The 72,089-nt window shown below is 41.2% G+C and overlaps 1 protein-coding gene across 1 annotated transcript; it reads left to right on the forward strand.

Annotated features, from left to right (window-relative positions):
- The first annotated feature begins 21,377 nt into the window (after positions 1 to 21,377).
- LOC128585724 (MARCKS-related protein-like) lies at positions 21,378 to 22,958 on the forward strand. Its single transcript, XM_053590925.1, has one exon. The coding sequence runs from the start codon at positions 21,573 to 21,575 to the stop codon at positions 22,173 to 22,175; it is 603 nt and encodes a 200-aa protein (XP_053446900.1). The 5' UTR covers positions 21,378 to 21,572; the 3' UTR covers positions 22,176 to 22,958.
- Positions 22,959 to 72,089: the final 49,131 nt, after the last annotated feature.

Consider the following 72,089-nt stretch of genomic DNA (forward strand, 5'->3'; position numbering starts at 1 on the left):
TAGCAATGTTAAACCTAAACTGCTAACTGTGTCTTCTAGCAGGTTAAACTCTTCTTCTTAAAAAAGATTAACATTTTTTGGCAGCGCCTGTGGCTCAGTGAATATGGTGCCGGCCCCTATATGGAGGGCGACCGGTTGGAATCCAGCCCCAACCAAACTGCAACAACAACAACAACAACAACAACAACAAAAATAGCCAGGCATTGTGGCGGGCGCCTGTGGTCCGAGCTACTCAGGAGGCTAAGGCAAGAGAATTGCCTAAGTCCAAGAGCTGAAGGTTGCTTTGAGTTGTGATGCCATGGCACTCTACTGAGTGCAACAAAGAGAGACTCCGTCTCTAAAAAAAATTAACATTTTTCTTCTTGGTATATTTCATGGGATTTTTGTACTATGTCTGGTTCTTTATTTGTCTGAGTATTCATTATCCTCTTAGAATGTTATTTCTGATAGATTACTTTCTCCGAAATTTGTCTCGCTCGTTCTTTGGCAGTTTGCTTTTAGCTTTTAATCAAAGATGAATTTTGATTTTTTTTGTTGTTCTAGAAAAGCTCAATGAAAGTTATAGCAAGCTGAATAGGATATTAATTAAAACAGAAATCCTATGAAACCCTAATATAAAGACTCCACCCTAAAGACACTTCTAATTGTTGATATGGCCATTCACTCCTTAAAACCAGCCATTTTAGCACTCTGGGAAGGCTGAGGCGGGTGGATTGCTTGAGCTCACGAGTGTGAGACCAGTCTAAGCAAAAAGCAACACCTTATCTCTACTAAAAATAGAAAAACTGAGGCAAGAGGGTCACTTGAGCCCAAGAGTTGGAGGTTGTTGTGAGCTATGATGTCAATGGCACTCTCCCCAGGGCAACGGCTTGAGACTCTGTCTCACACACACAAAAAAGAAACAGCTATTTTTCTATTGAATTACATTACCTTTCATTCTGTAAATTGACTATTATATAGCGCTAGGCATACTGCTGTGAGTAATTATAATATGCATTGCTGAGTGATATGACTTCTTCCTTAAAGCTAGGCTATTTCTTAAGGAAATTGTATGATTAGGTCTCTAGGTATTTTGGCTTGTTCAGGAAATCATGATGGCTCTGCAGGGAACTAATGCATCTTTAATTATTTACAGGTTCACATGAGACTCCTTACAGACATAAGCACATTAGCTCTGTAGCTAAGGGACATTTAAAGACAGTAATATGAAATGTGTCAGACACAGAGGAAGGATGAAGACACTAGTAGGAGCTGATGGAAACAGTAGTACCGGCTCTCCATAGTACTCTTCAGCTATCTCGGTGAGTATCTGGTTGGCAATTGTAGACTGTAGCGTACGAATAGAATCAGATGTTAGGCTCATTCTGAAATGTAGGGGTCTTTAAATTCCTATGTAGGAGCCGGACAAGCAAGTTACATGTAGGACATACTTTGATACATTTAAGTTAAGAGCCAAATTTGTATAAGATAAATCATCTCCTTGTTTTAAAATAGTGTTTAAAATTATAAAAATATGAGCAGCGCCTGTGGCTCAGTGAGTAGGGTGGCAGCCCCGTATACCGAGGGTGGCGGGTTCAAACCGGCCCTGGCCAAACTGCAACAACAAAAAAAATAGCCGGGCCTTGTGGCAGGTGCCTGTAGTCCAGATCCTCGGGAAGCTGAGGCAAGAGAATTGCCTAAACCCAAGAGCTGGAGGTTGCTGTGAGCTGTGATGCTATGGCGCTCTACTGAGGGTGACAAAGTGAGACTCTGTCTCTAAAATAAATAAATAAAATAAAATAAAATAAAAATATTAATACATCTGCAAAATGAAACATTTAGACACCCATGCAGGTATCCACATATTGCCTGATTGTGTGACTGACATGCCACTTGCACTTACGAATGGAGTTTCTGGGGACTAATCCCACTCATGGGGGCTCTGCCAGCACAGCCTTATCACCTCTTCCTAGGCTCCATTTCCAAATATCATCACATTGGAGACTGGGTTCCAAAATCTGAATTTTGTGGGGAGGGCACAAACATTCATATGGCACCTAATAAGTAAGGTGGAGTAGAGTAACAGAGAAGAACAAGAAGCATTTATTTTGTGTCATCACTAAATCTCTACCTTACACTATCCTTGAGTCTTCACTACTGTTCAGCCACCTTGAGTTATACTTTTTGTCACCTGTGGCCAAAATTATCCTAATACATTAAATTGTATAAAAATGTTAGATCATAATTGATCTACACTAATATTTGCCAGATTGTTCAGGGGAATATTTGCTTGTTAATTTCTTACTAAGCATAACACTCCATGTTCAAATACATTTGGAAAATACTAAACATTTGACATTTTTAGAGATTCACAATAGATAGCACGTTAAATACTTTAAGAAATAAAGAAAATTTGTTTAATTGTGCTTCTATTCCCAGTTTTCATATTTATTAACCATATAGATATATTCTTTTAATGTAATGCCTATTAAAACCCTACAAAAGGTTGTTTTCTAAAGTTGAAAAATATTGTTCAAGATTTTCAGTACAGGCCAGGAACAATGGCTCATGCCTGTAATCCTAGCATTCTGGGAGGCTGAGGCTGGTGAATCACCTGAACTCATGAGTTCAGGACCAGCTTGAGCAAGAGTGAGACCCTGTCACTACTAAAAAAAAAACAAAAGGAAAAACTACCTGGGCATTATGGTGGGCACCTGTAGTTCTGGCTGCTGGAGAGGCTGAGTCAAGAGGATCACTTAAGTATTTGAAGCTACTGTGAGCTATGACACCATGGCACTCTACCTAGGGTGACAGAGTAAGACTCTGAGAATATATTCAGTGTATTTTATATGCTGTTTCTCTTATGAAGTTAGAATGAATATTTTTAGCCAGGATATTCAAGAATGTTAATTTATTATTTGGTTTTTGCCTAAATTATTTTCTGCTTGATTAAATACTTAAAGTCGATCTAGCTACATTTTTCAGACCAGCCAGGCTTATAATGTATCTTTGGTTTTTAGCTTAGTTCACCTTGTTGAATTTCACCTATTCTACCTGATGAGACACAGATCACATGTTAATTTAAAAGAACAAATGTTTGCTGTTACATTTATATACCTTGGATTCTTTTTTTGTTTGTTTGTTTGTTTGTAGAGACAGAGTCTCACTTTATGGCCCTCGGTAGACTGCCATGGCATCACACAGCTCACAGCAACCTCCAACTCCTGGGCTTAAGCGATTCTCTTGCCTCAGCCTCCTGAGTAGCTGGGACTACAGGCGACCGCCACAATGCCCAGCTATTTTTTGGTTGCAGTTCAGCCGGGGCTGGGTTTGAACCCACCACCCTGGGTATATGGGGCCGGATGGGGCCGGCGCCTTACCGACTGAGCCACAGGCGCTGCCCTATACCTTGGATTCTTAACAATAAAAAGCACAGAAGCCTAACATGGACGACTTTCACAGTAAATAAGTCTATGTCGTATAGCAGAAATATTGAGGACCTTGTAGAATTGCTAAAAAAACTGGAAAAGCAGACTGAAAGATCAGAAGCCAGGAAATGTGCCCCAACCCTGCTGTACAGCTTTTCCGGGGAGGAAACCACTGCTGCCACCTCTAAGAAGGGAGGCCGCGGCTTGCTGACAGCAGCGGCTATAGTTGCTCAGTCCTAGGCCAACTGTTAAACCCTGTGACCACTCCCCCTTGTTCACCATACAACAGATACTTTAGCAGCTACTACATGGGCTCCACCAGAAACAGAGAAAGCATAACTTAATTTGTTTCCTTTTTTATTAATTCCTGAGTCAAAATTCAGCACCGGGAAATAGACTGGCAGAATCTAAATCATATGCTTGTACCCTCGCTGTAAAGGAGGCGGAGAAAGCAAGCATTTGGCATTTTAGCTTCTAAAACAGAAGGTGGTTTCTTGCTTCCATCAAAACTGATAGGCTGGGGGAATTTCTCAAATATGGGAAGAAATATCAAATAATACTGAATATTCAGGTTTTGATTTTGGCAATATCTGTAAAGACATTTTCTGTAAAAATTAAATAAATGCAGGACAGGCACGGTGGCTCACGCCTGTAATCCCAGCACTCTGGGAGGCCAAAGTGGGTGGAGATTGCCTGAGCTCACAGGTATCCAGACCAGCCTGAGCAAGCGCGAGAGAGACTCAATCCCTAAAAATAACTGGGCATTGTGGCAGATGCCTGTAGTCCCAGCTACTCAGGAGGCTGAGGCAAGAGAATTGCTTTAGCCCAAGGGTCTGAGGTTGCTGTGAGCTGTGACACCGCAGCACTCTACTGGGGGCAACAAAGTGTGACTCTGTCTCAAAAAAAAAAAAAATTAAATGCAAAGGACTCAAGCTTCCTCCTAAGAGAGTGCAACAAAAAAGGCTGGATAATGGACCCTCTTTCTGGATTGGTTCCATCAATGCTTTGTTTCTAAAGTCATGAAGCACTTTGCCAGCAAGGGACTGACTTTTAAAGTTCTTTTGATATTGGACAATGCCTCTGGCCACCCAGGACACCATGAGTTCACCACCAAAGGCATTGAAGAAATCTGGTTGCCCCCAAACACAACATCTCTAATTCAGCCTTTTAATTAGAGAGTCATAAAGAACAAAAGTTCATAAGGCTCATTACACAGGGTATTTTGTTGAATGAATCATCAATGATGTGAAAGATAACCCAGACAGAGAGAACACAATTATGCTGTTATCTTTATAGAAAAGGCTGTGAAGGTCCAAAACAAAAATTTCTGCTGGACAAAACTGTCTCTAGATGTTGTGCATAACTTAATAGGAATTACAATAGGGCCAATAGAGAAAATCATGATAGACATTGTGAATATGGCAAAAAAAAAAAAAAAGTGAGGTGTGAAAGGTTTCAAGGTATGGATCTATGGATCGTGGAGAAAATGAAGAGTTAATAGCAGCAATACCAGAAGAATTATCAGAAGATGACTTGGTGGAGAGGAGCACCAGATGGTGAGGGAGAAGACCCAGAAGAGGCAGAGCCAGAAAACAAACTGACATCAGTCCACCTGCAGAGGTTCTGATTATCTGAGGCTGCTTTTGACTTCTTTTATCACATGGGCCCTTTTATGATACAGGAACTGAAAATAAAGAAAAATTGGGACTGTGTGGAAACATTTTTGGAAAAGAGAAAAAGCAAAAAGTCAGACAGAAATTAGAGATGTTTCTATAAAGTTACACAAAGCATCCCTGTCTCTCTTGCCTCCTCTTCCACCTACTTCACCCCTCCTGCCTCTGCCACCCCTGAGACAGCAGGACCAGCCCCTTTCTTTGCTTCCCCTCTGCATTCAGCCTGCTCAGTGTGAAAACAAGGATGAAGACCTGGGTGGTGATCCACTGCCACTTAATGAATAGTACATACATTTCCTCTTCTTTATAATTTCCTTAAAAATATTTTATTTTTTCTAGCTTACTTTATTGAAAGAATACATGATATATTCCTGGTCAGGAAACAAAAAAAAAAAAAATAAGTAAACAAAAGAAAAAAAACAAAACAAAACATAATCTGGTATATAATACATGTTACATGCGAAGTATGTATTAATTGACTGTTTAGGGTGTCAGTGAGGCTTCCAGTCAACAGTAAGTTTGGGGGAGTCTAAGTTAGATATTGGTTTTTGACTGCACAGGGGTCAGCTCCCCTAAATCCTGCATTGTTTAAGGATCAATTTTTTTTTTTTTCATCACTGGTGCTTTTATTTCCACAAACTCAAGTCCCAAAAATAGAACTGAAATCTTAACCCTTGCCAGATTACTTTACAAAAAGATTCCAATTCACATTCTCACTAACAATGTACAAAGTTGGTGACTCTGAATCCTCGCTAGTGCTGAATTTCTTTCACATAGTATGATGGATAAAAAATATTTCTTTCTGGGTGGTGCCTGTGGCTCAAGGAGTAGGGCACCAGTCCCATATGCTGGAGGTGGCGGGTTCAAACCCAGCCCCGGCCAAAAACCACACACACACACAAAAAAAATATTTCTTTCTTTCTGAATTTCAAATTCCCTCATCATTAATGAGGTTAAACATTAATATTAGTCCTTTAGGCCAGGTGTGGTGGCTCACACCTGTAATCCTAGCACTCTGGGAGGCCTAGGTGGGTGGATTGCTTGAGCTCATGAGTTGGAGACTAGCCTGAGCAAAAGCGAGACTCCACCTCTACCAAAAATGGAAAAACTCAGACAAGAGGATCGCTTGAGCCTGAGTTGGAGGTTGCTGTGAGCTGTGACACATGGCATTCTACCCAGGATGACAGCTTGAGACTCTGTTTCAAAAAATAACAAATAAATAATATTAGTCCTTTAAAATGCTAATATTGAAAAATGCCTATAATGCTAATAGATATCAAGACTGTATAAGCCAGGCTGAGCATGGTGGGCACACACCTTTACTCCCAGCTACTCTGAAAGTGGAAGCTTGGACCCAGGAGTTCAAGCCTGTTGTGTGCTACGATTGTACCTGTGACAGACACTCTACTCCAGCCTGAGCAATGGAGCAATGTTCTATCTATAAAACAAAAAAGTCTATACAAAGGTCCTGGTAAATTAAGATAAGCCTAGAAAGACAAGTAATCTTTAGTCAGAATATTTAAAATATCATAATAGAACACTAAGAAATTGAAAGAAACATTAGCTCAAACTCCTCTGTACCCTTAACCTTTTCAGCATGAAGACATCTGATTTCCTGTATCTGGGTGCTAGTTAACCACTGTTGGAGTCTGTTCTATCTGCCTGAATCTTGCAACCATGAAATAATTTTTCTATGCACCTAAACTGTCCTTGGTATATTCAATCATAACAGAATTGGATAAGCCAAATTTTGTAAATTCAATAATTTTTCCAACTACTGTAACTCTCATGTATTATCTGGTCCATAGGTTAAAGGTCCATAATTGAATAAGCCAAGAATATTATTTGGGGATAAAACATATTAAGAAACCAGACTATAATGTCCAATGAACTTAAGTAGTGTTAAATAACCGGAAAGAAACATGCATACCAACTGAATACTGCTCGTCAGGCTCAGTGCTCCATTCTCAACTTTAAAGCCCAGAAGAGGGTGAGTAATGTTAAAACTACTCAGGGAACATTCACGATGTGGGTGAGAGCTTTGGCTGTGGATCTGGGAATTTTCAAATACTGGCTATTCCACTAGTGAGTTTTGTAAATGTGGGAAAGTGGCTTCACTTTTCTAAGTTTGGGTTCCTTTAATATCTAAATCAGAAAAAATCATCCTATCTACTTCTTTGGATGTTGTGATAATAAAAAGGGGCAGCAGGCTGGGTGCGGTGGCTCATGTCTGTAATCCCAACACTCTGGGAGGCCGAAGCGGGTGGATTGACTTGAACTCACAAGTTGGAGACCAGCCTGAGCCAGAGCAAGACTCTCCCGCCCCTGTCTCTAAAAATAGTCAGGTGTTGTGGTGGATGCCTGTAGTCCCAGCCACTTGGGAGGCTGAGGCAAAAGGATCACTTGAGCCCAAGAGTTTGAGGTTGCTGTGAGATATGACACTACGGCACTGTACCAGGTGCAACAAAGTGAGACTCTGTCTCAATGAAAAAAAAAAAGGGGGTAACAAGGCCAGGCTTGGTGGTTCACACCTGTAATCTTTTTTTTTGTAGAGACAGAGTTTCACTTTATGGCCCTTGGTAGAGTGCCGTGGCATCACACAGCTCACAGCAACCTCCAACTCCTGTGCTTAAGCAATTCTCTTGCCTCAGCCTCCCAAGCAGCTGGGACTATAGGCACCCACCACAACGCCCGGCTATTTTTTGTTGCAGTTCGGCCAGGGCTGGGTTTGAACCCGCCACCCTTGGTATATGGGGCCGGCGCCTTACCGACTGAGCCACAGGTGCCGCCCCACACCTGTAATCTTAACACTCTGGGAGGCCAAGACAGGTGGATTTCTTGAGCTCAGGAGTTCGAGACCAGCCTGAGCAAGAGTGAGACCTTGTCTCTACTTAAAATAGAAAAATTAGCTGGGCTTGTGGATGACTATGGGCCCAGCTACTCGGGAAGCTGAAGCATGAGGATCACTTGAGTCCAAAGAGTTGGCAGTTGCTGTGAGTATGATGTTGCCGTTGCCCTCTACCCAGGGAGACACAGTGAGACTCTGCCTCAAAAAAAAAAAGTTAAAAAGAAAAATAAATAAAAAGGGTTAACACATGGCTTGGTGCCTGTAGCTCAGTGGCTAGGGCGCCAGCCACATATACCAGAGCTGGTGGGTTCAAATCCAGCCCAGGCCTGCCAAACAACAAGGACAATTATAACCAAAAAGTAGCCAGGCATTGTGGTGGGCACCTGTAGTCCTAGCAACTTGGGAGGCTGAGGCAAAAGAATTGCTTAAACCCAAGAGTTGGAGGTTGCTGTTATCTGTGATACCCTGGCACTCTACCCTGGGTGACAACTTGAGGCTCTGTCTCAAAAAAAAAAAAAAAAAAGAAAGAAAAAAAGGGGTTAACATGTGTTAAATGCTTAGCAAAATTTCTGGTATGTAGAAAGCAATACTCAATATTACCTAGTAGTACAAAGATGCTTACCACTTTTCAATATGTTTTCACATATCTTCTCTGCAGGATCTTGAGTAAAACGTGGATGTGGAACAAGAGCTGACTGATGTCTGTCACCTTAATGACCTCTATGAGGTCACATTTAAAATGTCCTAAAATTTTGATGGCAAAATTTTGACTCTTACTGCCCTAATTAGGCATTGACTCTTTCTTTAAATTATACAGGCAAATAATATTATAAAGTAAGAATATCAACCATAAACCAAGACAAAAACAAAATTACATAAACCTAACTCTTAGTGAGTTTGTGATTCTTATTGATGAAATGGTAATACAATGGACTTGATGTCTCTGTTCCCCCAGAATTTTTGAAAATCTTAACTTCCAAGGTGATGGTATTAGGAGGTGGGGCCTTTGGGAGGTGAATAGGTCATGTGGTCAGAACTCTCATGAGTGAATTAGTGATTTTATATATAAAGGAGACCGCAGAGACCTTGTTGGCTATGTGAGAACATGGTAAGCAGGCACCATATATGAACCAAAAATGGGGCCCTCTCCAGGCACCAAATCTGCCCTAATTGTGGACTTCCTAACTTTCACAGCTGAGAGAAATAAATTTCTGTTGTTAGTAAGCTACCCAGCTTATGGTGTTTTGTTATAAGGGCCCTAAAATACTAAGACACTTACATTAGAACTTTGAGAATGGAAATTTCTTTATAAATGAATAGGTTATGCCTGTTAAACAATATTCTCAGCTAACCCTATTCATTAACTGTTCCTCTTTCCTTTAGTTTTACATTTTTTTGCAATATAAATTCACTCATTCTTCACAATTTTCCATTCATATTCTTGAATCATTTTATTAGTTTATAATAGGCATCATCAAATGATAGTTTACATTTGTTTATGAGTTCAAACTCAAAAACTGATTTCAAGCATTTGATGTAATTTCCTTTAAATCATCTTCCCATCTCACAACATTGCATTATTTTCAACTAAATCCCAGTAAACTCCTAATTGTCCATGCTCTGTCAGAGCTAGCAGGGGTAATCCCTGGTTAAGATAATAGGTTCAACTTCTTCAACAAACAAATCTTTCATGAATGCTGCTGATAGGCTGGATTTTTTTTTTTTTTTTTTTTTTTTAGAGACAGAGTTTCACTTTGTCACCCTCAGAAGAGTGCCGTGACGTCACAGCTCACAGCAATCTCCAGCTCTTGGGCTTAGGTGATTCTCTTGCCTTACCCTCCCAACTAGCTGGGACTACAGGTGCCCGCCACAACACCCGGCTATTTTTTTTGTTGTTGCAGTTTGGCCGGGGCCGGGTTTGAACCGGTCATGCTCGGCATATGGGCTAGCGCCCTCCTCACTGAGCCATAGGTGCTGCCCAACAAGTTGGAGTATTAACTGAATCTACTTTCCCTGCTTCTCACATTCTTGATCTTTCTCTCTCATTCTCTGGGGAACAATCACAGGTTCTGGTGCTAATAAATATCATAAAAGTAGGGAAGATAGTCTAAGGAAACAGAATGTTCTTCTTAGAGCTAATGTGATGCTTCTGAGGCATCAAACTTCAACTCCAAATCTCATAAATTAGGCAACAATCCTCCCTAATCTCATCTTCAATCCTAAGGCAGAAGCTGAACATATTTGACAATATGTGCCATCCTTTGTACCTCACACCAGCACCAAGAATAAGAAAGTCCTGGCATGTGGTTCTGGTATGACATTTTCTTTTTTTTTTTTTTTTCTTTTTTTTTTTTTTTTTTTTTTTTTTTTTTTTTATTGTTGGGGATTCATTGAGGGTACAATAAGTCAGTTACACTGATTGCAATTGTTAGGTAAAGTCCCTCTTGCAATCATGTCTTGCCCCCATAAAGTGTGACACACACTAAGGCCCCAACCTCCTCCCTCCATCCCTCTTTCTGCTTCCCCCCCCCATAAACTTAATTGTCATTAATTGTCCTCATATCAAGATTGAGTACATAGGATTCATGCTTCTCCATTCTTGTGATGCTTTACTAAGAATAATGTCTTCCACTTCCATCCAGGTTAATACGAAGGATGTAAAGTCTCCATTTTTTTTAATAGCTGAATAGTATTCCATGGTATACATATACCACAGCTTGTTAATCCATTCCTGGGTTGGTGGGCATTTAGGCTGTTTCCACATTTTGGCAATGGTAAATTGAGCTGCCATAAACAGTCTAGTACAAGTGTCCTTATGATAAAAGGATTTTTTTCCTTCTGGGTAGATGCCCAGTAATGGGATTGCAGGATCTAATGGGAGGTCTAGGTTGAGTGCTTTGAGGTTTCTCCATACTTCCTTCCAGAAAGGTTGTACTAGTTTGCAGTCCCACCAGCAGTGTAAAAGTGTTCCCTTCTCTCCACATCCACGCCAGCATCTGCAGTTTTGAGATTTTGTGATGTGGGCCATTCTCACTGGGGTTAGATGATATCTGAGGGTTGTTTTGATTTGCATTTCTCTAATATATAGAGATGATGAACATTTTTTCATATGTTTGTTAGCCATTCGTCTGTCATCTTTAGAGAAAGTTCTATTCATGTCTCTTGCCCATTGATATAAGGGATTGTTGGCTTTTTTCATGTGGATTAATTTGAGTTCTCTATAGATCCTGGTTATCAAGCTTTTGTCTGATTGAAAATATGCAAATATCCTTTCCCATTGTGTAGGTTGTCTCTTTGCTTTGGTTATTGTGTCCTTAGCTGTACAGAAGCTTTTCAGTTTAATGAAGTCCCATTTGTTTATTTTTGATGTTGTTGCAATTGCCATGGCAGTCTTCTTCATGAAGTCTTCCCCCAGGCCAATATCTTCCAGTGTTTTTCCTATGCTTTCTTTGAGGATTTTTATTGTTTCATGCCTTAAATTTAAGTCCTTTATCCATCTTGAATCAATTTTTGTGAGTGGGGAAAGGTGTGGGTCCAGTTTCAGTCTTTTACATGTAGACATCCAGTTCTCCCAACACCATTTATTGAATAGGGAGTCTTTCCCCCAAGGTAAGTTCTTGTTTGGTTTATCAAAGATTAGGTGGTTGTAAGATGTTAGTTTCATTTCTTGGTGTTCAATTCGATTCCAAGTGTCTATGTCTCTGTTTTTGTGCCAGTACCATGCTGTCTTGAGCACTATGGCTTTGTAGTACAGACTAAAATCTGGTATGCTGACGCCCCCAGCTTTATTTTTGTTACTAAGAACTGCCTTAGCTATACGGGGTTTTTTCCGGTTCCATACAAAACGCAGAATCATTTTTTCCAAATCTTGAAAGTACGATGTAGGTACTTTGATAGGAATGGCATTGAATAGGTAGATAGCTTTGGGAAGTATAGACATTTTAACAATGTTGATTCTTCCCATCCATGAGCATGGTATGTTCTTCCATTTGTTAATATCCTCTGCTATTTCCTTTCTGAGGATTTCATAGTTTTCTTTATAGAGGTCCTTCACCTCCTTCGTTAGGTATATTCCTAGGTATTTCATTTTCTTTGAAACTATGGTGAAGGGAGTTGTGTCCTTAATTAGCTTCTCATCTTGACTGTTATTGGTGTATACAAAGGCTACTGACTTGTGGACATTGATTTTATATCCTGAAACATTACTGTATTTTTTGATGACTTCTAGGAGTCTTGTGGTTGAGTCTTTGGGGTTCTCTAAGTATAAGATCATGTCGTCAGCAAAGAGGGAGAGTTTGACCTCCTCTGCTCCCATTTGGATTCCCTTTATTTCCTTGTCTTGCCTAATTGTATTGGCTAGAACTTCCAGCACTACGTTGAATAGTAAAGGTGACAGAGGACAACCTTGTCTGGTTCCAGTTCTAAGAGGAAAAGCTTTCAGTTTTACTCCATTCAGTAAAATATTGGCTGTGGGTTTGTCATAGATAGCTTCAATCAGTTTTAGAAATGTGCCACCTATGCCTATACTCTTCAGAGTTCTAATTAGAAAAGGATGCTGGATTTTATCAAATGCTTTTTCTGCATCTATTGAGAGGATCATGTGATCTTTATTTTTGCCTCTGTTAATATGGTGGATAACGTTTATAGACTTGCGTATGTTAAACCAGCCTTGCATCCCTGGGATGAAGCCTACTTGATCATGATGAATGACTTTTTTGATGATAAGCTGTAATCTATTGGCTAGGATTTTGTTGAGAATTTTTGCGTCTATGTTCATGAGTGAGATTGGTCTGAAATTCTCCTTTTTGTTTGGGTCTTTTCCTGGTTTTGGTATCAGGGTGATGTTTGCTTCATAGAATGTGTTGGGGAAGATTCCTTCTTCCTCAGTTTTTTGGAATAATTTCTGCAGTACAGGAATAAGCTCTTCCTTGAAGGTTTGATAGAATTCTGGAGTGAAGCCATCTGGACCAGGGCATTTTTTAGTTGGAAGCTTTTTTATTGTTTCTTTGATCTCAGTGCTTGAAATTGGTCTGTTCAGGAGGTCTATTTCTTCCTGGCTAAGTCTAGGGAGAGGGTGTGATTCCAGATATTGATCCATTTCCTTCACATTGTCAAATTTCTGGGCATAGAGTTTCTGGTAGTATTCAGAGATGATCTCTTGTATCTCTGTGGGATCAGTTGTTATTTCCCCTTTATCGTTTCTGATTGAGGTTATTAGAGATTTTACTTTTCTATTTCTAGTTAGTCTGGCTAATGGTTTATCTATTTTATTTATTTTTTCAAAAAACCAACTCCTTGTTTCATTAATTTTCTGAATGATTCTTTTGTTTTCAATTTCATTGATCTCTGATTTGATTTTGGATATTTCTTTTCTTCTACTGAGTTTAGGCTTAGATTGTTCTTCTTTTTCCAATTCCATAAGATCTCTTGTGAGATTGTTGATGTGCTCTCTTTCTGTTTTTCGAATGTAGGCATCTAAAGCGATGAATTTTCCTCTCAAAACTGCTTTTGCAGTATCCCACAGGTTTTGGTAGCTTGTGTCTTCATTGTTGTTATGCTCAAGGAAGTTAATGATTTCCTGTTTTATTTCTTCCTTCACCCATCTGTTATTCAACAGAAGATTGTTTAATTTCCATGCCTTTGGGTGGGCTTGAGCATTTTTGTTAGAGTTGAGTTCCGCCTTTAGTGCCTTATGGTCTGAAAAGATACAAGGTAAAATTTCAATTCTTCTGATTCTGTTGATATTTGTTTTGTGTCCCAGGATATGATCAATTTTGGAGAATGTTCCATGGGGTGATGAGAAGAATGTATATTCTTTATCTTTGGGGTGGAGTGTTCTATATGCATCTATCAAGCATAGTTGTTCTAGGGTCTCATTTAAATCTCTTACATCTTTGTTTAATTTCTGTTTAGAGGATCTGTCCAGCTCTGTAAGAGGTGTGTTAAAGTCCCCTGTTATGATGGTATTATCAGATATCATATTGCTCAGACTGAGTAAGGTCTGCTTCAGGAATCTGGGAGCATTTAAATTGGGTGCATAAATATTTAGAATTGAAATGTCTTCTTGTTGTAGTTTTCCCTTGACCAATATAAAGTGACCATCTTTGTCTTTTTTGACTTTAGTTGCTTTAAATCCACATGTATCTGAAAATGAGATTGCAACTCCTCTTTTCTTCTGAATTCCGTTTGCCTGAAAAATTGTCTTCCAACCCTTGACTCGGAGCTTTAATTTGTCTTTTGAGGCCAGGTGTGTTTCTTGCAGACAGCAAATGGATGGCTTGTGTTTTTTAATCCAGACAGCCAATCTATGTCTCTTCAGTGGGGAATTCAAGCCATTAACATTTATTGAGATAATTGATAAGTGTGGTAGTATTCTATTCGTCTTATTTGGTGAGAGTCCATTGCTTAATTTTATCTTTTGCATCAGTGTGGAGGTTAGGTTTTGTCCTTTGATTTCTGAGTTCTTACTTTGCTGCTGATCCATTGTGGTGGTCAGTGTGCAGAACAGGTTGAAGTATTTCCTGTAGAGCTGGTCTTGTTGTGGCGAATTTCCTCAATGTTTGTATATCCGTAAATGATTTGATTTCTCCGTCAATTCTGAAGCTTAGCTTAGCAGGGTACAGAATTCTGGGCTGAAAATTGTTCTGTTTAAGTAGATTAAAGGTAGATGACCATTGTCTTCTTGCTTGGAAAGTTTCATTAGAGAAGTCTGCGGTAACTCTGATGGATTTGCCCCTGTAGGTCAACTGGCGCTTACTCCTGGCAGCTTGCAGAATCTTTTCTTTTGTCTTGACTTTGGACAGGTTCATCACAATGTGTCTTGGAGAAGCTCGGTTAGAGTTGAGGCGACCTGGGGTCCGATATCCCTCTGAAAGCAGTGTGTCAGACTCTTTGGTGATGTTTGGGAAATTTTCTTTTATAATATTCTCTAGTATGGCTTCCATTCCTCTGGGGCATTCTTCTTCCCCTTCTGGAATTCCTATAACTCGTATGTTGGAACGCTTCATAAAGTCCCATAATTCTGACAGTGAACGTTCTGCTTTCTCTCTCTTCTTTTCTGCCTCTTTTACTGTCTGAGTTATCTCAAGAACTTTGTCTTCTACCTCTGAAATTCTTTCTTCTGCATGGTCTAACCTGTTGCTGATACTTTCCATTGTATCTTTAAGTTCCCTAATTGACTGTTTCAGTTCCTTCAGGTCTGCTATATCCTTTTTATATTCTTCATATCGTTCATCTCTTATTTGATTCTGTTTTTGGATTTCCTTTTGGTTATTTTCCACTTTATTAGCAATTTCCTTCATTGTTTCCATCATTTCTTTCATTGTTTTCAACATGTGTATTCTAAATTCCCTTTCTGTCATTCCTAACATTTCTATACTGGTGGAATCATCTGCAGTAGCTACCTCATGGTCCCTTGGTGGGGTTGTTCTAGACTGGTTCTTCATGTTGCCTGGAGTTTTCTGCTGATTCTTCCTCATGAGTGATTTCTTTTATCTGTTTCCTTGCCCTAATTTTCCTTTCACTTCCTCTTGCTCTTTAAGTTCTTATGCCTGTGGACTAAGGGTTATAGGACCAGAAGGGTGAGAAGGTTGAAGAGCAAAAAAAGGGGATGAAAGAAAGGAGGACCGAGTGATAAGAAAAAAAGAAAGATAGAGAAAGGAGAGGGGGTGGGTATAAGGAATATTGACAAAAAGAAGAGAGGCACAGAAAGAGGGAGACAGGGCAATATAGGTGTACAGTAGGGTACTTTGACACAACCTTAGAAAAACCCCACCTTCTGGGGGTGCCCAGTTGCGTGGTTCCCTTGAGGTCAGCAGCTCTTGGCTAACCTGATCAGACACAGTACCCCACCTCCACCAAGTAGAGAGGAAAGACAAAAATGCTATAAATCAAACCAAAAGAAGCAAACAGAAAACTTTACGGGGATAAAATTGGGTGAAAAACCAAATTATATCGGTAGAAACACTAGCAAAAATGAAGTTGAAGTTATTAAAAAAGGCAGCAATGGGAAATTATAATTAAACTAGGAAAATTGAGAAAGAAAAAGGGATCTGTGTGGAAAAGATTGAAATTAAAAAAACAAAAGAACATCAGCAACGTCAAAATAAACAAACAAAAAAAACAACCAAACCAAAAAAAAAAAAGAAGAAAAAAATACACAACCAAAAACAAAGCAGTTTGTATTTGTTATTGAATATTGTCTGGGCAACACGTGGTCTTCTGGGGTATGAGATGTTAGTCACAGTTCTGATACGACTGGAGGCTGCTGATTTCTCAAACCCCAGCAGGTAGACACCCTAAATCTCTCTTTAGCCTACTTAAAAGGCACTTTGAACTTGTAAACTTGCTGAGCAGAAGCTTTCCCAGCTTTCTCGCTGGAATCGCTGCTGAAGTGGCTATGCACTTACTCAGTGTGCCAAAACCGATCTCACTCTGCCCCTGAGGGTTAGGGCTGCAAGGCGGCTCAGACCCCACCCTTAGGCTACTTGGTTGCTGGGTTACCAGCTCCCACCCGTTTCTAGCTCTGCGACCCTGAGGGCAGAGCTTGCCGGGGCAGATCACTGACAATGGATCCGTGTGACCCACCACCAAACACTATCAGCTCCGTCTGGCTCAGCGGCTCAGACTGGGGCCCTAGACAACGGCCAAAGTTCTCCGCACTCCCGCTCAGGCCTTCCCCAAGGCAGTTCAACTCAGTGCCAAGTCCAAGGACATCAAAACAGTTCACAGGTAAGGCCTTTCTGGTTTGCAGTCTCGCTGCTACTGAACTTACAGTTGTGGGCGGGTTTAGACGGATTGAACACACGCGACCACTTGCCGGCTTTCCACTGTTTTAGTCCTCCTCTTGGGGTCCAGAAGTCTCTCGCTGACTCCCTGTATTTTCATAGGAGTGATGATAGGCAGTTCCCACCAGCCAGAGATGCCTGGAGTCCTATCTCCCCAGACTCACGGTGCCCAGATGCAAGGAAGCTGTTACTCGGCTGCCATCTTGCTCCGCCTCCGGTATGACATTTTCAATCGGAATTAATTTTTCAAAATGGAAATAACTATATTGTTATTTTTGATTGTAAAAGTAATATATACTTGTCACTTTAAAGTACAAAAATGTCTAAAAGAAAAAATTACTAGCAGCCCCACATTCCAGAAATAACTGCTGTTAACATTTAGATGTACAAGCATCCAAAAGTTTTGCTATGGATAGTATTATTTCTTTAATTTGAAATGTACATGTACACATGCACCAAAATATTGCAGGGTACCCTGTAAGTAAGTACATGCATGTGTCAATTTAAAAATGTTAATATTTCACAAAAAGAATATGCTAGACTATATTTTTAACAACACATTAATCTTTGTAAATATTTTTTCCTGTAGGAAAATTACTAGAAATAGACCTGCTACGTCAAAGATTAAAAACAACATAAATTTCACGATATAGGGTCAAATTGTCCTGTAAAATATTATCCTCCACAGTATTTGAGTTTCTTTTTCTCCATTTTTACCACTGCCAATAATTTCAATCTTTGTCAATGAAACACAAAGACAAATAATTTAATAGAATAATATACAAGTGAGATGAATATATACAAGAAATACAAATGGCAGCGGCGCCTGTGGCTCAGTGAGTAGGGCGCCGGCCCCATATACTGAGGGTGGTGGGTTCAAACCCGGCCCCGGCCAATCTGCAACCAAAAAATAGCTGGGCGTTGTGGCGGGCGCCTGTAGTGCCAGCTACTCAGGAGGCTGAGGCAAGAGAATCGCTTAAGCCCAGGAATTGGAGGTTGCTGTGAGCTGTGTGAGGCCACGGCACTCTACCGAGGGCCATAAAGTGAGATTCTGTCTCTACAAAACAAAAAAGAAATACAAATGGCAAGGTGTAATAAAAGAGGTTCACTGTCAATCTAATCAAATCAATGAATCTTTAAAAAATGAAATAATAGTCCATATCACCAAGGTGTGAGTATTAGCCATTTGTATATGACATTGGTAGAAATTTAAACCAGGGGCCTGGTGCAATGGCTCACACTGGTGGGTTGTCTGAACTCAGGAGTTTGAGATCAGACCGAGCAGGAGTGAGACCCTATCTAAAATAGCAGGCATTGTGGTAGGCACCTGTAGTCCTAACTACTTGGGAGAGGCTGAGGCAAGAGGAGCACTTGAACCCAGAGTTTGAGGTTGATGTGAGCTATGATACCATGACACTCTACCGTGGGTGACAAAGTAAGAATCTGCCCAAAAAAAAAAAAAAGAGAAAGAAATATAAACCAGGGCCGTGTTTTGGCAGCATATTGGGTCACAGCAATAATAAAAGAATTTTACTTCATATGCTCTACAACAATTTCACTAGTAGGAATGTATCACACAGAAAATCTTGCAAAAATGCAAAAGCTAAGCTGTGTTATTAATGTTTTTGGTAGCAGGTTGCTTAAATAAAATAGATACATTGGGTACCAGCCACACACCCCGAGGCTGGCAGGTTCGAGCCTGGGCCAGGCCAGCTAAAACAACAATGACAACTGAAGTAAAAAACAAACAAACAAAAAACCCCACAAAAAACAGCCAGGGGTTGTGCTGGGTGCCTGTAGTCCCAGCTACTTGGGAGGCTGAAGCAAGAGAATCTCTTGAGCCCAAGAGTTTGAGGTTGCTGTAAGCTGTGATGCCAGGGCATTCTACCCAGGGTGACAGCTTGAGACTCTGTGTCAAAAAAGAAAAAAAAAGAAAAGAAAAATACTCAAGAATCTGAACACAGTGATTAGCAAGGGAGTTCTAGATGTCTCAGTGGGTAGTTAGAGGGAGGAAAATTTTATATTTCATGTTTATTTTATTCTTGGATTTTCTTATAAAGTACATGAATTATATTTTTATATCAGAATGAGTTATCAGGTAAATGAAATTAGGAATCATTTCTGGTTTTCCCATTTATTTTTGTGTATAAATAAAGAGAAATGAGCTTTGCCTTTTAAAAATTTGATAATTCTGAGTCCATGGCTTTTAGGGAAGCCCTCTGCTATCTTTCTACTTCCTTTCACAGAGACTGTTTATGTTGTACAATCATTATTTTCTCAAGACAAATATCTTAGAAAGATATACAAAAAGGGACATACATTTTTTTTTTGGGCTCAAACTAAGTTCATGTTATAAACAAAATTGTGTCATATCATTTCTAAGCCCTTTCTGTGATCAATCAATCCACTAAATTAAATAGCTGAAATCACTTCCAAAACAAATCCTTTTGCAGTCAGCAAAATGAAGCAATTACGTGAATAAGTTTTTCCACTTGGCCTATTTTTCTGTGCATGGTTATTAATCAGTCTCACTGATTACATTTTCCATTTTACAGCCACTGACAGGCACTACTCCAGGTGGCCAAACCTTTCACATTGTGTAAATAAAATAAAACAAAACCTTTGTCCGTTGAGCAAAGGGACGTACTTCACGTCTAAACACTTTCCGGTCTTTCTCAAATCGTTCAAAAGGCACAATGTAGTTTCTATAAAAGGATACTCAGGATTTTCACTCTATTTGGCTAGCTGGAATTCATTTAAGTAAAATTTTGGCCTAGCTAATCTTTACCAAATTGCTGAGTTAATTGAAGCTGATGCCCTGCTGTCTATCAGTTCTTCCAGCCCTTTGCTCGATGGCTTTGTCACTTGGCGTTGTCTCTTCCTCTGAATTCAAAGCATGGAGAGTGTTCCTTTGAAAACAGCTGTCTCACATCATGATTTTTGAGGCTAGAGGTTCTTAACAGGTTGCACATCAAAATCATTGTTTTTTTTTAAATTTCAGATTAATATGAGGGTATAAATAATTAGGCCACATTGTTTGCATTTGTTAGATAAAGTTCAAGTTGCACTTGAGCCCTTCACCCAGAGTGTGTGCTCTACACCTTACATTGTGTCTATTAGGTCAGAGCTCCAATCCCCCACTTCAATTTAATTGTGTTTTTATCTGTTGGTTTCATATTAGTATTGCATATATGGGATATTTGCTTTTCCATGGTACTTGTGGTACTTCACTAAGAAGAAAGTTCTTAAACTCCATCCAGGATAATACAAATGATGTAAAGTTTCCATTTTTTTTCTTTTTTTGTGAGACAGAGTCTCACTTTATTGCCCTTGGCATCACGCTCACAGCAACCTCAAACTCTTGGGCTGAAGCGATTCTCTTGCCTCAGCCTCCCAAGTAGCTGGGACTGCAGGTGCCCGCCACAGCACCTGACTATTCTGTTGTTGCAGTTGTCATTGTTCTGCAGCTAACCCGGGCCAGGTTCGAACACACCAGACTCAGTGTATGTGGCTGGCACGTAACCACTGCACTACGGGCACCAAGTCAGTTTCCATCTTTTTTTGTTTATCATGTCTTTAAATCAATACTCTAGACACACTTGAGCAGAGATTCTGATTTAATTAACACAGAGTGGAACAGGGCATTTTTTTTTTCTTTGAGACAGAGTCTCACTATGTCACCCTTGGTAGAGTGCCATGGTGTCACAGCTCACAGTAACCTCTGACTCTTGGGCTTAAGTGATTCTCTTGCCTCAGCCTCCCAAGTTGCTGGGACTACAGGTGCCCACCACAACGCCCCTCTACTTTTTGGTTGTAGTTGTCATTGTTGTCTGGCAGGCCCGGGATGGGTTCAAACCCGCCAACTCTGGTGTATGTGGCTGGCACCCTTAACTGCTGAGCTACAGGTGCCAAACTGGGACAGGGCATTTTTCAAGTTCTCCATGTGATTCATTTGCGCCCCATACATTCCAGCCCTCAAGCAGAACCGAGCATTTCTTCTATCTTAATTATACTTTTCAGCTCTGTGCCCATAGCTCAGTGGTGAGGGCACTGGCCACACACCAAGGCTGGTGTGTTCAAACCTAGCCCAGGCCTGCTAAACAACAATGATAACCACAACAAAAAAAATAGCTGGGGCGGACGTGGTGGCTCACACCTGTAGTCCCAGCGCTGTGGGAGGCCAAGGCGGGTGGATTGTCTGAGCTCAGAGGTTCAAGACCATTATGAGCAGCAGTGAGCCAGAGTAAGACCCTGTCTCTACTTTTTTTTTTTTTTTTTTTGTCTCACTGTACCGCCTTTGGGTAGAGTGCTGTGGCGTCACACGGATCACAGCAACCTCTAACTCTTGGGCTTACGTGATTCTCCTGCCTCAGCCTCCCAAGCAGCGGGGACTACAGGTGCCCGCCACAACGCCCGGCTATTTTCTGTTGCAGTTTGGCCGGGGCTAGGCTTGAACCCACCACCCTCGGCATATGGGGCAGGCGCCCTACTCACTGAGCCACAGGCGCCGCCAGACCCTGTCTCTATTAACAACATCAAAAACAGCCAGTATGGCCAGAGGAGAAGAAAATGAACAAAAAAGGAGTACTTCAAACAAAGAAGCATAACAAGCAAACTGAAATTAAAAATAAAAAAATAATAACAAAAAAGAAATACCGATTCTGGCGCGGAGCGGAGCGGCGGCGGGCGTAGCTAGCGGGTCGGCCGCGAAGCGGGGGTGCAGCTCGGTTTCCCCCCGACACCCCTCCCCCTCACGCGCCAGCCCCACCCCTCCTCCAGCCAGGCCGACCCTGTCCAACTATCCCCTGCGGCACGAGCCCGGGGTGGCTCCGGGCGGCCCCCAGCAGACCCCCCCATCATGGGCAGCCAGAGCTCCAAGGCTCCCCGGGGCGACGTGACCGCCGAAGAGGCAGCAGGCGCTTCCCCCGCGAAGGCCAATGGACAGGAGAATGGCCACGTGAAAAGCAATGGAGACTTATCCTCCAAGGGTGAAGGGGAATCGCCCCCCGTGAACGGAACAGATGAGGCAGCCGGGGCGACCGGCGATGCCATCGAGCCAGCACCCCCTAGCCAGGGAGCTGAGGCAAAGGGGGAGGCCCCCCCAAAGGAGACCCCCAAGAAGAAGAAGAAATTTTCTTTCAAGAAGCCTTTCAAATTAAGCGGTCTGTCCTTCAAGAGAAATCGGAAGGAGGGTGGGGGTGATTCTTCTGCCTCCCCACCCACAGAGGAAGAGCAGGAGCAGGGGGAGATTGGTGCCTGCAGCGACGAGGGCAGTGCCCAGGAAGGGAAGGCTGTTGCCACCCCCGAGAGCCAGGAGCCCCAGGCCAAGGGGGCAGAGGCTAGTGCTGCCTCCAAGGGAGGAGACACAGAAGAGGAGGCAGGGCCCCAGGCTGCAGAGCCGTCCACTCCCTCGGGGCTGGAGAGTGGCCCTACATCGGCCAGCGTTGAGCAGAATGAGTAGCTGGGTGGGGGCAGGTGGGTGGTCTCTAAGCTGCAAAAACTGTGCTGTCCTTGTGAGGTCACTGCCTGGACCTGGCGCCCTGGCTGCCTTCCTGTGCCCAGAAAGGGGCTGTTGCCCTCCTCCCAGCCACATTCCCTCTCCTCCTTTCCCTCCTGTGGATTCTCCCATCAACCATCTGGTCATCCTGTTAAGGCCAGTTGAAGATGGCCCCTTACAGCTTCCCAAGTTAGGTTAGTGATGTGAAATGCTCCTGTCCCTAGCCCTTCCCCCTCTCTCCCTGCCCTACCCCTGGAGAAGGCAATTGTTGGTTTTCTTCCCCAGTTCTTTTCCAAGTAGATTTTGTTTACCCTGTTCCCCAAAACCCTGAGCCAGAAGTGGGGTGCTTACACTCCCAAACCTTGAGCGTCCAGCCTTTCCCCATTTTTAGTCTCTTGTGCTGTGCCTAGTGGCACCTGGGCTGGGGAGGACACTGCCCTGTCTAGGTTTTTATAAATGTCTTACTCAAGTTCAAACCTCCAGCTTGTGAATCAACTGTGTCTCTTTTTTGACTTGGTAAGCAAGTATTAATTAGGCTTTGGGGTGGGGGGGGGAAGGTCTGTAATGTGAAACAACTTCTTGTTGTCTTTTTTCCTCCCATTGTTGTAAATAACTTTTAATGGCCAAAACCCCAGATTTGTACTTTTTTTTCCCTAACTGCTAAAACCATTCTCTTCCACCTGGTTTTACTGTAACATTTGCAAAAGGAATAAATGTTGTCCCTTTAAAAAAAAAAAAAAAAAGAAATACCACATGTATTCTCCTTATTCATCAGAAGTCGTGTCTCTGGGCCAAGACAGAAATTCACAGTTAGAAAAAAGATTGTCATAGGACTTTCCCACAGTCCTGATATGTCTGGTATGGTCCTGATTTTAGCAACAAAACTTCCCTGTCCAGAAAATCCCTCATTCCTGGGTGAAATGGAAGATTTATCGCCCTATTTCTATTTGTGTCTCTCCCTTTCACAATTGGCTCATAACTGTGGCATTAAAAATATTTTTAGTGCATTACTCGTTGTTGTTCTCTCATTTTTAAAATACAGGAATTTGGCTTGATGCCTGTAGCACAGTGGTTAGGGTGATGGCCATGTACACCAAGGCTGGCGGGGTTGACCCAGCCCAGGCTAGCTAAACAACAATGACAACTGCAACAAAAAATAGCCGGGTGTTGTGATGGGCACCTATAGTCCCAGCTACTGGGAGATTGAGGCAAGAGAATCGCTTAAGCCCAAGAGTTTACGGTTGCTGTGAGCTGTGAGGTCACGGCACTCTACCGAAGGCAACATAGTGAGACTCTGTCTCAAAAAAAAATACAATAATTTGTGCTTATTGAGAAACATTGGAAATACATAAAATAGTAAAGGATAAAATAGAAATCATTGGCAGAAATAATCACTATTAAAATCAAATATACTCCCTTTCAATTTATATTTATATGGACCTACATTTATATCTATTAATGATAAAAGAAAACATCAGAGATTCACACCTGCAAACCAGACTTCTTTTACCTCTAGACATTGTTGGACAAACATATAGCTCAGTTCTGTCTATCCAACCTCCCTTTTATAGACCCTTTGCATACCAACTCTCTTGTATGAAGACATCATCTCTTCATGTAGACTAATTATGGATTATTGACATATAAGTTTTATGAGTTACACTGCAATTCACTTTTGCTTCCCTAAATTTGTAGCAGTTGGGTTTTGAGGGATTATTACTAAAGAAGGTTGATCTTACCTGTTCTAATTTGCTTCTTCCTTTTTATTTTATTACTTTTTGTTTATTTATTGAGACAGAGTCTTACTGTCACCCTGGTGAAGCATGATGGCATCAGCTTAGCTCACAGCCCTCTCAGTCTTCTGGGCTCAAGCAATCCTCTGGCCTCAGCTTCCTGAGTAGGTGGATCTATAGGCGCCCTCCATGATGTCTGGCTCTTTTTTCTATTTTTAGTAGAGACAGATTAAGCAATCCACCTGCCTCAGCCTCCTCGAGTGCTAGAATTATAGGCCTGAGCCACTGTCCCCAGCCTGCTTCTTCCTTTTGAAATTCAATTTTTATAAAGTTACTATAATTTGGGGGTAACTTTTTGCTTGCTATTCAAGTATTTTCTCTTTCAAAGTTCACGTGTATTCCTATATTTATGTATTTGCATGCTGTATATATAGAATATAAAAACAGTAATGAGATTATGTGGGGTGACTTTCAGCTGGCTGTTCTGAGCAATGGATTTTCTACCTAGAACCATGCCCCAATTTGTCCTTAATCTTGTGGAGAAGGCCCTGGCTCTGTGACCACTGCTTTAACTTAATCGAAGCCTGGATTGACCACATTTTGGTACTATGCCAAAGTTGTGCTGGTTCCTCCAACCCCTGCTGAGATCTTGAAAGTTTGTAGAGCCAGAACAAAAATAGTCTGTAGAGCTCAAATTAGAAGATGTGCTGAATGGGTTGGCCACTGAGGTAGGGATGTAGCTTTATATCACAGAGATCACAGGCAAGCGTAGCATCATTGGCTATAATGTTTGAAGAACAATCTATGACATCTGATTGTATTTGACTTATTTAAGTGTCCTAAGACCATGTGTGATCAAACTGCCGTCCGAATAAAATGTGTCCAAATAATGGGATTATGCTATACGAATTTGTGTCCTGCTGTTTTGAAGTAAATATTTAATAGATATGTAATATGTATACAATTCTGATTAGTAATAAGATAATAATGTATCCACCTCTAGATATTAAGACTAGGACTTTAAAATACCCGTGAAGCCTCCCTGCTTTGACCAGCATCTCTCTTTTCCCAGCTCTGTTTTGATCATGTAATGCATCCCAGCTAATTTATCCTCAGATTCTTTCCCAAATACTCTCCTACCCCATCCTGTGTTTCAGAGAAACACATTTCCCAGTGTCCTTGGCCCTCCAGTTTCTCAGTAGGCTAGCCAGTGGGAGATAATGGGACACAATGGGATATGTCAAGGTAACACCTTCTCCCTGTTTCCACTGGTATTTCCAGAAGAGGCTGCTTCTATGGGTTCAACTCCTGGCGAATGACCCCTTCCTTCATGCACCAACCTCCCAGTAGTAATGATAATCTTGGCTCCAGCACCTGCCTGAGGTCCTGGCCTCTTGGCTCTGACGGCAACACCTTCTCGACTATTTTCCTTCTAGTTCTAGGGCAGTACTGGTTTCCTGCTCTTGAGTTGCTGACTCATCATGCCTGGTCCGCTTCTGTTATCAATTATCTGCATTAAATCACCTCTGCTTGAAAGACCAAGGATAGTTTCTGACTTCTAAACAAACACTAAAAACTCTTCTGTTTCTTGTTTTTCATCAAGATTTATCAACTTAATTATTTAACTTTATTGAATTCACTTTTTATATCTCCTGAAATGATTTGCTTTTCCTCCTTTAAGGAGGCTTTACATTTTAAGATTTTTTTTCTGTTGTTAAAAATTCTTATATTCATGGAATAAACTCAATTTTCATAATATATCATCTGTTTATTTTTCTTTTTATTTATTTTGAGGCAGAATCTTACTTTGTCACTTTCGGTAGAGTGCAGTGACATCACAGCTCACAGCAACCTCAAAGTCTTGGGTTTAAGCTATTCTCTTGCCTCAGCCTCCCAAATAGCTGGGACTTTAGGTGTCTGCTACAACGCCTGGCTATTTTTAGAGACAAGGTCTCTCTCTTGCTCAGGCTGGATTTTTTTTTTTTTCAGGCTGGTTTTGAACCTGTGAGCTCAGGCAATCTACCTGCCTTGGCCTCCCAGGGTGATAGGATTATAGGTGTGAGCCACCCTGCCCAGCCCTATATTATCTGTTTTATAGACTGCTAAACTTAGTTTCCTAAATTTCAATTTAAAATTCTTTTTTTGGGGTGGCGCCTGTGGCTCAGTGACTAGGGCGCGGGCCCCATATACCGAGGGTGGTGGGTTCAAACCCAGCCCCAGCCAAACTGCAACAAAAAAATAGCCGGGCCTTGTGGCGGGTGCCTGTAGTCCCAGCTGCTCGGGAGGCTGAGGCAAGAGAATCTCCTAAGCCCAAGAGCTGGAGGTGAGCTGTGATGCCATAGCACTCTACCAAGGGCAGCAAAGTGAAACTCTGTCTCTAAGAAAAAAAAAAATTTGGAACTTCTACTTAAAAACTCTTCAGTGAATTAGAAAACTTCTCAGGTTTTCTGTTTCATCTTGAGCACTGATAAATTTGAATTATGAAAATTTTTCAGATATTATTTCCTTGGAAAAAACTTTGACTCTACTTTTCCTGTATATTTGATTAGATTTAGACTCTATTTCTTAATCTTCATTTCACAAATCTATTTTCTATATCTCTCTCTGCATTACACTCAGCATAATCTTTTTAAGTCTAAATTCCAATTCTCTTATTTTCTCTTTGGCTGGATCTAATATGGTACTTTACCTGTGCATTGAGTTTCAATTTTTTTTTTTTTTTTTGAGACAAAGCCTCAAGCTGTCACCCTGGGTAGAGTGCCATGACATCCCAGGTCACAGCAACCTCCAACTCCTGGGCTCAAGCGATTCTCCTGCCTCTGCCTCCCAAGTAGCTGGGATTACAGGCGCCCACCACAACGCCCGGCTATTTTTTTGGTTGCAGCTGTCATTGTTGTTTGGCAGGCCCAGGCTGGATTCTAACCCACCAGCTCAGGTGTATGTGGCTGGTGCCTTAGCCGCTTAAGCCACAGGCACCAAGCCCATTTCACTGAATTCCCCCCCATGCAAGCTAGCACTGTGTTTGTTTGTTTGTTTGTTTTTGAGACAGAGTCTCATTATGTCACCCTCAGTAGAGTGTATGTGGCTGGCACCATAACCACTGTGATACAAGAGCCGAGCCTCTATCACTGTTTTTAGACCCATAAATCAGGCAAAGATTTTAGAACACATTATTTCGGGCAGCGCCTGTGGCTCAGTGAGTAGGGTGCTGGCCCCATATACCGAGGGTGGTGGGTTCAAACCCAGCCCCGGCCAAACTGCAACAAAAAAACAGCCGGGCCTTGTGGCAGGCGCCTGTAATCCCAGCTGCTCGGGAGGTTGAGGCAAGAGAATCACATAAGCCCAAGAGCTGGAGGTTGCTGTGAGCCGTGTGACACCACGGTACTCTACCGAAGGCAGTAAAGTGAGACTCTGTCTCTACAAAAAGAAAAAAATAGAACACATTATTTCAATTTGTATTTCTTTGATTACTGAAGTAATAAATTACTCAGCATTTTAGCACCTATTTCAAACACAACACAATTTTTCTTATTTTTTACATTAATGTGAACCCCTAATCACTGTTCATCCCAAATTGTTTCCTACACAAATTTGTTGCTCTATCCATACATTTATTAGATCATTTTCCCTGATATTTATAACCTACAAAATCTGTTAGAATTACATATTAACTATGACTAGTTGATCACACATAATGTCTTTAGTATGGTGTTTTCTTTATAAATCTAAATTTCATTAATCTTCCTTTATAGAAGGTTTATAGAATTCCATCTGGTATTAATAATTGCAGATAAACTTATTTTTTCTATTTCCTATTACTTGTTTTCTGTTTCTACTGTCAGTTTATCTCTCTTTTTATTTCCATAAAATAAATAAAAATTTTAGTACCAGACTCTGTGACATGTTATTTCCTACTCCCAGCCTCCCACAACATTAGCCTCCCACAACATTTTAAGGATTCAAATCGAACTTTTCTCCCATTCTTCTTTTTACGGGTTACAAGTATGTCAATGCTTGGGAAATCTCATGAAGGGTTTAACGGTCCATACCTCTACTGATTCATTCTTCATTTCAATTTAATCTTCTTTATCCTCATTCAACTCTTTTTCAGTAATATACTTTTTTCGGTATTTTTATTCTTTAATGCATTTCTCCACTGCTATTTGCCCTCATTCAGAAAAAAAAAAAATGTGCTAGGCTTCTTGGAAGAAAATTAGTATAGGCCGGGCGTGGTGGCTCATGCCTGTAGTGCCAGCGCTGTAGGAGGCCGAGGCGGGTGGATTGTCTGAGCTCAGAGGTTCAAGACCAGTATGAGCAGCAGTGAGCCAGAGTAAGACCCTGTCTCTACAACAACATCAAAAACAGCCAGTATGGCCAGAGGAAAAGAAAATGAACAAAAAAGGAGTACTTCAAACAAAGAAGAATGAACAAGCAAACTGAAATTAAAAAGAAAAAAAATTAAAAAGAAAATTAGTATACAGTTTTCAAAGAGAAAATTGATGTATTAATAACTTAGTAGGGATCTTAAGAACATGTTTCTTATATGTAGGGCAGTTCCAGGAATTCCTGGCATCCTATTAGTTTTTATTCTAAATAGGTTAAACATGTTACTTTTTTTAAATTAAGTTTTTCTTAGAATTCTCTAATATTACTTACAATTGTCCATGATTATACTTGTCTAATTTTTAGTCAGCTAGGCCTTGTTGCTCGAAGAAGGATCCTGAGCCCTGTGATATCAGCTTTATTTGAGAGCTTGTTAGAAAGGCAGAACTTTAAGTCCAAGCCAGATCAACTAAATCAGAATCTGCAATTGATGCCTTGGTGCCCGTAGCTCAGTGGTTAGGGTGCTGGCCACATGCACCCCAGGGCTGGTGGGTTTGAACCCGGCCTGGGCCTGCTAAACAACAATGACAACAACAACAAATAGCTGGGCCGAGTGGCACCTGTAGCTCAAGGAGTAGGGCGCTGGCCCCATATAGTGGGGTGACAGATTCAAGCCTGGCCCAGGCCAAAACCACAAAAAAAAAAAAAAAAAAAAATATATATATATATATATATATAGAGAGAGAGAGAGAGAGAGAGAGATAGTTGGGCATTGTGGTGGGTGCCTGTAGCCCCAGGTACTTGGAAGGCTGAGGCAAGAGAATCACTTAAGCCCAAGAGTTTGAGGTTGCTGTGAGCTGTGATGCCACAGCACTCTACCCAGGGTGACATAATGAGACTCCGTCTGAAAAAAAAAAAAGAATCTGCAATTGATGAGGATTCCCAGGTAGTGGTATATGCAATCCAATTTGGAAGCACTGCTCAGGAAGATTAGAAGACTCTTCTACTCTTCTCTTCATGTTAAATTACAGGTGCCATAATTAATCAAGCAAAAATGTTGCATTTTTCTTTTTTTTAAAAAGATTAATGTAAGGGTGCAAATGATTAGGTTACAATGTTTGTGTTTTCCAGGGGCGGTCCTGTTGTAGTTGTATCTGGCACCCAAGGAAGTATGCCATGTCCCCTTACACTGTGTCCCTTAGGTGGGAGCACACCAATCCACCTTCTCCTTCCCCCCTCAACTTGAATACAATTGAATTTTTCTCTTGTGTGGAGATGTATTAATTCATCTACTGGCTTCATATTAGTATTGAGTACATTGGATACTTGCTTTTCTACTCTTGTGATACTAAGTAGAACGGTCTGTAATTCTATCCGGGTTAGTACAAAAGATATAAAGTTTCCATCTTTTTTTCTGGCTGAATAGTGTTCCATGATGCATCTATACCCCTGTTTATTAATCCTTTCATGGGTTTCTGGGCACTTGGGTTGTTTCCACATCTTGGCAATTGTAAATGGAGCTACAGTAAGTAATCTAGAGCAAAGATCCTTACAATAAAATTATTTATATTCTTTTCAGTGAATGCCTAGTATGATTGCAGGATCAAATGGAAATGTATTTTGAGTTCTTTGAGGATTCTCCATACTTCTGTTCAAATAAGCTGTATTAGGGGGCAGCGTCTGTGGCACAAAGGGGTAGGGCGCCGGTCCCATATGCCAGAGGTGGCGGGTTCAAACCCAGCCCCGGCAAAAAAAAAAAAAAAAAAAAAAAAAAGAAGCTGTATTAGTTTACAATCCTGTCAACATATAAAAGTATTCCCTTCTCTCCACATCCACACCAGGATCTACAGCATTGGGACTTTGTGATGTGGGAAGATCTCATTTCTTAATGAGAAGGAGGAGACAGTGGCTATTATTTTGAGTGGCAAAACAGGTTATTCAGTCCTAGTTAGAAATAAAGATATCAGAGACCAAGATAAGATTTTAAATTTGAGACGTGCCTGTGGTGCAGTTACATTTGCCGAACGAAACTGCTTGAAAAAAATGAATGCAGCTTTCTTTTTTCTTCTTTTTGAGGCAGAAGGAGAGAATAGATTAACAGAACTCAAGGAACTAGGAGCCAGCTAGAAAAACACGTTATTGGACTTTTTTTTTTTTTCTGCCATATTGCTTTTTTGAAAACATTGTAGAAAGCCAGTTAGACTTCAAAAAAAGTCAATTCTTGTAACTCTAAAAGAAAATACACTGTAAGTTCATTTCAGGAGTTTTATAGAGTGTTACAATTCTCTTCCTCTTACTTCATTAAAACCTAATTAGCAATATGTAAAAATTTACATTTGCTTCTCATCAACATTTTTTTCTTAACTTTATAGAATGAGATTCTGGTTTTAAGCATGCCCCTGGAAAGTACACTTAAACTTTATGATCTCAGGACTTTATATATATATATATATATATTTTATTTTTTTTTTTTTGTAGAGACAGTCTCACTGTACCATCTTCGGGTAGAGTGCCATGACGTCACACGGCTCACAGCAACCTTTAACTCTTAGGCTTATGCAATTCTCCTGCCTCAGCCTCCCAAGCAGCTGGGACTACAGGCGCCCGCCACAACACCCGGCTATTTTTTTGTTGCAGTTTGGCTGGGGCTGGGTTTGAACCCGCCACCCTCAGCATATGGGGCCGGTGCCCTACTCACTGAGCCACAGGCACCGCCCAGGATTTTATATTTTTGAATTGCAGATACTATTCTCTTGCATCACAAAATATACTTAAGATGGTTTAGATTATACTTAAATGTTCTTTGATGAAATGTACTTAGTGACTGAAGGCAATTATTATTATTATTTTTTTTGTAGAGACAGAGTCTCACTCTCACCCTCCGTAGAGTGCTATGACGTCACAGCTCACAGCAACCTCCAGCTCTTGGGCTTAGGCGATTCTCCTGTCTCAGCCTCCCGAGTAGCTGGGACTACAGGTGCCCGCCACAACGCCCGGCTATTTTTTGGTTGCAGTTTGGCCGGGGCCGGGTTTGAACCTGCCACCCTCAGTACATGGGGCCGGTACCTTACCGACTGAGCCACAGGCGCCGCCCTGAAGGCAATTATTATATGAATCATCATACTGTTCACATGTAGCATCTGAGGTGTAGTTATTGTTACAAGATCAGAGGCAGCAGAAGTGTTTTTTTTCCCATAACAAACTAAATGCAATGAAAAAAGTTGACCATTCCATCTAGTAATACTGCTTTAATATTGCACAAATTAGGAACATACATATTCTATTATTTTTTCATTTTTATTTTTGCAGTTTTTTTGGCCAGGGCCGGGTTTGAACCCACCACCTCCGGTACATGGGACCAGTGCCCTACTTCCTGACCTACAGGTGCTGCCCCATATTCTATTATTTTTACAAGTTCTGAGGGTTTTCTTTTACTTAGAAATATATCATTTGATAAATATATACACATGTGTTTATCATGACTTACGAGACATATGGATATATTGTAAAAAAAAAAAAAAAAAAGGATGGTTAGATTTAGAAACCCAAATCCCTGAATAGCTAGCTGAGTACTTTAAGTAATATATATATGTGTATATATGTGTGTGTGTGTGTGTGTGTGTGTGTGTGTGTGTGTGTGTGTGTATAGTTTTTTTTTTGTGGTTTTTGGCCGGGGCTAGGTTTGAACCTGCCACCTCCAGCATATGGGACCGGCACCCTACTCCTTGAGCCACAGGCACCGCCCTATATATATATATATATATATATATTTTTTTTTTTAGAGGCAGAGTCTCATTTTATCATCCTCGGTAGAGTGCTGAGGTGTCACAGCTCACAGCAACCTCCAACTCCTGAGCTTAGGCGATGCTCTTGCCTCAGTCTCTCAAGTAGCTGGGACTACAGGCACCCGCCACAACGTCCAGCTATTTTTTTGTTGCAGTTTGGCCTGGGCTGGGTTCAAACCTGCCACCCTCAGTGTATGGGGCCGGTGCCCTACTCACTGAGCCACAGGTGCCGCCCAGTAACATACATTTTTATTTCAATTACTTTGCATTAAACTTTAATGGTAAAGGAGTAGAGTATATTGACCATAATGAATACTTTTTATGATGAGTGAGTTATCGCTACACAATTAAAATATGATATAATTTAAGTACCAACTGTTCTTGGGAACTTGGAGGTATTCTGGGGACGTAAATAACACACAAAGAGAAACAGACATTGGCTTCCAGCAGAATTTAGTCTCTACCTGAGTGAATACTTGATTTCTCTGAACCTTGAGCAACCTCTTAGCTTTAAAGCACTTCCATTTGTGTTTGAATTTACTGTATAATCTCTGGGCTCAATAGGCTCTGACCTTCTGTCCTATTGCTGAATGTATCTCTAGATGTGAACGAATTGCTAGACATGAGCCTGGCTTTTCCTATTCTGGCTCATTTAATACCTGACCTCTCAATCTTATTTTTATTTCACATTAACCATATATGGCAAATATGCCAATTAGTAGAGTGAAGGGTGGACAAACTACCAAGGAACTGTGTCTAATTTTGCTCTTTTCATTGGCTAAAAACAGTAACACAGAAAAAATATTTAGGAATATGTTTGTTTTCTGTAGTTTTCAATGCAGTTACACTGGTTATTACAAAGCTTTTTGGAATCAGTGTATTCTGAAGATTCACCATGTCCCTCACATAATTTTAGAACTTTGTGGTTCGGTGCCCATGGCTCAGTGGTTAGGGCACCAGCCATATTCACAGAGGCTGGCGAGTTTGAACCTGGCTTGGGCCTGCTAAACAACAATGACAACTACAACAACAACAAAAAAAAAGCTGACAGTTGTGGAGGGTGCCTATAGTCCCAGCTACTTGGGAGGCTGAGGCAAGAGAATGGCTTAAGCCCAGAAGTTAGAGGTTGCTGTGAGCTGTGATGCTATAGCTCTCTACAGAGAGTAACATAGTGAGACTCTGTCTCAAAAAAAAAAGAACTTTGGGAAACAATAATACGAATGTATTTTTAACCATGTCCTTAATCTTCTACTGTTTACATGTAGTATTTGGTTAGTCTGTGTGGTTATTGTTATAAGAGCAGAGGCAGCAGAGGTATTTATCATGACCTTTTAATTTTTTTTGTTTGTTTTTGGGTTTTTTTGGCCTAATTTTTTCTTTTTTTTTTTTTTTTCAGGATAATCTATGTTTTCTTTCTTTTTTTTTTTTTTCTTTTTTATTGTTTGGGATTCCCCGAGGATACAAAGAATTAGTTTACATTGATACACCGATTATATTTATTAGATAAAGTCCCTCTTATAACTGTGTCCTGCCCCTAAGAGGTGTGCCATACACTGTGACCCCATTCCCCTCACTCCTCCCCTCTCCCTGCTCCCTCATTCCCCTACCCTCCTTGTATTAGCTCATCTGCTGCCTTCGTGTTAGAAGTGAGCACACTGGATTCTTGCTTCTCGGTTTTGTGATGCTTTACTAAGAAGAATGTATTCCACTTCCATCCGGGTTAATAAAAAAGATGTATCATCTCCTTCTTTTTTAGTGGCTGAATAGTATTCCATGGTGTACATATACCATAGCTTGGTAATCCATTCCTGGGTTGGTGGGCATTTAAGCTGTTTCCACATTTTGACAATTGTAAATTGAGCTGCGACAAACAGTCTAGTGCAAATGTTCTTATGATAAAAGGATTTTTTTTTTCTTCTGGGTAGATGCCTAGTAATGGGATTGCAGGATCAAATGGGAGGTCTAATGTGAGTTCTTTGAGGATTCTCCATACTTCCTTCCAAAAAGATTGTATTAGTTTGCAGTCTCACCAGCAGGGTAAAAGTGTTCCCTTCTATCCACATCCACACCAGCATCTACAGCTTTGAGACTTGTAATTTTTTCTTTTTTCTTTCTTTCTTTCTTTTTTTTTTGTAGAGACAGAGTCTCACTTTATAGCCCTCAGTAGAGTGCCATGGCATCACACAGCTCACAGCAACCTCCAACTCCTGGGCTTAAGCGATTCTCTTTTTCTTTTCTTTCTTTCTTTTTTTTTTTTTTTTTGCAGTTTTTGGCCAGGGCTGGGTTTGAACCCACCACTTCCAGTATACGGGGCTGGCACCCTACTCCTTTGAGCCACAGGCGCCGCCCAGGTAATTTTTTCTTACGCACTCAGTTTCCTGACTTGTCCTTTGCCAACAATCTATGCAAGATTTGGGGACAACTAATAGAAACACTCATAGAAGCTTTATTAAAGACTGATTTGTCTTTAATCAGTCCAATTTCTGGAACAGATATTTTAGAGTATAGCATCAAAATCATCAAACAATTTGGAGAGCTAGAGAGTAAGAATGAACCCTCCCTACTCTCAGAGGGTTATAAGGAAAACTATACCCACAAAACATACAGTTGAGCTAAAATCTCTTGATGCCTATCCACATCTATTTCTACTCCTCCTTGGTAACAGATCCCTGTTATAGTTTAAGATTGTCATCTTAGGGCGGCGCCTGTGGCTCAGTCAGTAAGGCACCGGCCCCATATACCGAGGGTGGCGGGTTCAAACCTGGCCCCGGCCAAACTGCAACCAAAAAATAGCCGGGCGTTGTGGCGGGCGCCTGTAGTCCCAGCTACTCGGGAGGCTGAGGCAAGAGAATCGCTTAAGCCCAGGAGTTGGAGGTTGCTGTGAGCTGTGTCAGGCCACGGCACTCTACTGAGGGCCATAAAGTGAGACTCTGTCTCTACAAAAAAAAAAAAAAAAAAAAAGATTGTCATCTTAATAGATGAATCAGGAGGGAATCAGTCAGATATATCATCTCCCCTTTGCTTGCAGTTTTTTTTTTTTAGAGACAGAGTCTCACTTTGTTGCCCTTGGTAGAGTGCTGTGGCATCACAGCTCACAGCAACCTCTAGCTCTTGGGCTTAAGCAATTCTTTTGCCTCAGTCTCCCAAGTAGCTGGGACGATAGGCACCCGCCACAACTCCCAGCTATTTTTTTGTTGCAGTTTGGCCCAGGGGCGAGTTCGAATCTGCCACCCTCAGTATACGGTCCAGTGCCTTACTCACTGAGCCACAGGCGCCGCCCAACATGAAACCACATTCTCTTATTTTTTTTTGTTGCAGTTTTTGGTCGGGGCCGAGTTTGAACCCACCGCCTCTGTATATGGGGCTGTTGCCCTACTCCTTGAGCCACAGATGCCACCCTGCTTGCAGTTGTTTTAGAGACAGATCTATGATCTATTTCTGACCTTGAGATATAAGAGGAATAGGTTGAGAACTTTTTTTTTTTTTTTTTTTGTAGAGACAGAGTCTCACTTTATGGCCCTCAGTAGAGTGCCATGGCCTCACACAGCTCACAGCAACCTCCAGCTCCTGGGCTTAAGCGATTCTCTTGCCTCAGCCTCCCGAGTAGCTGGGACTACAGGCGCCCGCCACAACGCCCGGCTATTTTTTGGTTGCAGTTTGGCCAGGGCCGGGTTTGAACCCGCAACCCTAGGTATATGGAGCCGGCGCCTTACCCACAGGCACCGCCCCGTTGAGAACTTTTATACCTGATAAAAAAAAGAAGGCTACACAGGAGAAGGTCTTTTTGTCCCTCTCACCTTCCTACTTTGGAAACTTTCAAATAAGATCTGCAGCAGCAAATGCTGAGGTGTAGAGCCCCATGATAGAATTCAGTACCCTGAGGAAGGCAGAATTTAAGAATGGAAAGCAACGAGGCTTGCAAGACAACACGGAACCACCGAACCAAGCCTGGGACCAACTGTCTTAAAATTTCTATTTAGGTGGGCGGCGCCTGTGGCTCAGTGAGTGGGGCGCCGGCCCCATATACCGAGGGTGGCGGGTTCAAACCCGGCCCCGGCCAAACTGCAACCGAAAAATAGCCGGGCGTTGTGGCGGGCGCCTGTAGTCCCAGCTGCTCGGGAGGCTGAGGCAAGAGAATCGCTTAAGCCCAAGAGTTAGAGGTTGCTGTGAGCCGTGTGACGCCACGGCACTCTACCCGAGGGCGGTACAGTGAGACTCTGTCTCTACAAAAAAAAAAAAAAATTCTATTTAGGTAAAAATCAAACGTCACCATGTTAGGGAGGTTTTCTATTGCTTTCAACCAAATACATCCCAGCTAAGGTAATATAACATGATTAATTATGTATCAAAATGTATGGATTGCCTCTATTTTTCAACAATTCTTTCTTGTTATACTACACATTAACTTCATACTGAGTTGTCTATCTTTTCCAGCAGCATCAGCATCACAATCACATTCTTTTTTTTTTTTTTATGAGAAAAACGGCATTTTTTCACATCACTGAAATCCTGAGAGAAGTTTGTGGGTTCACCTCACATTCTTTTTTTTTAGACAGAGTCTCAAGTTGTCGCCCTGGGTAGAGTGCTGTGGCATCACAGCTCACAGCAACCTCAAATTCTTGGGCTTAAGTGATTCTCTTGCCTCAGCCTCCCAAGTAGCTGGGACTATAGGCACCCACCACAATGCCCAGCTATTTTTTTTGGTTGTAGTTGTCATTGTTGTTTGGCAGGCTCGGGCTAGATTTGAACCCGCCAGCTCCGGTGTATGTGGCTGGCGCCATAGCCGCTGAGCTACAGGTGCTGACCCCACATTCATTTCTATTACAATATTTTTTATTGATACTCTCATCGATTTACTATCCTATGGTTGTCTTTGGTTGCATAATGTAACCATCTATAATAACATATTTTTTAGAAATAAAAATGAAAGATATTCTTTTTGCTTATGGTCTGGGATATTTCTGCTTTGAAAGGTCAAAATAGGTGGCGCCTGTGGCTCAGTGAGTAGGGCGCCGGCCCCATATGCCAAGGGTGGCGGGTTCAAACCCAGCCCTGGCCAAACTGCAACAAAAAAATAGCTGGACGTTGTGGTGGGCGCCTGTAGTCTCAGCTACTCGGGAGGCTGAGGCAAGAGAATCATGTAAGCCCAAGAGCTGGAGGTTGCTGTGAGCTGTGTGACGCCACTGCACTCTACCGAGGGCCATAAAGTGAGACTCTGTCTCTCCAGAAAAAAAAAAAAAAGAAAGGTCAAAATATATCCTCAAAAGGGAAGGACAAACTATAGCACTTTGCAGCCCTGACGGCTAATTGAGAACTTCAAAGCTTTGGGTTGTGGAGACCTCTTTGTATCTCCTGATCCTTTTACTCTATGAATTGTAAGGCTGTCACTTTCCAAGGAACTAACATCAAGAGAATGACTTCCCACTGGTCTATATTATTATTCCCCTTATTCTTATATTCAGCTGCAATAGAGCCTTTGGCAAACCACTACTATGGTTTTTAGAATTTGGATCAAAATACTTCTTTCTCTGGCAAAACACATTTGTTTTCTTTAAAAGAACAACTTTGTGTCATTCCTGGGCCATTGTAGAAACTGATGTCCTTTCAAATGGAACAGAATATGATAACACGAGCTGCTTCTCATGAAATGAGTATTATCTGGTTAACTAATCTACTCCATCAGCAGGTGGGATAATATAATCCACAACCGTGGTCTTCATTAGAAGCTCCTCGTGGCCAGTTGACTATGGAGGGGAAAATTAAACCTGATTTATAGAAATCACTGTACAATATCCCAGCACCAGACAAATTAAATTGCTTAGGCATTATATCCCCTTAAGAGAACTTCAGGCTATACATTTGGGTATCTGTTATACCTATAAGGAGAGATGTTACTGATATATGTGTGGCTACACAAGCTAGTAATTTGTCACTACACAAGCTAGTAATTTGTACAGATGATTAAGAGCATTGAAGGAACAAGATTGGAGGATTTGGCTGGGTGTGAATGGCTCACATCTATAATCCTAGCACTCTGGGAGGCTGAGGAGAGAGGATTACTTGTGCTCAGGAGTTAGAGACCAGCGTGAACAACAGCAAAATCCTGTTTCTACAAAAAATAGAAAACTTAGCTGGGCATGGTAATACGTGCCTGTAGTCCCAGCTACTTAGGAGGCTGAGATAGCAGGACTGATTGAGCCCAGGAGTTTGAGGCTGCTGTGAGCCATGACAACACCACTATACCATTCCAGCCTGAGCAATAGAGCAAGATCCTATCTCTCTCTCCCTTCCTCTGGTACAAAAGACTGGTATTGGAAGATTGATGATGATTAGTGATACATAGATGAACTACTGAGAATGGGCTACAGTATAAGAATATTTGTGCTTAATATGAAAGCTTTACCACACTGTTGTCAAGAAGTTTATCAATCAGATATGTAGGTATGAAGCAGCCTCTTTTACCAGGCATTACAGGCTCAGAAGGATAATAAACAAAGCAGCCTTGGTAGTGGCAGTAGAGAATGTACATAGGCTCCAAAATAAGCACCTTTCCTTACCAAAGACCACTGAGCAGGCAGGACTCTTATGTGTCCCACACACAAGCAACAGGAACCAAGGCTAAGTACACGATGACATATCCTGAGTGAATGGAGCGCTAACCTTCTGTCAGGATCGTTGATCAGACTGGAGCTCCTCTATCATAGAGGCAACAGGGAGTTTTACAATAGAAATGGACATTTATTCTTGGATCACATATCTTTAATTTAAACCATGCTTCCCAGATCACTGCTCCATTGCATGCCTTATATGCTGCTGTGATATCCTATTCCATATTGCTTGAATTCAAGGAGCCAGCTTTACATAACATGTGAGTAGATATTCACTGGGCTCGCCTGACTCAACCATTTGTCTTATCACTAACAAAATAATTTTATTACAGAATGGTGAACAGAAAGACAGAAAGACTCAACTACGGTGCCAAGTGAAAGACAATGGCTTACGAGGTTGACCTGATGCTAGAGGATGTGGTGTGTGCTCTGAACTAGTAGCTAGTCTGAGCTAGTATGACCAGTCTGATGTCTCCCATATAGAAAATACAAAAATCTTTGACCTTGGTTATGGATGTTGGAGTAACATCTTTCACCATTACATCTAATGATCCACTGCAATTTTTGTCTCCTTTTCCTGAGATTCCAGGCTTTTTTGAATTAATTCCCAAAGGCAGAGACACTGCAATATTCCATCCTATGATCCATTCTTTGTTGGAGGATGAGAGGCTGCTTACATGGCCTTTTAGGTCTCCTCAGGTTTCTAGGAAAACAGTCAAAAATTTAAAAGTTGGCTGCATTGTTCTCTGGCGGAGCAAGTCTTGACATTGAGAAAAATGGAAAGAATTCAGGGGACTCCCTTGTACGGCTCTCCTGATTCTATCAAGTTCTACAACAATTAATGAAGACTAATTGCTGAAACTTGGAGGTGAGAGAGGATACCCAGGAACGGTGAGGTCTAGGACAACAGAGGTCTTCCCAAGGAGACTGAAAGGATATACATCTGCAAGGTCCTCTCCATGGTGACTCAGCTCTTTATAGACTTAACTTCCTGGGGCATGGAACTTTCCAATTCTGTGAAATCCTGCAGCTCTGTGGCGGCTGGAACAGCATCTCCCGCTTGATTCAAACTGACCAATGAGAAAGGTACCTAGGGGTTGGAACTTTTTGATTGGAGATAAAAAGGGGAAGACCAAGCCAGTTGGGGAGCGTGGCCATTTTGCATTGTTCTATGCTGTAAGCTCCGCTGGCTGAAATAAAAGCCTTTTTCCTTTTCCTCTTAAATATGGTGTTTGGGTGCTCTTTCTCTCCATTGGAGTTTTCTCTCCAAAGCTTTTGTCTTTCTGCAACAGAAGCAACCAAGATATCCTTCAATAGAGTGACAGGATAGACAAACTGTTATATAATCACACAGTGATACTTGATTCAGTGATAAAATAAAAGAGCTAAGAAGTCACAAAAAGATGTTGAAGAAACTTATGTGCAATTTGCTAAGTGAAAAGAGCCAGTCTGGGAAGTCTATATTTCAACTATACGACTAGTTTGCCTGGAAAAGGCAAAACTATAGAGATAGTAAAAGATCAGTGGTTGCCAGGGGTGACAGGTGGGGTAGAAGGTTGAATAAGTGAAGCACAGGATTTTTAAAGGAGTGAAACTCTTCTGTATGACACTGTAATTGTGGATACATGACATTGTGCATTTGACAAGCTCCATAGACCTATATCACACACATTTACATTAGCATGAACCTTAATGTAAACTAGCCATGGCAGTCAGGCAATCTACCCTCCCAAATGACTCATGGGATGTCGAACTCTCTGTATTTTCTGTTCAATTTCTTCATAAATCTAAAACTGCTCTAAAAAATAAAGTTCATTAATTTTTAAAAATAAGATAAATTAATGATGACCACAGCAAGCTCACACAAATAGATTATCAAGGATATTTCTCTGTGAGGAACGAAGATTTGGTCATCTCACAGCATAGAACCTTGATTAGTTACGCTGTTAGCTGAGAGCACATGGGGAGGAAAGCACCTATAGTGAGAGTGAGATGAGTCGGGCAGGCTATGGCCAACGTGAATCCTAAGTGACCTTCACATTTTATCTCCCATTCTTACTGTTTTGTAAATTTAGCTCCCACCCTAAGGATGCCTATCTTGAGTAGTTCAGGTGGATTGATTTAGGAGATTAACTTTTTTTTTTGAGACAGTCTCACTGTGTCACCCTCAGTAGAGTGCATCACAGCTCACAATAACCTCAAATTCTTGAGCTTGAGCGATTCTCTTACCTTTCCCTCCCAAGTAGCTGGGATTACAGGCACCTGCCACAATGCCTTGCTATTTTTTGGTTGTAGTTGTCACTGTTTGGGAGGCCCAGGCTAGATTCGAACCCACCAGCTCCAGTGTATATGGGTGGCACCCTAGCTGCTGAGACACAGGGGCCCAGCCAGGAGATTAATTTTTGAATTGGAATGTTGTAACAGGTCACTGACTTATGCTGATTATCATTTAAAATAAGGGTTAAAGGCCAGGTGTGCTTGCTCATGCCTATAATCCCAGCATTTGGGAGGGTAGATCGCCTGAGCGCATGAGTTTGAGGCCAGCCTGAGCAAGAGTGAGACCCCATCTCAAAAAAAAAAAAAAATAACTGGGCATTGTGATGGGCTCCTGTAGTCACAAGTACTGGGAGGCTGAGGCAGGAAACTCTCTTAAGCCCAAGAGTTTGAGATTGTTGTGAGCTGTGACACTACAGCACTCTACTGAGTTTGACATAATGAGACTCTGTCTCAAAAAAAAAAAAAAAAGAAAGAAAAAAAAGAATGACTGCAACAAAGCGGCAAAGAAGAAAGACAGTGAGTTTGGAGGTTCTATGCTTCCTTCTGACGATACAGGATTCCACCACTCAGGCTTAGACAGGGAGTCCCACCCCTTCTCTAGGCCCAGGTGAGTTCAGCGGACAGACCCCCATTTACAGGCAGAAGCAGACTGCCTTCTCGGGATACACCCTCTGGGCTCTGAAAGATCATGAACAAAGCGGGCTGTGATGGTTTTTTGGGGCAGTTCCACGTTGGGTAGTACATACCCTAATCCTTTCTCAGGGACAAAGACTGTAAAGGACCTGACAACCTCGCCCTAGTGGAGGAGGAACTACATCCATTCATTTGTTAATGCACTCACTAACTTTGAGGAGATGTTTTTCCATCTACCAATTGCTGACCATGTGTAATCCTCTAGACCTAAGACCCCTAGATAAAAGAGCCCACATGGAGACTCTGGAGAGTTCTTCAGTTCTTTCCCCTTTCCAGAAGCTCTGGTGCTTTTCTGTATTCCTTTATAACTTCTAATAAAAGTCCTATTTTATCACTTATCTGTGGTCTGTATGTTCATTCTTCCAATCCCCTAGATCAAGGACCTACTGAAGAGTGAAATTCCGGCATCACTGACATATAGATATAATGGTAAAGCTTTGTGTGGGTGTAAAATAAAAGTCTTCTCTTACTGTTTTTAAGTGTTCTTAGTTGCGTATTGTGGCCATTTCTCTTATTTTCTCTTTTTCTTTTTTTTTTGTAGAGACAGAGTCTCACTGTACCGCCCTCAGGTAGAGTGCCGTGGCGTCACACGGCTCACAGCAACCTCTAACTCCTGGGCTTACGCGATTCTCTTCCCTCAGCCTCCCGAGCAGCTGGGACTACAGGCGCCCGCCACAACGCCCGGCTATTTTTTTTTGGTTGCAGTTTGGCCGGGGCTGGGTTTGAACCCGCCACCCTCGGCATATGGGGCTGGCGCCCTACTCACTGAGCCACAGGCGCCGCCCTATTTTCTCTTTTTCTTTCTGTTTTTCTCTTAGAAAACATTGACAGATGAATTGGGCACAGAAATTGGTCATTTTTTGGTTTATTTTTTATTTTTTATTTTTTTTTGTAGAGACAGAGTCTCACATACCGCCCTCAGGTAGAGTGCCGTGGCATCACACAGCTCACAGCAACCTCTTAACTCTTGGGCTTACATGATTCTCCTGCCTCAGCCTCCCGAGCAGCTGGGACTACAGGCGCCTGCCACAACGCCCGCTATTTTTTTGTTGCAATTTGGCCGGGGCTGGGTTTGAACCCGCCACCCTCGGCATATGGGGCCGGCGCCCTACTCACTGAGCCACAGGCGCCGCCCAATTGGTTATTTTTTGAACACCATAAGAGAAAGGTCATTGAAGTGGTTCCCCCATCAGTCATATCAGCATCACCTGGGAAATTGTTAGAAATGCAAATTCTCTGACCTCGTCCACTGAGTTATATTCTGTCAAGTGAAGGCCAAGGAATCTATCTAAATAAGTCTTCAAGGTGCTTTGATGCACACTCAAATTGAATCACTGCTGTAGACTTTTGAAGACAGTCTTGCAGGGCTTGAAAAATGGAGAGCTCTGACTCCTGAGAGGGTTTCGCTTGGTGTGTCTAAACAAAGCATTAATGAAGCTGCATGCATTTTGTAGTGGGAATTGTCATTTTGGTTCATTTAGAGTTCTATGTTCTTTTGAAAACTCTAAAGAGTTTCAAGTATAGAAATTTCTCTCTTTTTAAAGAAAAAAGGTATATCTCATGGAAATATAAAAATGAATCAAAATAAGATGTGAAAAATGTTGTGTATGTCAAATATGTCAACAATAGAGTATTACTAAACCCCAAAAATTATATCTCTAACCTATAATCTAATTGGATGAAGACTGTAAATAATTAGCACACAAAAATACGTAATAAAATTGGGAGAAAACCATTACTGGCCCAGCATTTGATAATGACTTTTCATTATATGTATGTGAATATCTTTCAAACAAATTCTAAGTTTTCCAATTTCTGGAGAAAATTAAAGAATTAGATTAACAACCCCTTAAAATTTATGGAAGTCCTGTTTTCATTGGTTACATACTATGTATAAACACAAGTAACTTGCTGAACTGCATCCCAGAGATTTAGTTATTGGACTTGGTCGTCACGTAAGAAAATAAGGGGAAGAAGGCAGGCAGGTGAGAGGAACTACATAACGCTAAGGATTTGGGCATTCCAGAAAAAACGGTGAAGGGTTTTCCTATTTGATTAAAATAAATTTCAGGCTTGGAGCCTGTAGCTCAGTGCTACATACACTGAGCTGGTGGGTTTGAACCCAGCCCGGCCTGCCAAACAACAACAACAACTACAACCAAAAAATAGCTGGGCATTGTGGCAGGTTCCTGTAGTCCCAGCTACTTGGGAGGTTGAGGCAAGAGAATCGCTTAAGCCCAAGAGTTTGAGGTTGCTGTGAGCTGGGATGCAACAGCACTCTACCCAGGGCAACGATAACAACAAAAAATAATAAAATAAAGTAAATTTCAGTAATATTTTTAATGAGCTTCAGCACGTTCACGGGTGTATGTCTATGGACAAGTTCAGCAATATTTCTAATCATAGGAAATCCTTGGAAAATGCAAATGATTTGATATTTTGATTTAAATAAATTATATTTTTCTCTTTAATTATATCACAATGTTAGAATTCTTGTTGGCATGTATGTTCTGGTTTATAAAATGTCCTAATTAATCAGAGCTTTCTAAATGGAAGCTTTTCTAAATGGCTCAACCAAACTGAATTATTATTAACATTATTTTTAGAGACAGAGTTTCACTTTGTCACCCTTGGTAGAGTGCTGTGGTGTCACAGCTCACAGCAACCTCCAACTCCTGGATTTAGGCAATTCTCTTGCCTCAGGGCTGCCCTCCCACCCCCCCACCCCCCCCCAGGAGCTGGGACTACAGGTGCCCACCACAACACCTGGCTTTTTTTGTTGTTTTTTTTGAAGTTTGCCTGGGGCTGGGGAAGAACCTGACATACATACCTTGTTTGAAACTTTCAAATTTTACATTTGAAAAACTTTTAGGCTGGTGTGGCAGCTCACTCTGTAATCCTAGCACTGTGGGAGGCTGAGGAACTTGGATTTCTTGAGCTCAAGAGTTTGAGACCAGCCTGAGCAAAAAGCAACACCCTGTGTCTACTAAAAATAGGAAAAAACTAAGGCAAAAGGATCACTCGAGTCCAAGAGTTGGAGGTTGCTGTGAGCTGTGATGCTACAGCACTTTACCCAGGGAAACGGCTTAAGACTCTGTTTCAGAAAAAAAAAGAAAAAAAATTTAATGTAAGTTTTTGTTTTTTTGTATTGTGTCAGCTTAAACTGAAATTTTTTTTTTTTTGTAGAGACAGAGTCTCACTTTATTGCCCTTGGTATAGTGCCGTGGCGTCACACAGCTCACAGCAACCTCCAACTCCTGGGCTTAGGCGATTTTCTTGCTTCAGCCTCCTGAGTAGCTGGAACTACAGGCACCTGCCACAACGCCCGGCTATTTTTTTGTTGCAGTTTGGCTGGGGCCAGGTTTGAACCCACCACCCTCGGCATATGGGGCCGGCGCCCTACCCACTGAGCCACAGGCACCGCCCAAACTGAAATTTAATATACTACTTAACTTTAAGAAGTTGGCTATGGGCTGGGCACAGTGGCTCACGCCTGTGATCCTAGCACTCTGGGAAGACAAGGCAGGTGATTGCCTGAGCTCATTAGTTTGAGACCAACCTGAGCAAGACCCCACCTCTAAAAACATCTGGGTACTGGCAGCACCTGTGGCCTAGTGGGTAGGACTCTGGCCCCATATACCAAGGGTGGAAGGTTCAAACCCGGCCCCAGCCAAACTGCAACAAATTTAGAAAACAAACAAACAAAAAACCCCCAAACAATTGGGCATAGTAGCGGTGCCTATAGTCCCAGCTACTGGGGAGGCCGAGGCAAGAGAATTCCTTAAACCCAAGAGTTTGAGGTTGCTGTAAGCTATAACTCCATGGTACTCTACTGAGGGTGACAAAATGAAACTCTGCCCCCCCCAAAAAAACTTGGCTAATATTTTATTGAGATAATTAATGAGTAATCTTTATGTACTCTATCAACATTTTTAACATATCTCTGCTTTTTATTTTTATACATTACAGGGTGGTTATTCAATTGGAAATGAACAGTATGTACAAATACCTTTAGCTCCTATTAATGCATGTACTTATTTTTGCTAATTTAAGAAATTAAGTCAGTATGAGTATTGAGAAGATTACATGCAAGGTAATTAGTGGGTTTTTGCTTATCAAGGAAATAGGGAATAATTTAGTCTCAATGGTAAACTGTATGGTTGTGCTAGAATATAAAATTAGATTTTAAAATATAAATTTGAGGGTATTTAATAATTGTAGAATATTAGAAGAAAGTAGACTTTATTTAATGTAGTTTATAATATCTGCAAAAAATGAATTTAAATGAGCAATAACATGTTTATAAATTTTTTTTTTTTTTTTTTGTAGAGACAGAGTCTCAGTTTATGGCCCTCGGTAGAGTGCCGTGGCCTCACACAGCTCACAGCAACCTCCAACTCCTGGGCTTAAGCGATTCTCTTGCCTCAGCCTCCAGAGTAGCTGGGACTACAGGCGCCCGCCACCCTCGGTATATGGGGCCGGCACCTTACCGACTGAGCCACAGGCGCCGCCCAACATGTTTATAATTTTTTTATTAAGTTGACTCAATATTAATGTTCATGTATAAAATATAAAAGGACTTTTGAGTCTTTTAGTGCAATTTGTTAGATGGACTTCTTCTAAAAGAAGAAGTGTTGGTATTTGGATTTTCTTTGTGATAAAATGATGAACCAGTCTAGTCTGCTGTTAGCAAAAATGTAGCATCTACTTTAGTCAAGTTTCCACGTAAGTCAAGTTCTCCATACAAGAGTGGTTCACCAACTTTAAATATCAACATGACCATTCTCCCTTGATATCATTGTGGGCCATTAATGAAAGAGTTTATGAAAGCTTTAATTACCCTCTTTTATTTGGGGAGGATTAAGTGATGCATGGAATATTCCATTTAATGAGGATATAGAAAGTTTTTCTGCTAATAACTACTATTACTAATAATGCTGCTACTGTAAATTTATTTTCAGATTGGTTTAGATTATTTTCTGCCATTGACTAGAAAATAAAAAAATTGGAAGCCAAAAAATTATTTCCTAGGTTCTGAAAGATATCAACAAAGGATATTTTTATTATTTATTTATTTATTTTTTTTTTTGAGACAGAGCCTCAAGCTGTCGCCCTGGGTAGAGTGGCATCACATCTCACAGCAACCTCCAACTCCTGGGCTCAAGCAATTCTCCTGCTTCCACCTCCCAAGTAGCTGGGACTACAGGCGCCTGCCACAACACCCGGCTATTTTTTTGGTTGCAGCCGTCATTGTTGTTTGGTGGGCCCGGGCTGGATTTGAACCCACCAGCTCAAGTGTATGTGGCTGCCGCCTTAGCCGCTTGAGCCACAGGCTCTGAGCCAACATAGGTTATTATTATTTATTTATTTTTTTTTTGTAGAGACAGAGTCTCACTTTATGGCCCTCAGTAGAGTGCCGTGGCCTCACACAGCTCACAGCAACCTCCAACTCCTGGGCTTAAGTGATTCTCTTGCCTCAGCCTCCCGAGTAGCTGGGACTACAGGCGCCCACCACAACGCCCGGCTATTTTTTGGTTGCAGTTTGGCCGGGGCTGGGTTTGAACCCGCCACCCTCGGTATATGGGGCTGGCGCCCTACCGACTGAGCCACAGGCACCACCCTAACAAAGGATATTTTTAAGTTGATTATTTATGATTGTTGATTTGAGACTTAATATACTAAGTCTATGAGAATTCTATGTGATACTTCTGCAGTGTAATTTGTGACATATTGGAAATTCATTCTTTGTAATAAATAGTTTCAAGAAGTCTTTGCTCCCAGCAAGTAGCTTCATTACTTGATCACTTCATTACATTAGAATTGAAGTCTAATGTAATTCTTACATATGGAATAAAGAGCACCTAGAATCCTTGGGCAACAACTCTCATACGAATGAGAGTTCTTGTATCTTCTGTATTTTGATTTATAGAACATTGCGCTTCATAGTTAGAAAGACTATTATTTTTACAAAGACAAAAAGGGAAGCTCTAGATTTCTTGATCTGTCAGGATAATAAGCTTTCATCCTGATCTGCTGATGCCCTGTCTTCTGTTCTCAGCCTCCAGGAGACCTGTAGATCAGAGCATGCATTTTAATGCAGGGACACATTTACTTGTAATTTCCAACTAATTGATGAATAGCTCTTCCTAGCTATCAGCAAGGAGATATATTAGAAATTAAATTAATGTTTTACATTCTCCAGTTATTTATTAATAATTAGTGCAACACTATATTAGGAACCACTCTATTTCAAGAGTACAACATGAGAAAAACTAACACATTAAAATATTCAAATTAATTAAATGTAGCAATTGTATATGATTACTATAGCTATGTTGCAAGCTCAGAAACACAAACCCTGGCAAGTGGCTGGCTGATATTGGCCTAAGTTTCCACTACTTCTGCTAGAAACTCACACAGTACCGAGGCCACAATCAAACTTAAGACTTTGGGAAAATATGTATTTTGCTAAATTTTTTTCTTTCAAAGAATGGCTCTCAATTTCCCCCCATGGCTATGAGCCTTGGTGCTGAACTCCAGGGCCCAGATTCAAGGAGAAAGTAGATTCAAGTGTACCACCACAGGCTTGGACAGTAAGGCAGGAGCCCTGGGGCCCTGACTGTGCTTTCCTAGGGAGGAACCCATCACAGCTTATATCCTGGGCTGACATGTGGACCTTATAGCCCGTCCATCGTAAACTGATGGCATACCCAGCATGACTGTGACCTCTCCTTGTGCCATTTTTTTCATACCATGTTCCCCTCAAACCTTCAAATATAAAATACTGAAACTACTTAGACTATTCCTATAATAAGGCCATTTTAATAATAAAACCATTAAAACTATTAAACTATTATTTATTTATTTATTTATTTTGAGACAGAGTCTCAAGCTATCACCTTGGGTAGAATGTTGTGGTGTCACAGCTCACAGCAACCTCAAACTCTTGGGCTTAAGTGATTCTCTTACCTCAGCCTTCCAAGTAGCTGGATCCACAGGCACCTGCCACAACACCCGGCTACTTTTCTTGTTGTTGCAATTGTCATTGTTGTTTTAGCTGGCCCAGGCCAGGTTCGAACCCACCAGCCTTGGTGTATATGGCTGGTGTCCTACCCAATGACCTATGGATGCTGTCCATAGTAAACTACTCTTTTTTTTTTTAAACAGAGTCTCACTGTGTCGCCCTGGGTGGAGTGATGTGGCGTCACAGCTCACAGCAACCTCCAACTCTTGGGCTTAAGCAATTCTCTTGCCTCAGCCTCGTGAGTAGCTAGGACCACAGGTGGCTGCTACAATGCCTGGCTATTTTGTTGTTGTAGTTGTCATTGTTGTTTAGCAGGCCTGGGCAGGGTTCGAACCCGTCAGCCCCAGTTTATGTGGCTGGCACCCTAGCTACTGAGCTACAGGCACCAAGCCAATAAACTATTCTTTAATGAAGATGGTATCTCTAGGTTTCCCAGATGACTACTGGGCAACCCCAAAGATCCTCTTCCTAGTTATCAGCAAGGAGATATGTTAGAAACAAAATTAATGTTTTACATTCTCCAGTTATTTATTCATAATTAGTGCAATACTATAATAGGAACGACTCTGTTTTTCAAAACTACAAAAATACTAGCATGTTAAAATAGTCAAATTAATTAAATGTAGCAATTGTGTATGATTACTATGGCTATGTTGCAACAGTTGTGCACTTTTCAGGTTGGATTGAAGTATATTTACATATTCATATATGAAGACTGGTAAAATAAACCAATTGATTTAAAAAAATAAACTTTTCAATTGATGATAACAATAATATCTGCAGGATAAATTAAAGGCCCCAGAATGCTCTCATTACCCTTCCTATATTCTTTCTCTCTCTCTCTCGTTTTTTTTTTTTGGTAGTTTTTGGCCGGGGCTGGGTTTGAACCCACCACCTCTAGCATATGGGGCTGGCACCCTACTCTTTTGAGCCACAGGCACCACCTTTATGTTTTCTCTTTAACCACTGATTAAAGCTTTATCCCATGAGTGTGTATTATACCCTGGCAGAGGATCCCATCTCCACTGTGATGTTGCTTGCTGTGACAAAAAAAAAAAAAAATTAACCAAAGTTTTCAGTCTTGTTATTTGACAACATCTCCTTTTCCTTTAAACCTATCTACCCATCTCTCTACAAGAACCAAACAGAAGTTGAGTCATCTGGACGAAATATCTAAAAAGCTTCACTAAAACTGTACCAGTCACTGTTGATACTATTGATACCACAGGAAATTGACTCACGGATGTAGGCCTCCCAGAATAGGCTGACCTTGTCCCCACAAACAATATTCCAACTATACTAAGGGAATGAGTCAGCATTTCCAAGATACCCATAATGTAGAACCAGATGAGTTCATAAAAGAAGACTGCTCAAGTGAAGATTAGCACAACAAGAAGTCATTACTTAGGATGAAAGGCACTCAATTAAGCGATTTAATTGTAGTTAGTTTAATTTTCTATTTTAATGAACATGGGAGAACCCCTTCTTCTTTCTTCTTAATCGATCTCTAACCTTCAATTTAGGACACTAAATTTGTAAAAACTAAACAAAACACTCTGAATCTGAATCCTCAGTGTTGAGAAAAAATTATTTTGTAGGGCGGCGCCTGTGGCTCAGCTGGTAGGGCGCCGGACCCATACACGGAGGGTGGCAGGTTCAAACCCGGCCCTGGCCAAACTGCGACAAAAGAATAGCCAGGCGTTGTGGTGGGCGCCTGTAGTCCCAGCTACTTGGGAGGCTGAGGCAGGAGAATCGCCTAAGCCCGGGAGTTGGAGGTTGCTGTGAGCTGTGTTATGCCATAGCACTCTACCAAGGGCGATAAGGTGAGACTGTCTCTACAAAAAAAAAAAAATTATTTTGTAGAGGCCTGGTACAGTGGCTCATGCCTATAATTCTATCACTCTGGGAGGCCAAGGATCTTTTTTTTTTTTTTTTTTTTTTGCAGTTTTTGGCCGGGGCTGGGTTTGAACCTGCCACCTTTGGCATATGGGGCCAGCACTCTACCCCTTTGAGCCACAGGCGCTGCCCTTTTTTTTTTTTTTTGTAGAGACAGAGTCTCACTGTACCGCCCTTGGGTAGAGTGCCATGATGTCACATGGCTCACAGTAACCTCTAACTCTTGAGCTTACATGATTCTCTTGCCTCAGCCTCCCAAGCAGCTGGGACTACAGGCGCCCGCCACAACACCCGGCTATTTTTTTTTGTTGTTGTTGTTGCAGTTTGGCCGGGGGCTGGGTTTGAACCCACCACCCTTGGCATATGGGGCTGGCGCCCTACTCACAGAGCCACAGGTGCTGGCCGAGGCCAAGGATCTTTTGAGCTCAGGAGTTTGAGACCTGCTAAGCAAGAGCAAGATCCCATCTCTACTAAAAATAATGAAATTAGGCAGGTGTTGCAGTGGGCACCTGTAATCCCAGTTACTTGGGAGGCCGAGGCAGAAGGATCACTTGATCCCAAGAGTTTGAGGTTGCTGTGACCCAGGCTAAGCCACAGAATACTAGTCTGGGCAAGAGAGTGAAACTCTGTCTCAAAAAAAAACAAAAATGTATTTTTTAGAAATTCCTAATACAAATTCAAAGCTGATAACCTGCCAAGAAAAACATACAGATAATGATTTAAAAAAAAAATTGTGTATTGTACCCTCAATGAATCCCCAACAATAAAAAAAAAGAGAAAAAAAAATTGTGATATAACATTTGGTTTTGTCAATTAAGCACTCTTAGTTATTATACAAAGTTACCTTTAATAAAAGCCTGTACTTTTAATGATCATGTAGTTATTTGTGCTGGTTGCATAAGAGTCAGTCCTCCCTTCTATCTGAATATAATTGGAAAAATCAAAATTTTCATCTAACCGTGCAACAAATTCCATTTAACTAACCAAGATGATTCTAGTAATAAAATAAGTTCTATCTTTTATACTCAGAAGCTATAACAGTCTTTCAGGAAATTGACCTAGTACTTGCTCTATGAACTCAGTAATCTGAGTCTTGGAAGTGAGAAAGAATGTCTCCTCTTGGCAGGGCAGGGACACTGAGAAACGAGGGTATCTTTTTGAAAAAGGACACCCTTAAATTACAAATACTGAAGATGGAATGAGATAGAGGTGTATTTGGATAGTTTGGTCTACTCTTGACTGAGCTAATAAACACATAAAAATAATTTAAAACCATAAGGAATCGACAAGTCTACAGATAGACACAAACTTGTAAGCCTTAATATGTTTATCATATTATTCCATTAAAAAATACAAGAAGAAATAAAGAAAAAAATAAAGAGTTTATTACATGTTAATCAACACTTCTTACTACGCCTATAAAAGTAAAATGGCTCAAAGTAAACTACAAAATCATAGCCATGATTGAGGAAATCATTAAGCAAAGGTAGGTAGACAGACATGACTTACAGGCGGAGGAAACATGACCACAAGACAGAGGGTGAAACCAGCTGTGACATCTGGCTCTGATATCATGGAAGCTCAGCCATCAAGTCCCGCTGCTAAAGAAAGAAATAAAACTCTTTGCTCTGATATAAATAAAAAAGATAAAGGTTGCTATCTACTTGTGGTCCTCCAAATAAATAAAAATACCTTGAGCATTTCCTGGAAGTTGCTAACCCTTTAATTAAAATGACTTTATCTCTGATTTTGAATTGTTACATATTGTCTGAAAATATGTCATGAACTTTGTGAATCTGGTAACCATGATAATAGTGTTTTCTACTACAAAGAGACCAGTGTAAACTTGATAATCTTCATAATATTGTTTGGTTAAAAAAAGTATTCTAGGCCAGGTGCAGTGGCTCACGCCTGTAATCCAGCAATCTGGGAGGCCAGGGAAGGTAGATTGTGTGAGCTCATCAGCCTGAGCAAGAGCAACTCCGCATCTCTAAAACATAGCCGGGCATTGTGGTAGGTGTCTGCAGCCTGGAGTCCCAGGTACTTGAGAGGCTGAGGCAAGGGGATTGCTTGAGCCCAAGAGTTGGAGGTTGCTGTGAGCATAATGCCATGGCACTCTACCTAGGGTGACCAAGTGAGACTCTATCTCAAAAAAAACCAAAGTGTTCTATTTTTGAAATTTGTTAGGCCAGTTTTCTTTTTTCTGAAATCTGATTTTCCTACATTTTGTTTTTTTGCAAGTAAATGCCACCCTTTGCTTTTTTCTATATGTTTTTACCTCTGAGCTTTTCTTTCCTGACCCATACACACAAGTCAGCAGGAGACAGTACCTGCAGCTGTATTTGGAGTTTAGTGCTTTACTGTTTACTTGCAATAGAAGAGATATTTCTGTCCTAGCCTTCTTAGTGAAACACCTGAAATTCATCCTATACCAATAAATTGTTCTCTATGTTTGTCATCTGTAGGAAGGAATAAAATATTTCTAGCTAAGTATTTCAAGACTCTTTTTTTTGTAGAAAATAACATTTTATAGCCCTCAGCTCACAGCAACCTTCAACTCCTGGGCTTAGGCGATTCTCTTGCAGCCTCCCAAGTACTGGGACTACAGGAACCCGCCACAGTGTCCTGCTATTTTTTTGTTGCAGTTTGGCCGGGGCTGTGTTTGAACCCACCACCCTTGGTATATGGGGCCAGCCCCACCCTACCCACTGAGCCACAGGCACTGCCCTCGGGACTCAAATTTTATTCTTGCTCTTAACCTTGACCTAACCTATCTTCTTTTTTTTTTTTTTTTTTGTGGTTTTTTGGCCAGGGCTGGGTTTGAACCCACCACCTCCGGCATATGGGACCGGCGCCCTACTCCTTGAGCCACAGGCGCTGCCTAACCTATCTTCTTTTGTTGTTTAAAGCCCTATATATGATTTAGCATTCAGTAACAGGTTTAATCTCACAGCACCTTAGGCTGTGTGGTATTTCTGCTATTTCTTAGCCATCTTTCCTCAATAGGTTTTCACAGCATCTCTGCCTGCCTTCCTTCTGCTGGACAATCTTCCTCTATTTACTAACACAATTCCCCAAATTCATTCACCTACCAGTTGATAGACCTAGTTTTAGGTTCTGCTCTGACAGCTTGTCTGGGCTTATGCTGTGTTGTGGTTGTTAACAGTCTTCAGTTTCTAAAAACATCATCTAGAAAGACCTGACATCACCTCCAGCCAGGCCTATCCCCCCAGGGGCTGTATTAAAGGGCAGATTTCTTTTCAAGTTCCATCTTCTCCCAATCAATTTCACTTCGTGACAGTTAGAGAAGCTATATACTAACTTAAGATAAATGGTAAGTTAGCAGAGAAAAATGTTATTTCAGGATAAGCTCAGGGAAAGCTTTTGGAGGAGAGTCAGCTAAGATTAATTCTGATGATGGATCATGTGTAAAGTGGAGGAATGAAGGAATGATGAAGTGGAAAACAGAGTGGATACAGATGGACCTTCCTAAGTAGATGCCGTGTGTGCAAAACCATAAAGACAGGAGAGGGACGGCATTGATAACGCCATGCAAATAATTCAGGTTATTTGAATCGTAAGTGGTAGGAGGAGCTGGGCTTATAGGAATCCATGGTTAATCAGAATGTAAGCACTGCTGGGAAATGTGACGCAGGCTGAATGACTCATGGAAGAGGTAATCATTCAGAGGAATCTTGGTTACAAATATGCCTGAAGGTCAAGGCCATCCTTCAGTTAAAACCTTATTAAAATTATGTTGACCTCAGAGGACCTTCAGAGAGGTCCAGCTAGCTGGATTGGGGATGGAGAACTTTGAGAAGGCAATGGGGCACATCTGTGCACACATCCCTATTATGTCGTATGTCAAAGTTTCAGCTAGATGCAGTGATTTGTCTGTTCTGACTATAGTCAAAAGTCCAGGCACAACCTTATTGGAACAATAAATCCAGTTATAAAAAATGACAGAGGGCATTCAAGGAGGAGCAAGAGGCAAAATAAACAAGTGTAAAAATAAATCATATTAAGTCTTCCATTTATTTATCTTCTCTAATATTTTCACAGTGCAGCCCTACCTGACTTCCTTTTATCTGGGTAGGCCCAGTCTATTTCTAAAGCAGTTCTCTGATAGTGAGTACCTAATTCTCTATTTCCTAGGTTGACTCATACTGTTTATTGAGGAATGCCATTTTTAGACTGCTAATAATATTCATACATAAAAAACAAACTGAGATTTTAATCAAATAAAAGATTAAAATCAGGGAATAATAAATAATAGAAACATTACATCGCAATTACATATTGGGGAGTTAGTTAAATACAATATTATACAGGCCTCAGGAAATAATGACTATGTTATGAAAGAATATAAAATATAGTTGAAAACTAGGAATCACTAACTAATAAGTTAGTGATTTGGCTGTTTCTTTCTCACCTGAATAGTAAGGCTCTTTTTAAAAAAGCCTTTTCAGCAAAAGAGCTTAGCACACATTGGAGAAGCTGATGGCGATCATTTCCAATTTCAGTTTCTATTTTCTGTGACTTAATTGATGTTTTTGTAAACAGCTTTTCTTTTTTTTTTTTTTGTAGAGACAGAGTCTCACTGTACCGCCCTGGGTAGAGTGCCATGGCATCACACAGCTCACAGCAACCTCTTAACTCTTGGGCTTAAGCTATTCTCTTGCCTCAGCCTCCCGAGCAGCTGGGACTACAGGCGCCCGCCACAACGCCCGGCTATTTTTTGGTTGCAGTTTGGCTGGGGCTGGGTTTGAACCCGCCACCCTCGGCATATGGGGCCGGCGCCCTACTCACTGAGCCACAGGCGCCGCCCTGTAAACAGCTTTTCACAATGTCTTTGTTTCTGTTTTTGTTTCAGAACGGAAGGATCAGAGAGGGTCTCGCTATTTTGCCCAGACTGGCCTTGAACTCCTGAGCTCAAGCGATTCTCCTGCCTCAGCCTCCTTATAGGTGCACGTGCCACTGCACCCTGTTATTAGTTCATTATAAAAGTGTTTTTAACCCTACGGGTCTACCTATTGTATCAAGTAAGTAGGTAATTCTACTGGGGGAAGGATTAAGGAATCACAAGTGAGAATCGATATTTCATTTGGATAATGGCTACAAAATCCTAACTGTCAAAATAAAGAAGGGATAAAAGCCATGATAATGACTGAGAAGATAAAGTGAAGTAGAAATGTGAACTAAGAGAAATGACTCAACACACTCAGCAACATAAAACTGTAGCCTAAGTTCACTCTGATGGTTGTTGCGTTACCCCCTGCTGCCCAAGGAAAGTGGGTTATAAACAAAACATGAGGAGACCAGGCTGGCAGATGCTCAAGTGCCTTCTGTGCAATAGATCTGTTTCCATGTTGTTTTATCAGTCACACTGCAGTTTGGAAATTTTTATTTTCTCACCGATCTACTTTTATGAAGCAATCTGGTTTAAATGAAAAAAAGAAAAGCACTGAATTCTCAGCAGAGACTTGAGTTGTAGTCCAACATTTGTCATCTAATTGTTACATGATTTGGGGTAAATTGCTTCATGTCTCTTTCTCTTTGCCACTTCATTTGCAAACTTTCCAGCCTCTGTTTGGTACTGTCCTGGGGATCAATGCATGGGGAGTCAAGGGCAAAATAGTCTAAACGAGTCTAACAGAGACTGACAAATTACCTAAGCAGGTAGAACAACAAATTGCTGAGGAAGATGGGATCTGTAAGAAAGAGTGGAAAGGAGATATGCCATAAAAATGACATGAAGAGGTTCAATTTCTTTTCTTTTCTTTTTTTTTTTTTTTTTTGTAGAGACAGAGTCTCACTGTACCGCCCTCGGGTAGAGTGCCGTGCCGTCACACGGCTCACAGCAACCTCTAACTCTTGGGCTTACGCGATTCTCCTGCCTCAGCCTCCCGAGCACCTGGGACTACAGGCGCCTGCCACAACGCCCGGCTATTTTTTTGTTGTTGTTGTTGCAGTTTGGCCGGGGCTGGGTTTGAACCCACCACTCTCCGTATATGGGGCCGGTGCCCTACTCACTGAGCCACAGGCGCCGCCCATGGTTCAATTTCTTCATTGAGCTGCATTCCGAGAACACCTGCCTGTAGTAGCGACCACGCCAGGTGCTGAGGTACCCACGTGAAAATCACTGTTGCTGCCTGTTGACTTTGCAGGCTTGAGGAGCAGACGTGGAAAGATTTTAGCTATCACCACAGAGCCAAAGTCATTCCTCTGCTTCCTCCTGACACATGCTGTGAGGGAAAAACAAAAACAATAAACAAAAAATGCTTCATTTTTGGAAAATAAGGACATAACTAACTTCTGGAAGGAGAAAGAAAAAAGATATAATAGCATGTGAAAAGTTTAGAAAATGTCAGATGCTACAGAAAGGCAATGTGAGATTGTATCTAAATGCATGTTGCTTGCTTTATTTTTGTTGTTGAAGCATACCTCCTTCATCTGGATTGCTAACATAATTCTTTACAGGATTTTCTTGGTGGATTTGTTTTGGAGAAACTATATTTTTGCTTTATTCATCCACCAGGCTTCCTAGGATAATATTTGAAGAGGATACATGTTGTGCACATTTTTAATGCTTCTATACAGAACCAAAGGCACGTATTACCATAATAATGGGGGCACAGAACAAAATTGGTTCCCCAGAGAACCAAACTCAGTGCATAATTCTATGCTGTTACCAAGGGCCCACACAGGCAAGTGCAAGCACAGAACAGAAAATTCCCAAGGCTGTGGCTAATACAATTAGAAGCTAGGGACTAAGAACAGTCTTGAAATGATATACAAATAAGACAGATGTGAAAGCCCATTGAAAAGGCAATAGTGATATGCAAACATAGGTCCCTTGTGGGCTCTATGGGTTCTCAGGAACCAGTCATAACTAAAGTGAGAGAGACACAATCAGGTCAGTTTCGAACCACTAAATAAAATGGAAAATTAAAGAACTGAACTGGCTACTCTCTGCTCAAATGACTGTTTAAAATAAAACTTAAACAGTCACATAAGAGTATGTAGTAGAGGCTCCAGAATTTAAACAGAAAACAAGGAAAATGGATTTTTGCTGGTAGAGGTTTCATGAAGGAAGACGAATTGTCATTTGCAAGTGAAACCATATGCATAAAGAAAAGAGCAATGAAATGATAGCTCTTTTTTAGGAAAGAAGTTTTGTCTAAGTCTAGCACTGGAAATCTGAATAATTCAACAGAGAAAAGTGATCAAGGATACAGGGTTAACAGGCCCAGTGGAATGGACCATAAGGTCTGGAGAACTAGGATCATAGGAGATGGATAACAACAATAGGACCTGAGACAAAAGGAAGCAGCTGCAAGAGAGAGACATGGAAGGGTATGGAGAGGAAAGGAAATCATTGTTGTTATAATTACCTCGATATTTCCCACGTGCCAAGATGCTTACATTAATGGCTCAAGAAGGTGGTGCTGGGTGGCGCCTGTGGCTCAGTGAGTAGGGCGCCGGCCCCATATGCCGAGGGTGGCGGGTTCAAACCCAGCCCCGGCCAAACTGCAACAAAAAAATAGCCGGGCATTGTGGCGGGCGCCTGTAGTCCCAGCTGCTCGGGAGGCTGAGGCAAGAGAATCGCGTAAGCCCAAGAGTTGGAGGTTGCTGTGAGCCGTGTGACGCCACAGCTCTCTACCGGAGGGCGGTACAGTGAGACTCTGTCTCTACAAAAAAAAAAAAAAAAAAAAAAAGAAGGTGGTGCTTTCTCTTGAGAGTAGAACGTGAGAATTTCTAGGGAATATACTTTGAAGAGAAGTAAGAAGTTATCTGAGGATAATTTCTCTGCTTATGGTAGTTATTCAAAAGAGATTATAGTTGCATCTCAGGGGAAAGAGAATAAAACCAGAAGTAAATGAAATAACTTCTGAATCCAAATAATAATAACAGAGCCAGGTATGATAAAATCCCAGAGCTCTGGGAGGTCAAGGTGGTTGGATTGCTGCATCTCAGAAACTGGAGAGCAACCTGAATAAGAGTGAGACCCTGTCTCAACTAAAAATAGAAAAACCAGCAGGGTGTGGGGGTGGGTGTCTATAATTCCAGTTACTCAGGAGATTGAGGCAGGAGAATCTTTTGAGCTCAAGAGTTTGAGGTTGCTGTGAGCTATGATGACATCACAGCCCTCTATCAAGTGTGACAGAGTGAGACTCTGTCTCAAAAACAATTGAACAAAATAAATAATAGTAATCAAAATAGAATATAAGATAGAAGATATTTGTACATATATTATAGCAGCCTGGATTATTGATAGTAAAAAAGAAAGGAAAAAAAAAAGCAAGAAACGAGCCAATAACAAATAGTAGTGTACATGGATCAAAATTATGATGCCTAGGGCGGCGCCTGTGGCTCAGTCGGTAAGGCCCCGGCCCCATATACCAAGGGTGGTGGGTTCAAACCCGGCCCCGGCCAAAAACTGCAACCAAAAAATAGCCGGGCGTTGTGGCGGGCACCTGTAGTCCCAGCTACTCGGGAGGCTGAGGCAAGAGAATCGCTTAAGCCCAGGAGTTGGAGGTTGCTGTGAGCTGTGTGAGGCCACGGCACTCTACCAAGGGCCATAAAGTGAGACTCTGTCTCTACAAAAAAAAAAAAAAAATTATGATGCCTATACAGTATTTCAGAAATGTGATCTCAACCGAAATTCTGATGGAAGATGGCATCTTTTCTGATAATGTCAAAATTCATTTCTCAAAAGTTTTTAAAACTGTCAGTCGTGCTTGATGGATGAACAGGTTCTAGTTAGAAAAGGGAAGGGAAAGCACTTAGAATACAAGACATACATTTAAAATCCTTAAAACTTTTCCTGTGGCCCAATTAATATTAATTATAGTAAAAAAATTAGAAAATAATGGAAAGGAAAGATCACCTACAAACTTACCACTCTGACTATGGAAATTTATAAATATTTACAAAAGTGGAGAGTGTGACGCCATTATGCATTCATCCATGTCCCACAATTACTGACATTCGGTCCATCTTGTTAGCAATCACCCTGCCCATCCCCAACAACACAGTTTGCTGAAGTGGTACTGAAGTTAAAATCAAAATCCAAAAAATAAAATAAAATAAAATAAAAATCCACATGGCATTATAATTTACCAGAAACATATCTCTAACAGATAGGCTTTAAAAAAATAGAATCATAAATTCATTGTTATTCCTATTAAAGTTAATAATTATTCCTTATTATAACTTCCTTGATTTTCTCAAAAATGTCTTTGACCAATTTGTTTGTTTACAAATAAAATAAGGATTTGTTATTTGTAAAAAATTTGTAACCAAACTTTTAAGTTTACAATTTCTTCTCCCTCTGCCTATGTTTATGACATTTATTGTTGAAGACATTAGGTCCTTTCTCCTGAGGAATTTTCCACATTCTAGATTTGACTAATTGCCTTTCTTTCGTTATCATTTGACATACTCTGTTCCCACACCATCTGCATCTTATTGATGCAGGACAAGGCAGCACCATGACCTGCTGCCTTAGCCCTGGAGGTGTTGACGCTCCTGTGGATGGAGGAACCCAGCTTGCTGGAAGGGCTGAACACCTGCAGGGGAGATGCTGGCACCTTGCTGTTTCTTCCACGTGGACTTCTAACCGGATGGCGCCTTGCTGTCTGAATTGGCAGTTAGACTGAGACCCTGGCATAAAAATTTATTATGTGCATATTATTTCATAAAAATAAAATATAGTCACCATAGATATTTTTAACTGTCTTTTATACTTCATTTATGTTTATATCACGTATGAGGTAGATAAATATATCTATTCTTATATACATGTACATAGAAGAAGTTGACCACCCAAGGGACTGTTACAAACTGGTCAATATATGGGAGTGGTCAACATAAGGAACTAGGCCTAGCCCACTGATATGTACATGTGGCACATGTCCAGTCTATGAAAATGAGGTCAACTTAAGGAGGTGGTCACTGTAGGGAGGTGGTCAGCTATGAAGGTTCTATCGCCTATATCTAGGGAGTCCCAGAGAAGAAATCACTCATTTTTTTGATTTTTAAAATTCTGAAGAATAATGAAATTATTTATGACAATAAGAGAAAAACTTAAGTCAAAATATAAAAATAGCTCTCAAAATTACAGAATATAATCGAATGATCACAGAAATGGAGAAAAAAGACAGAGAGAGTGAAATCAAACAATCATGGCGATCTCATAGGAATAGAGGAAATGCAACTAAGAGAAGAAATGCCGTATCAAGACTAGACGGTTAACAGTTGTAAGGGCCTGAGGCCAGAATTTGTTGTTCTGACTGCCCAGTACACTACTTTCCTTGTCCTAAAGCCTTTTCCCATCCACTGCACACACATTTAACACTATACTATTGGGAAATACATGCAACTAGCTGCAGAACTAGAAAAGCAACTTGCTCTGAGCTGTCCAGTTTTGGTCATTCTTGTGGCTATTTACACTTTTCTTTAGATCCTCAGAGATGCCTGCATGACTTTTCAGGAAATTATTTTCCTCTTCCCTCACCATAAACAGAGTTGTATGCATAGGTGTTTGGGCTCTGAAATACTTCGCTTACCAATTCATCTCAGTAAAAGGATAGATGAAAACTTAGTTTTACAAATATTCAATTTTGGTTGAGGGGGGAGTGGCAGCAAGATACTGGTTGTTCTAATGGCTTGGAGGTAAGTTCTCCCATCCACAAATAACTCAAGCTAATATATTCAGTATGAAATCTCATTCATTTCTAATGTTCATCACTTAGCATGAGTGATGCCGATCATTCTGGCTTTTCCCCAGGGACTGCTCTCGCTGTCACTCATTTTTCTTGACCTTGTTTACTGTGTAGAACACGAGGCCGCATTATGTGGAAGACATTCTCTACTATCTAGTAGTTGAGGGCTGGATGGAGGCAACACAGACCCTTGGATGCTAGAGCCTTTAAATTTATTTGAGAGTTGCATAGGACTGACTTGGGAGAAAGTTTTGTTCACCTTACAAAATAAGAAGTGAAGGGTAGTTCTATCCCTTTCCAAGTATCCTGCAGCCTTTTAGCCTGATAGAAAACAGGAGTTAATTAGAAAGAACACTTGGCAGGAACGGAGTCACTGGGGAGATTCCACGAGAAACTGTCCTTATCCTAATGCATTTTCCATACCTATGTGACATATTTTCTTCTTTCCTCTTAGTTCCATTCTTATGTTAGACCCAAAAGATTCTTAATTGAGGCAGCACACAAAGAAACACTTTTGCCTCTAATGATGATATTATACATCACCCTGACTGCTGTCCCCTGAGTATGAGTTCAAGGCCTTTGGTTGAAAACATTAGAAACTGACTCTGGTCAAATTAAATACATAGATAGTTATAGATACAGATATAGATGTAGATATAGATATTGATATAGATTTAAAGGAAGATATTGCTTTGATCACACAAAGAAGAAAAAACAAGACATCAAGTTCTCAAGAAAGAATAGAATTCTGGCATTTCAATCAGGAACTTTAGAGATGGTCTCAGAGTGCCAATGACTCAGCTTCAAGAATACCAAAACATTCTATTCAAGTTTCAGATTCTCGGGGAGAGAGAATCTTGATTTATTTGCTATCTATTAGTTTGGAAGGGACAGGCCATTGAGATTTACAATCCAACAGCAGTATACACTACCAAATGAAGGAACTGATATTGGCTTTATCCATGACTAGTGGGCCTGTAGGGAAAGAAATTAAGCATGGTCAAGGTCATTAGCTACATATACCAATTATAGATTTTTATCTTTAGCAGCATAGTTTAAATATGAGACATGTTGAAAGATGGAAATAAGAATATAGACACAAGGGCGGCGCCTGTGGCTCAAGGAGTAGGGTGCCGGTTCCATATGCCAGGGCAGGTTCAAACCTAGCCCCGGCCAAAAACCACAAAAAAAAAAAAAAAAAAAAAAAAGAAATTCTGGGGCAGCACCTGTGGCTCAGTGGGTAGGGCGCCGGCCCCATATACTGAGGGTGGCGGGTTCAAACCCGGCCCTGGCCAAACTGCAACAAAGAAATAGCTGGGGGTTGTGGTGGGTGCCTGTCATCCCAGCTACTTGGAAGACCGAGGCAAGAGAATCGCCTAAGCCCAGGAGTTGGAGGTTGCTGTGAGCTGTGTGACGCCACAGCACTCTACCGAGGGAAATAGAGTTAGACTCTGTCTCTATAAAAAAAAAAAAAAAAGAATATAGACACAAGATCTGAAGTCTTGCCATAGTATGTGAGAAAGGACCCAAAGAAAGGAGCTTCAGGGGGATGGAAGATTGGCCTGCTGCACAAGGAAGTTCGGAGGGCCCATAAGGATGTGGGTATGAGGTAACCTAGGTAACCAGTGATGATAGAGACAATTATCAAAGACCAATAGAACACGGCAATGATGCCTGGAGGCACAGAGGGACCAATAAAACACTCGCAGCCAAAATGCAGGGTGCAGTTGGTCATGCCGGTAATCCTAGCACTCTGGGAAGCTGAGGCGGGTGGATTGCGTGAGCTCAGTTTAAGACCAGCCTGAGCAAGAGGAAGACCCTGTTCTCTAAAAATAGCCAGGTGTTGTGGCTGGTGGTTGTAGTCCCAGTTGCTTGGGAGGCTGAGGCAAGAGAATTGCTTGAGCCCGAGAGTTTGAGGTTTCTGTGAGCTATGAGGTCATAGCACTCTACCAAAGGCAATAAAGTAAGACTTTGTCTCAAAAAAAAAAAAAAAAAAAAACCCAAAAGACTTGCAGCCCATTTCAAATGAAAAGAAAGCGGGTATTTATACCTCTGCACAGCTTTTGTGTCTCTCTTTATCACCTTTTCTCCATCATGAGAGGGACCCACTTCCAACTTCCTTTGTGTTACTGGACCAAGAGTGTCCCACCACCTGTCACCATCAGCCAATATGCAGAGACGGGGACAGGTCCACTAAACTTTATTTGTCAGAAGCCTAGGATTCTGGAGAACAGTGAAAGTAGCCTCACCAAGATTGTTCTGTTCTTACATTTCCAACCTAATAGTTCTGTACATTTAAGTTCAAAGTGAAGACCAGATCAACCCTCATCTTAAAGGATAATTGGCAGAACCTATGACCCATAGCAAGGAATAATCAGTATAACCCATCACCCCAAACAATATTCCAATTCAAAAGTTAACCCCCTAATCAATCCACCTAAACTACTCAAGATAGGCATCTTTCAGGTGGGAGCTAAATTAACAAAACAGTAAGAATGGGAGTGGGTGTGTGTGTGTGTGTGAAGGTCAGGCAGGACCTGAACCGATCACACCAGCTGTGTCATGCCTGCCCTAGCTTGATAGACTCCATCTTGTTCTTACCACATGTGCTTTCATTTGGAAGTGTGCTAAACGTTCTCTTTGTTCTTCCTAAATAAAATTTCTCTTTTTTGCACTGTAACTTGTGCAGATTACTTTTGCTTTCTATCCACACTGCCTGTGCTGCTCCAGTTTTATTTTCAGTTGCCACTCACTTTTGCTTTCAATTATCTCGGAGCCTTGTTGAACTTTTCAGCTTATGTCAACTGGATTTGGGGAACTGGGACCTCAGACCCCCAACAGTATGTATGAGAAATCTATCCTGATTAACCAATTAGAGAAGATAACCAGATAACCAAATAACCAATTAGAGAAGATGCCAATAAAAAGTGTCTTGAAAAATGGTGAAAAGAAATCTTGTATAATTCTTTGAGAATGATACATCAAGAAATTAATGAATAAAAATAAAGCAAATCAGAGAAGTGAAATGCATCATCAGAAACCAGCTCAATGGAATCATATTAGAAATTTAATTTAATGAAGTAGAGAATTCCTGTTTCATTTTTTGTTTGTTTTTGTTGTTGAGATAGGGTAGTCTTATTTTTTTTAACCTAAATATCTCTTTCTCCACCCCAATTTTTGTATTATTACTTAAAATGGCTCAGGTCCATATGAGAAGACATACATATTAGTTTTTAATTGGTGTTATAACAAATTATCTCGAACTTGGTGGTATAAAACAACACAAAGTTATCCTACAATCTTATAGGCCAGAAACATAACAGGGATCCTAATGGCCTAAAATCAAGGTGTTGGCAGGGCTGCACCCTTTTCTGGAGGCATGAGAGAAGAAGACTGTTCCAGCTTCCTAGAGGTCACCCACATTTCTTGGTTCAGAGCTCCTTTCTTCTATTTCCCAAGCCAGTAACATGAAGTCCTTCTAATGTCTCATCTCTCTGACCCATCACTGTGACGCCTAGCAAGGTTCTCTGCATTTACGTATTCATGTGACTAGATTGGAATAATCAGGTTAATTTCCTTTTTAAAGGTCAGCTAATTAGTAACCTTCAATATCTTTAACCACATACCGTAACATAGGCACAATTTCCAGGGACTAGGATGTGAACATCTTTGGGACGCTGTTATTTTGTCTTCCACAATGTGGAATAGGAATGGATGTAGAACTTTTTAAGAAGCTGTAATATAAACACCAGTATCTTTAGATAAAAAGGTTGCTCACCTAGAAGACTTAAGAGAATTTCTGACTTTTTTTTTTTTTTTTTTTATGGTTTTTGGCCGGGGCTAGGTTTGAACCCGCCACCTCTGGCATATGGGACTGGTGCCTACTCCTTGAGCCACAGGCACCACCCATTTCTGACTTTTTTTTTGAGACAGAGTCTCACTTTGTTTCCATGGTGGTAGAGTGCTGTGTCATCATAGCGCCCAGCAACCTCAAACTCTTAGGCTCAAGTGATCTTCTCAGCCTCCCAAGTAGCTGAAACTACAGGTGCCCACCTCAATGCCTGGCTATTTATTTATTTATTTTGCTGTTTTTGGCCAGGGCTGGGTTTGAACCTGCCACCTCTGGCATATGGGGCCGACGCCCTACTCCTTTGAGCCACAGACACTGCCCACCTGGCTATCTTTTTTAGAGACAGGATCTCACTCTTGCTCAGGCTGGTCTGGAACCTGTGAGCTCAGGGCAATCCACCCTCCTCGGCCTCCCAGAGTGGTAGGATTACAGGTGTGAGCCACTGCACTAGCTTTTCCTGCATGTTTTTGATCTGCATTCATTTGACTACCCAGATGTGGAATCCAAGGACATGGAGGGCTGACTGTAATTGAATAAAGTGGTAAAATCCTAACTTACTAGAAATACAAAAAACACACATGAATTAAAAATATGTAAAATAATTAATACCATGGTCTATTAGAAGTATGATGGTACGGCACATCTGTGGCTCAGTGAGTAGGGCGCTGGCCCCATATATCGAGGGTGATGAGTTTTTTTTTTTTTAATTTATTTTTATCGTTAAATCATAGCTGTGTACAATAGTGCAATCAAGGGGTACAATGTGCTGGTTTCATATACAATCTGAAATACTCATCAAACTGGAGGGTGATGAGTTTGAACCCAGCCCCAGCCGACCTACAACAAAAAAATAGCTGGGTGTTGTGGCCGGCACCTGTAGTCCCAGCTACTCGGAAGGCTGAGGCAAGAGAATCCCTTAAGCCCAAGAGCTCTGGAGGTTACTGTGGGCTGTGATGCCACAGCACTCTACCAAGGGCAACAAAATGAGACTCTATCTCTAAAAAAAACAAAAAGGGAATATGATGGTACATATACTTTCCAAATCTTCCTATCAAGAATGTTATTTTTATTAAAGAAAAATAATAAACTTTACTGCAAAATAAAATAGTACTCAAAGAAAGTGAAGACACACACATGCTAAGTCCTGAGACTATAAACTGCATTGTTTTGTAATTAATTTACATGTCTAATGTCACTTCAATAAAGTTACATTGGGGAACATTTTTAATGTAATTAAAAATTAAACCACATCATAACACAATGTATTTAGTACAACAGATAGTCTAAATAATTTAGAGAATTTGGAAAAAAGAATAGGATAATGGGGAATTGTTTTCCTATAAGATATATGGGGTGGCACCTGTGGCTCAAAGGAGTAGGGCACTGGCCCCATATGCCAGAGGTGGTGCGTGGCCAAAACTGCAAAAAAAAAGAGTATAAAAAAATAAAAAAATATATAAAACACATTTTGAAGCTGCAATGCATAGGACTGAAGTAGAAATAAATACAAACAAGCTATGGAACGGAATAGTGATGGTAGAAATAGGCCGTCCCTGGAACACTCACCTGAATCAAACAATACTAGTAGAAATTTAACACGAGGTCTGTTGGAAGAGCAAAGGCAAGCAAATGTTCTTACCTAGTACTTGCCAAGGAGCTAAAGGGCTTGATGTTAACTTGTTAAGAAATTAAACACTAGATAAAGATTTATTTCTTCATAGCCCAACTCTCACGAGTTTTAGAAGAGTTGTCATTATTGAACAGAATGTTTAAATTTTTTTAATTGACAAAGAAAAGTTGCAAATATCTATTGTGACCATGTTTTGAAATATGCATACATTGCAAAATAGCTAAATTAAACTAATTACCACATATACTATTTCATATTCTTATTTTTTTGTGGTCAGAATACTTAAAACCTACTATCTTCAGAATAGTCACAAAATAAATTTTTATTCCAGGAAATTGTCAGCTCTCTATGAAGTCATGAAACCTGAACTACTATACTTATCAAAAGATTTTGATTTTTTATTTTTATTTATTTATTATTTTTTTTTTTGTAGAGACAGAGTCTCACTTTATGGCCCTTGGTAGAGTGCCGTGGCCTCACACAGCTCACAGCAACCTCCAACTCCTGGGCTTAAGCGATTCTCTTGCCTCAGCCTCCCGAGTAGCTGGGACTACAGGCGCCCGCCACAACGCCCGGCTACTTTTTGGTTGCAGTTTGGCCGGGGCCGGGTTTGAACCTGCCACCCTCAGTATATGGGGCCGGCGCCTTACCGACTGAGCCACAGGCGCCGCCCAGATTTTGATTTTTTAAAAGATGTTTTTTTCTTATAAACTATGTGCCATAGGAGTAGGGGGAAGGCTTTTGACCCTTGGAAAATCTTATTTTATAACTCCAATAGCTAAAAAAATTATTCAAGCTTTCCAGCTCCTATTTGATACCTGTTAAAGCTCAGTTAGCCAAAGACTACCAAGCTCTAACCTATAGTTTAACAAAATCAGTTTTATTGATTTACAAGAAAGGGAGCAGATTCCAGAGGTTCCCTCCATAGGCAGAAGGGAAGCCATCTTTGGTAAGCTTTGGTATAGTTTCCTACAGCTTTGGTAAAGTATTCCTTCTGGAGAAGCAATAAGGGAAGAGAGACCAGTTCTGGGCAGGATGCTGTTTCTGCAAGAAGATTAGGAGAAGCAGGAATTAACTAGGGGTCAGGTGCTGTCATGAGATGAGGGTGCTTTAGCAACTAGATATTTGTAGGCGGAGATGGTTGTAGCAAAGTAGGTTTGTGGGTGCCATAGGTAACACAGCAGTTGTCACATAAGAAGGAATTCATGATGACTTTTTACAGCTACTGCAGAACTTTGGAAGAAACACCATTTCCTGTTAATTTCATATCTTCATTTTACTTTTTCATATCTAACTAATCAAGTTAATTCTCCTGTTTGTTAGAGCTTGAGAAGATAGCCATGTCTGTCAAAGCCACGACTTTGACATTTCAATTGAAAAAACAGTGTTAACTTTATGCAGTTTTATTTCACCACTATGCTATGAAGACATGGATTGATGATTATGCAAATTCAGTGTGTGGCTCAGTGAGTAGGGCGCCGGCCCCATATGCCGAGGGTGGCGGGTTCAAACCCAGCCCTGGCCAAACTGCAACAAAAAAAAATAGGCGGGCGTTGTGGCGGGCCCCTGTAGTTCCAGCTGCTCGGAAGGCTGAGGCAAGAGAATCGCATAAGCCCAAGAGTTAGAGGTTGCTGTGAGCCGTGTGACGCCACAGCACTCTACCCAGGGCAGTACAGTGAGACTCTGTCTGTACAAAAAAAAAAAAAAAAAACAGAATGTTATCATGTTTGGTTTTGAGTTTCAATACAAAGAAGAGAGAAAATGAAACACTGGAGGTGAGCTCTAACAGGGGATCAGATATGCAGCCAGGTCATTACCCTGAATTGAAGGTGGTCTAGGGGTGGGAGTACTAAATGAAGAATCCTCCAGAAAGGTGAAGAATTCAACGCTTAATGCCATTTTTAAAATTTAATCATAACTGTGTACATTAATGCAATCATTGGGTACAATGTACTGGTTTTATATACAATTTGAAATATTTTCATCGAACTGGTTAGCATAGCCTTCATGGCATTTTCTTAGTTATTGTATTCAGATCTTTATATTCTGCATTTAGTAACTTTCATAATCGACCCATGAATGGATCAATGAATTGTGGTATGTGTACACCATGGAATATTATGCAGCCTTAAAGAAAGATGGAGACTTTACCTCTTTCATGCTTACATGGATGGAGCTGGAACATATTCTTCTTAGCAAAGTATCTCAGGAATGGAAGAAAAAGTATCCGATGTACTCAGCCCTACTATGAAACTAATTTATAACTTTCATATGAAAGCTAGAACCCCATTACAGCCATTTCTTGATATCTTTTCTATATAGCTTTTCAGTGAACCAGACTGAAGTTTCAGTCACCTGTGTCACGGTGCTTCCTCTGATATCTTTCATTCCCTTTGTCCTCAGAACCTTCAGAAATGTGGTGCTTCTAGGAATAGGTTCAGAGGAAGCAGTATTCTCCAGGATTGTCTCATCCTCCCTTCAGTCCTGGCCTCCCTCTCCCACGTCTCCATCTCTCCCTCCTCCCTGCTCCAAGCCACATTTCCACTCCTCCTTTTCCACGGGGAAAGACTGAGTGGAAAATAAATACACATAAAGAAAAGGCTATGTTGGGCGGCGCCTGTGGCTCAGCGAGTAGGGCGCCGGCCCCACATGCCGAGGGTGGCGGGTTCAAACCCAGCCCCGGTCAAACTGCAACAACAAAAAAAAATAGCCGGGCATTGTGGTGGGCGCCTGTAGTCCCAGCTACTAGGGAGGCTGAGGCAAGAGAATCGCGGAAGCCCAAGAGTTAGAGGTTGCTGTGAGCCGTGTGACGCCACGGCACTCTACCCGAGGGCGGTACAGTGAGACTCTGTCTCTACAAAAAAAAAAAAAAAAGAAAAGGCTATGTTGGATTGTGGGAGATTGGGAGCAAGATGGCAGCCGAGTAACAGCTTCCTTGCATCTGGGCACCGTGAGTCTGGGGAGATAGGACTCCAGGCATCTCTGGCTGGTGGGATCTGCCTACCATCACCCCTGAGAGGATACAGGGAGTCAGCGAGAGACTTCTGGACCCCAAGAGGAGGACTAAAACAGTGGAAAACCGGCAAGTGGTCGCATGTGTTCAATCCGTCTAAACCCGCCCAACTGTAAGTTCAGTAGCAACAAGACTGCAAACCAGAAAGGCCTTACCTGTGAACTGTTTTGGTGTCTTTGGACTTGGCACTCAGCTGAACTGCCTTGGGGAGAGCTTGAGCGGGAGTGCGGAGAACTTTGGCCTTTGTCTAGGGCCCCAGTCTGAGCCCCGGAGCCAGACGGAGCTAATAATGTTTGGCTCTGGGTCACAGGCAGACATTCTGAGCGATCTGCCCCGGTAAGCTCTGCCCTCAGGGTCGCAGAGCTGGAATTGGGTGGGAGCTGGTAACCCAGCGACCAAGTAGCCTAAGGGCGGGGTCTGAGCTACCTTGCAGCCCTAACCCTCGGGGGCAGAGGGAGACCAGTTTTGACACACAGGGTAAGTGGATAGCCACTTCAGCAGTGATTCCAGCGACAAGCACTTCCCTGAGAAAGCTTCTGCTCAGTAAGTGAACAAGTTCAAAGTGCCTTTTAAGTGGGCTGAAGAGAGATTTAGGGTGTCTACCTGCTGGGGTTTGAGAAACTAGCAGCCTCCAGTCGTATCAGAACTGTGATTAACATCTCATACCCCAGAAGACAACGTGTTGCCCAGACAATATTCAATAACATATACATACTGCTTTGTTTTTGGTTGTTTTTTTTGTTTATTTTGATGTTGTGGATTGTTGTTTTGTTTTTTAAGTTCAACCTTTTCCATACAGACCCTTTTTCTTTCTCAATTTTTCTAGTTTAATTATAATTTCCCATTGCTGCCTATTTCAATAATTAGAACTTCATTTTTGTTAGTGTTTCTAACGCTATTATTTGGATTTTCCAGCCAATTTTATCCCGTAAAGTTTTCTGTTTGCTTGTTTTGGTTTGATTTATAGCATTTTTGTCTTTCCTCTTTACTTGGTGGAGGTGGGGTACTGAGTCTGATCAGGTTAGCAAAGAGCTGCTGACCTCAAGGGAACCACCCAACTGGGCACCCCCAGAAGGTGGTTTTTTTTTTAAGGTTGTATCAAAGTACCGTACTGTACACCTATATTGCTCTGTCTCCCTCTTTCTGTGCCTCTCTTTCTTTTGTCAATATTCCCTTTACCCACCCCCTCTCCTTTCTCTATTTTTCTTTTTTTTTCCTTATCACTCAGTCCTCCTTTTTTCATCCCTTTTTTGCTCTTCAACCTTCTCACCCTTCTGGTCCTGTAACCCTTAGTCCACAGGCACGAGAACTTAAAGAGCAAGAGGAACTGAAAGGAAAATTAGGGCAAGGAAACAGATAAAAGAAATCACCCATGAGGAAGAATCAGCAGAAAACTCCAGGCAACATGAAGAACCAGTCCAGAACAACCCCGCCAAGGGACCATGAGGTAGCTACTGCAGAGGATTCCACCTATACAGAAATGTTAGGAATGACAGAAAGGGAATTGAGAATACACATGTTGAAAACAATGAAAGAAATGATGGAAACAATGAAGGAAACTGCTAATAAAGTGGAAAATAACCAAAAGGAAATCCAAAAACAGAATCAAATAAGAGATGAACGATATGAAGAATATAAAAGGGATATAGCAGAGCTGAAGGAAATGAAACAGTCAATCAGGGAACTTAAAGATGCAATGGAAAGTATCAGCAACAGGTTAGACCATGCAGAAGAAAGAATTTCAGAGGTAGAAGACAAAGTTTTTGAGATAACTCAGATAGTAAAAGAGGCAGAAAAGGAGAGAGAGAAAGCAGAACGTTCACTGTCAGAATTATGGGACTTTATGAAGCGTTCCAACATACGAGTTATAGGAATTCCAGAAGGGGAAGAAGAATGCCCCAGAGGAATGGAAGCCATACTAGAGAATATTATAAGAGAAAATTTCCCAAATATCACCAAAGATTCTGACACACTGCTTTCAGAGGACTATCGGACCCCAGGTCGCCTCAACTCTAACCGAGCTTCTCCAAGACACATTGTGATGAACCTGTCCAAAGTCAAGACAAAAGAAAAGATTCTGCAAGCTGCCAGGAGTAAGCGCCAGTTGACCTACAGGGGCAAATCCATCAGAGTGACCGCAGACTTCTCTAATGAAACTTTCCAAGCAAGAAGACAATGGTCATCTACCTTTAATCTACTTGAACAGAACAATTTCCAGCCCAGAATTCTGTACCCTGCTAAGCTAAGCTTCAAAATTGACGGAGAAATAAAATCATTTACGGATATACAAATATTGAGGAAATTTGCCACAACAAGACC

This window comes from Nycticebus coucang, chromosome 1 (assembly GCF_027406575.1).
Source record: "Nycticebus coucang isolate mNycCou1 chromosome 1, mNycCou1.pri, whole genome shotgun sequence".
Lineage (NCBI taxonomy): Eukaryota > Metazoa > Chordata > Mammalia > Primates > Lorisidae > Nycticebus > Nycticebus coucang.

What these genes read in the sequence shown, in the direction of transcription:
- LOC128585724 (XM_053590925.1), top strand. Translation starts at nt 21,573, where the DNA reads ATGGGCAGCCAGAGCTCCAAGGCTCCCCGGGGCGACGTGACCGCCGAA.